The sequence below is a fragment of the Neofelis nebulosa genome, chromosome 16 (genome assembly GCF_028018385.1).
Source record: "Neofelis nebulosa isolate mNeoNeb1 chromosome 16, mNeoNeb1.pri, whole genome shotgun sequence".
Classification (NCBI taxonomy): domain Eukaryota; kingdom Metazoa; phylum Chordata; class Mammalia; order Carnivora; family Felidae; genus Neofelis; species Neofelis nebulosa.
This window is the reverse complement of record NC_080797.1, coordinates 33796290-33866311: the sequence shown is the minus strand read 5'-3', so window position 1 is coordinate 33866311 and position 70022 is coordinate 33796290. Positions and strand designations below refer to the sequence as shown.

The following is a 70022-nucleotide window of genomic DNA, read 5'->3' as shown; positions in this document are numbered from 1 at the left end:
GAAATGAGTAAGGACTGTGTGTGGGTCATCCTTACAGACTCACGGAGCTAGAGGGAGGGGACCTGGTTTTATAGAGAAGAGAGAACCAGAAAGGTGAAGTTACTGGGTCCAAGATGACAGAGCTCAAGTTGGCTAGTCAACTTTAAAGATCTCGTGACTCCCAGGTTGGAGACCAATTGGCAACCCTTCACAGTTCCACTGGGCTCTGACTCTATTCCTGGAATATGGTGGCAGTAAAGATTAGCCCCCAAATGGCAATGGAACTGTCCACTGATGACCATACATCTACCCTAAGAAACCACCCACCAGCCTCGGCTAAGAGAAGGCGAGTAGAGGGAAGGACTTGGCATTTCTCTGAGCATTTTTGTGCCTCCAGACTGCTTTCTTAAATTTTTTTTTTCAACGTTTTTTATTTTTATTTTTGGGACAGAGAGAGACAGAGCTGAACGGGGGAGGGGCAGAGAGAGAGGGAGACACAGAATCGGAAACAGGCTCCAGGCTCCGAGCCATCAGCCCAGAGCCTGACGCGGGGCTCGAACTCACGGACCGCGAGATCGTGACCTGGCTGAAGTCGGACGCTTAACCGACTGCGCCACCCAGGCGCCCCCAGACTGCTTTCTATTAACAGCGGCCTCCTTTCTTTCAGACCCCACATCTTTGGGTCCTGCCCCGGAAAATCAGTGGGGTGATAGAGCACGAGTGGGGTGCTTTCAAAATCCTGGGCTCTTAAACGTACCCAGGCCCTTTGTCTCATGAAGGGGAAGAGCTTCTAGGGCCCAGTCATTCTAGGGCGAGGGTCACTGTGTGGCGGGGTGGCCTAGTCCCAAGCCGCAGCCTAACAGACCTGGCTTTAATGCCAGCTCTGCCCCATGGGCTGCGTTCCCACGCCTGGTCACGCTGTGCCTTGGTGCACTGATCTGCAAAATGGGACAATAGGTACGTGTCTTTTGTGGTGCTCTTGTGAGGATTACATGAAATGACCTGGCCCAGAGGGAGCCTTTGAATGTTGACATTCTTTTTTTTCTTTCAGTTTTATTGAGATATAATGGACACCAGCACTGCGTAAGTTGAAGGTGTACAGCATAATGACTTGACTTAACATAAACTGTGAGACGATCACCATGACAAGTTTAGTTAATGGCCATCATCTCATATCAATAAAAAAGAAAAAAGAAAAAATATGGTTTTCCTTGTGATGAGAACTTTTAGGATCTACTCTCTTAGCAACTTTTTTTAAAAAATTTTTTTAACGTTTTATTTATTTTTGAGACAGAGAGAGACAGAGCACGAACGGGGGAGGGGCAGAGAGAGAGGGAGACACAGAATCGGAAGCAGGCTCCAGGCTCTGAGCCGTCAGCCCAGAGCCCGACGCGGGGCTCGAACTCACGGACCGTGAGATCGTGACCAGAGCTGAAGTCGGACGCTTAACCGACTGAGCCACCCAGGCGCCCCTCTCTTAGCAACTTTCAAATATACCATACAGCAATGTTAACTACAGTTAACCACGTTGTGTGTTTTAACATTCTTCCTATTAGCTTTATTACTGTTTTTATTTTTTACTTTAAAAATTTTATTTATTTATTTTGAGAGAGAGAGAGAGAGAGAGAAAAAGGTGAGTGGGGGAGGGGCAGAGAGAGAATCCCAGCAGGCTCCACACGGTCAGCTCAGGAGTCCAATGTGAGCCTCAAACCCACAAACTGTGAGATCATGACCTGAGCCGAAGTCGGACGTTTAACTGCCCAAGCCACCCAGGTGCCCCAGGTTTATTACTATTTTTAGACACAGCTCTGAAGCGGGGTTCACGGGGGATGCCTCTGAGGGTGGTCTACACTAGCTCTGACCAGCAGAAGTAGAGCCACATGTAATTCTAAATTGTTTAGTTGTCACATTTTTTTTTTTTTTTTTTTTTTTTATTTTTGGGACAGAGAGAGACAGAGCATGAACGGGGGAGGGGCAGAGAGAGAGGGAGACACAGAATCGGAAACAGGCTCCAGGCTCCGAGCCATCAGCCCAGAGCCTGACGCGGGGCTCGAACTCACGGACCGCGAGATCGTGACCTGGCTGAAGTCGGACGCTTAACCGACTGCGCCACCCAGGCGCCCCTAGTTGTCACATTTAAAAAAGGTAAACCTAGGGGCCCCTGGGTGGCTCAGTCAGTTAGGCATCCAACTCTTGATCTCAGCTTGGGTCTTTATCTCAGGGTCTTGAGCTCAAGCTCCATGTTGGGGTCCACGCTGGGCATGAAGTCTACTTAAAAAAAAAAGGAAGGGGCACCTGGGTGGCTCAGTCAGTTGGGCATCTGACTTTGGCTCGAGTCATGATCTCGCGGTTCGTGGGTTCCAGCCCTGTGTCGGGCTGTGTGCTGACAGCTCAGAGCCTGCAGCCTGCTTCTGATTCTGTGTCTCCCTCTCTCTCTGCTCCTCCCCTGCTCACGCTCTGTCTCTCTGTCCCTCAAGAATAAATAAAAACATTAAAAAAAAAAAAAAGGAAAACTAAACTCATGAAATTAACAGTATATTTTATTGAACCCAATGTATCTAAAATATTATCGTTTCAATGTGTAAACAATAACACAGATTATTAATGAGATGTTAGGCAATTATTTTCATACTCAGTCTTTGAATTGGTGGGTATTTCACACATCTTTAAGAAAATTTCTTTTTTAATGTTTATTTATTTTTGAGAGAGACAGAGCATGAGCAGGGGAGGGTCAGAGCAAGAGAAGGAGACCCAGAATCCGAAGCAGGCTCCAGGCTCCGAGCTGTCAGCACAGAGCTGACGCGGGCCTCGAACCCACGAACCGCGAGATCATGACCTGAGCCGAAATAAGGAGTCGGACACTTAACCAAGTGACCACCCAGTTGCCCCTCACCCAGTGCATCTTGATACAGACTTAGTCACAGCTCAAGTGCCCAGTTTTCACCAAGTGGCCAACGGGACTGCCCGGCACAACGCGGTCCATACACATCTCCCAGTTCTCTGTCCCCTGATTGCCCAGAGCAGGCCACCTGCCACGACACACCCTTCATTGACCTCTTTCCCTTCCCTGCCCCAGTCCCCACTTCCTTGCTGGCATTTCCTGGCCTCACCTCCCAAATAAACCATTTGCCCTCAAAGCCTTGTTCCAGGGTCTGCTTCTAGAAGAATGTGGCCCCAAAGAGGGGCTCCTTTCATCCTCCCACCATTTCAGTGAAGCTGGGAAGAAAAAGGGGCTTTTCTTCCCATTCTGTAGAAGAAATGCTGGGGTCCAGAGAGGGCCCGAGGGTTGCCACCAGTCCCCCAGCAGACCTGTGGCAGAACCAGGTGCAGAAGGTAAGTGTTCTTCGTCCCTGCTTCTACCCACCCTGGACACCCTCTCTATATTTTTAAGTTTGTTTATTTATTTGGGGGGTGGGGTGGGCAGAGAGAGGGAAAGAGAGAATCCGAAGCAGGCTCCCAGGCTGTCAGCGCAGAGCCTGACATAGGGCTTGATCTCACGAATCTGTGAGATCATGACCTGAGCCACAATCAAGAGTTGGACGCTCAACCAACTGAGACACCCAGGTGCCCCTGGACAAAATATTTTTTAAACCAGGAGAACAGCGTTCCACGGTTGGGGGGTGGGAAATGGGTTTGTTTCCTGCCCTGTGTGCGCCCCACCTTGATACCTTGCAGTGTAGACAGTTCTGCCTGGCTGAGATCTTGTGGAGGCTGTGGACACAGCCTGAGACACTGTGAGGGCCAGTGGCGGCTGGAGTGGACATGGGCTCCCTCGAAGGGCCTGATGGGAAGAATGCCCATGGGTCTCCCAGCCTCATATATCCAGCAAGGGCAGCAGACAAGATCTCCTGGAAGGGGCTGGGGGGTGGGGGGGTGGGGGGGAGGAAGGAAAAAAAAATCTCCCATCTGTTGAGTATTAACCTCTGAACCATTTAACCAAACATTGGCTTCTTTTGTCATTTGATAAGGTGTATCCAGCAAAGGGAGATGAGAAAATTGGGAGGTTATTCTTTTAAATGACATCAGCAGGGAGTTTGTTCCTGCTGCAGAGCCCGGAGGGTCCCGTCTGAGCCATCACATCACCACCAGCACACTCAAGGACAGATTTGAGTGCTTTCCTCTGCCTGGGCGTTCAGGCATTCACAGGGATATAAAAAAAAAAAAGCAAGAGGGATTTGAAAATAAAGCCCATGCACGACAGGCTGTCTGCCCTGGGCCAGCACTGCAGGGAGGGTGATTATGGAGGAAGGAATGGTTTGTGTCACCGTCACATGGAAATGTCCGACGGCTTTTCTGCAGAGACAACACCTCTCAGTCTTCCAGAGACTCTGTGTGCAGACTTCCGGAGCTGTCGGGGACCTCCAAGGCCATCTTGCCCGTCCGGGCCCCCTTGAGTCGAGTTTCTTGGTGGGATGGGCCGACAAGCAGTCTAGACAGATAGGGACTTCTAGGGCTGGCCAGCTGGCTTCTGTTGGCAGATCTGACCTGTCGAGAGGACATCAGGCCCTGGACAGGAGTGGGGAGCCCAGGCTTTGGCTGCTGTCACTGGTCCGGCTCTCCCTCTTGGCCCTCTCCTGACCCCCAACTGATGGGAGTAAGTTACCTCCCCAGGCCCCACCCTGGCATCCTGGGAGGTGAACTGAGTCCTGGAGGGAGTTAGGAACTTGTCATAAGTGCTGAATGAGCCCCTTCTCGGTGGGCCTCAGTTTCCTCGCGGGTCAAAGGAGCTAGATGAGATGGTCTCCAAGATCCTGTCATCTCTGCCACGTGGTGGTGTTTGTTCATAACATTCCTTCAATAGGGAGGAAATGTGTATTCTGTACTTCTGCCAGTGACCCACAGTGCGTGAGTGGGAAGTCTTTTCTGCCATCTTTTCTAGACCTGTCTCCCTGAAGCTTCGCTCTTTTTCTCCTTCGTTGCTGAGCTAATGGGGTCTCACCTGCCTCCTTCCCTGGACTCACCAGGCTTGTATCGCCTAAGTTGCTTCTCTGGGGAAAGAGGAGAAAGGCAATCCACTCTCCCTAAGCACTGACTGAGCCCAAGCTCATTTCACCTTCACGGTGGCTCAGAGCCACGGATGAGTTTCGTTTCGCATGGGGAAACCGAGGCTCAGAAACCATGGCTTGGCCAAGCTCCCATGCTAGGAAGAGGTGAGCCAGGATTCAGACCAGATCAGTTTGATTCTAAAGGCCACATTCTTTTAACTGCATCCTATAACACCTTTCACCTTAGCCATCTGGATAACACCTTAGCCATCTGGATTCTTCCTGGGTGAGATTCCTCCCTGGGTGAGGCTCCAGGCTCCTTGAGGACAGGGGAGACACAATGGTACAGCAGGCAAAGCATGGGATCTTGCTTCAAAGACCTACCTCCTCACAGACAGGGGAAGAAGTAATAGGGAAGAGAAGGAATAAATCTTTGAAACTGGTCGGGACATGAAAATCACTAACTTGAGCCCAAGGGGCCACTGCACGTGACCTCACACCAATTCCATTTTCCATCCCAGGCCATGCCCAGCTCCATTGACCAAACTGGTTTGCTAGAGATGGCTCCATAATGAGTCCCACACAGAAGCCCAAATGGCATGACGCAAAGTGCCATCACTCCCAACACAGGGTAGGTGTGTGATCTTGGGTAAGACCCTCCAACTCTTAGAACTTGGTTTCCTGCTCTGCATAATGAACTTAACCTTCCACCCGCCTCAACAGGCAGCAGCCATGAAGAGACTTCATTGGCTCTGACCTAAAAAACGCTTTTTTAAAAAAATTCTATTTATTTATTTGGAGAGAGAGAGAGAGCGCGCATGAGTGTGTCAATGGGGGAGGGGCAGAGAGGGAGGGAGAGAGACTCCCAAGAATTCGAAGCGTGAGATCATGACCTGTGCCAAGGTCAGACGCTTAATCAACTGAGCCGCCCAGGTGCCCCCGAAATGCTCTTTTTTCTGCTTCCATCACAGTGCCTATCCCAAGGGTCACCGGTAGCACAGGCCCGGCAGACATTTGTATATGAGTCATCAACCTTTGGGCAGCCCTTTAAACTTTACTGAATAATTTCCATATTCTCATTTAATTCTCCTGACAGACCTTTCGGAAGGCAGGGCTGCCCTTGCTCTTGGCCTTAGTTTGCAGTCAAGGAAACTGAGGTCCATCTTTTATGCTTCCCAGTGGGCTGAGGAATTGGGGCTCTTTTTGCTGACAGCCCTCTGTCTTCTTGTCATTTGGAGAGAGCAGGCCTGAAAGGGCAGCTCAGCAGCCAGCTGCGGCCCAGATGTGGAAGCCTGGCCCGCCACAAAGGAGGTGGGTGGGTGGGAACATCCTGCCATTTCCTCCCTCGAAGACAAATGGCTCAGGGGCCACTGGAGGCTCTGGAGGCTGTGGCTGGATTAGGAGGCTCCCCAGAGCCTCTGTGAGGCAGGAGCTGTGCTGGTCTTGAAAACGGTTCCTACATGTGAGACGGTCTCGAGGTGGATGCAGTCAGAGGGCCTGGGCTCAGGGAGCTGCCTTCCTTCTCCTCACAGCACGACTCTAAATAATTCTGTTTAGGGCCTACAGCCCTCGTGCTGGTGTGGGCGAAGGCGGCCATGCTGAAAGAGGGAGCCATCTTGGCCAGCGTTTTGTTTTAGTTGTTTTTTGGGGGGATGGCAGCATTTTGAACTCTTTCTTCTGGCCACGGAGTGAACATACGGGCACACACTCACGCCCAGAGAAAATAGGCACACGACGCACACGCTCACACACCCAGGCACACGCGTGCACATGCAAACACACATGCACACGTGCGCACACACACACATGTCCATCCACACCTCCCAGGAGCAACTGTGAGCTCCCTTGAGCCCTCAGAGCTCCCTTAAGCCCCTCAGGGGAGGAGGGGAGGAAGCTGGGGGTCATATATCATTTCTCTCCAAACAAGCAGTGTCCTCTCTGCCCAAAGTGGGGGCGGGGATGGTCGGCAGCCATGAGCGGGTCTTGGGAAGGAGCCCCTCTGGCCCATATTTCACAGACACCCCAGACAGAGCTTGCTGTCAGGAGCCGCTGTCTAATTTCCTCCCCTGACTGCCGGCCCAGATCCCCCCAACAAAGAGGGGCATTGTGTCCTCTTTCCTGCCCCTGGCATCTGCTCCACAGAGATCTGTCCAGGGATGCACGGAGGGGATTTGGGGGATGAAGGCGCCACATCCCCCAGAAGGGCCACAAATTCTTGAGCAGAAAGAGCCTGGTCCGGGCTGAGGGGTCCCCCAGCCTCCCAGCGGTCCTCCACGCCGCCCCCCCCCCGCCCCAACCCCCCTAGGCTCTGGAATAGCTTCTCCTCCGATCTTTCGGGGAAGAGGTGGGTGAGGAAAACATGTCAGGGGTAGTGGCTGAGGATGGAAAAACATTTTAAGGTGACCAGGCCTCCCTACCTTGGCCCAGAAGAAATGCAGCCTTTAGCCCTCGTTCTGCCCTTCCTGGGGGGGGACTCGTAGGCTTGCGGGCAGCCTGCAGGGCGGGCTGCTGGGAAGAGGCAGTTGGGCTTGGTCTTTTTCCTGCTCGAGCTCTTTCGCAGGTTGCACATTCAGGGAAGGGAACCGGGGTCCTGGGGGGCAGTGCAAGTCCTGAGGCAAGACAGAATGAGGGGAGAGTGGCTGGCAAGAGGGGTCTATGGGGTCGAGAGACACCACAGGACTTCCCAGAATGCCACCAAACGGTGCTCTGGGTGTACGCTTTCTGATTCCCTCCTGGGGACACCTCCGGAGAGGCTGCTCCTCTCCAGATGCCAGACCAGCGGGTCAAGTTCTGAGCAGGGCCTCTTGTGGGGAGAATGTGTATGTTGGCCGAGGGGAGGCTTTAATAGCTGAATCGGTATTACAGGGGGCACTCGGGGGTGCTGTTTGTGATCCCAGTGTGAAAGTGGACAGGGCTTTGCTCTGGGCCAGCACATCAGACGCAAACACGGACCCAGCATCTTCCAAGCCCTTGACCTCCATCGCTTTTCCCGACCAGCAGTGCTTCTGATGTGGACAGCGTGGTGCTTGGCCAAAGTGTCAGTACATCTTTTGTGCTCAAGGCAGAGCAAGGCATTAGAATGCTCTGGGTTTTTTTTATGAGTCAGGAAATTGGCCCAGAGAGGGTGAATGGCTTGCTTCAAGCCACACAGCAAACAAGTAAGAGAGCAGGACTCCTCCTCCCTACTTGGTACTTTCGTTGTCGCTAGGTAACAGCTTCCCCGTAGAAGGAGAAGAAAACTGTCTAGAATGTGGTTGTGTGTGTGTGTGAGAGAGGAGGAGAGAGAAAGAGAGAGAGAGAGAGAGAACTTTACTGAGGGCCCACTCTGAACCAGGCCCTGTGCTAAACACGTTGTGGTCCTGACACCATTGTCCTGGGGACAGGCTGCTTGTCTCCACTCACCACGCCCAGGACGGAACACGCAAGAAATGTTTTCATGCAGTGGATGAATGAAGCTAATCCCCCCACCAACCTGTGAGTAAAATACGATCTCTGTTTTATAGAAGCATTTTTCAGCAAGTGTTTTCCGGCCCCACAACTTCTGCAGGCCACTAGGATGAGAAAACTAGGCTCAGAGAAGTTAAGTGACTTGATGAAAGCCACACAGCAGAGCCTGTGTGGGAACTGCAGTCTGTCAGTCTCAGAGGCCCGTGGGGTGGGGTGGAGGGGGGGATTGGGGGGAGGGGGAGGGGGAGGAGGGAAGGTGATAAGGAGGGAGGGACTCCTCCTCCAGCAAGGCAGAGAATATTAAAGGAAAACAATGTGAAGAGAACGTGGTCCCACCGGGCCGGCGGCCAGCTCAGACGCAGGCCTGCTGCTTTCTAGCCAGGTGCGCGGGTGCTTGAGACAGGATTTGTGTTCCTGGAAAACTGGTTTTAAATCACTTTTCAAAACACAAATAAAACCATCCTTTATAGGCACTGGGGAAAGCCTGCGGCCTGATGGAAGGCCGCAGCACGTTTTCTTCTAGGCCATGAGGGATTCTTTATAGACTTTGAATTTGCCCTAGTGGCTTCTCTCAAAGTGTGGTAAATCTGCTGGATGGTAGAGAAATCCGACCAGAGGGCTCTGGCCAAGATGAGCACGGCTCTTGACCGGGGCTCCCAGACCCAGCTGAGCCTGCTCCCTTCCCAATGACACTGGAGTTAAGCCCAGTCATGGGCCCCAGCTCTGGGGACAGGCTGGAGTCCTGAGCCAGCAGCTCCGGTTAGGAAATTAATAAAGAAAGAGAAGCTCTTGCAGCCAGGCCCACGGTGAGAGACGAGTTAGGTCATGTCTCTTTCTGTTCAATCGGATATTAGTCCCGACCCTGATGTCACCTTCAAGCTATTAGGCATCACCCTCAGAAATGAGCGTGAACTGCTCACCGGGCTCTTATCGGGCATGGCTCTGAACTTGCTGTTGTCAGAGGCCAGGCCGGGATGCCAATTGCAGGTTAAAGAGGAGAAGTTCATTTAGACTTCAGACAGGGCTCAGGGCTAGGAGTGGGGGAGTGAGTGACAGAGAATCTTGGTCCTCTGGCTAGAATCAGAGATAGTTCTGTGGGGCCACAGAAGCAGGGTGGGTGTCCAGTGTCCCTCTTTTGGCATGACATGCTGGACTTGGTGGTCTCAGAAAGCCTGGATTGCATCCGTCCAGCCAGTCTAACCCACTTCTGGGCCACAGCTTCCTCTACGTGGGCTGTGTGGCCAGCAATGGGCACTTGTGAGCTAAGGAGCCAGGTGATGTCACTAATTTAACAATCCCTCATCTATCCATCTACCCATCCATCCATCCATCCACCCATCTGTCCATCCATCCATCCATCCATCCATCCATCCACCCATCTGTCCATCCATCCATCCATCCATCCATCCACTCACCCATCCATGCACTCACCTGTCCATCCGTACAATAACTATCTATTGAGCATTTATTATGTGCTAGGCATCATGCTAGTAGCTAGAAGAGAAACACACCCCCTTTTCCTCCCTCCAGCTTGGAAACCAGACTACAAATGAATAAGCAACACCAAACACAAGAATTATAAATCATGGCAATAGCCATAAAGGAACAAACACAGGTGGGAAGACAGAGATAAAAGGGTGGTGGTGACCAGGGATGATGTGACAGTAGAGAAGGGTGTGGAGAGGGTATGGAGAAGGGTGTCAAGGTATCTTTGAAGGGGTCTATTCAGGGTTTACAGCAAAGGGAATGGGAGGGTACAAGCAGTGAGAGAAGGAACATAGTGACAGCCCCGTGCTGCGGTGGCCAAGAGAGGTCACGATTGGCAATTGCTGCGTTGGTAATTGTAAGGGATTAGCTGGCCCAGGTGCCACTGCCTGGCTGAGAATATACAGGTTTCGATGGAAAATATGTCTACTCAATGGAAGGAAAGGAAGCCACCCACTGTGAGCTCTTCTGGTTGCTGGAAGTGTAGGGCTTTAGGGGTACAGATAGGAAAGAGTGGATCCCTGCCTGACCCCCATTCTTTTTGTTGAACGGAAGAGCCATGCATGCATCCATCCCAGGGCAGATATCTGAGGCCCTGAGCCCAGCCGAGGCTCCTTTCACTTGGAAATGGATCCCCTACTTGCTCCCCCTCCCGCTTTCTCTCTGCCTCTCTCTGAAGGGCAGCCACACACCAGCTCACCCGTCCTCGATGCTCGCTCAAGGTTGAAGAAACCCATTACTGAAAAGTTACTGTACGGGAATTCTTGGCCGTTAGGATTCCTACCAAGCCGCCATCTCTGTCACAGTCACTGGTTCACGTCAGGGAGTCGCCGGTGGGTGGCCTTGCTTCTCTTGCACAGCTTTGCACCCAAAACAAAGCAGAGGATTTTTACTCACTTGAGGAGCAGCCGGTCCCAGCTACTGTTCGCTGGTCATTCAAATGCCAATGCTGAGCCGTGGGAGGAGAGCAGGGAGCGTTCCAAAGAAATCAGCAAACCCTTGATTGATGTGTGCATCCACCTTTGGTTCCTCCGTAAGACTCTCCTCAACAGACTTCTTAACCGTGTTGATGGCGGAAATTTAAATTCTCGCATTGAAAGAGACCTTTTTTCCTACTGATTTTAGAAATTGGTTGATGTTGCTGCCTGATGTTGAAAATTAGTTGGGCCATGTTTACACATTAACACTTGCTCTGTGTTCCTTTCCAATTGCCTCTTTAAGGGCTCCTGGATGCCTAAGTCCTTGGGAAGGGAATGGGCAAAGGAAGGTAGGAGGGAAATCACACGCAGAGCTAGTGTGTGCATACAGAAGGGTGAGAGGTTTGGTGTTGTGGCAGGGGTGGTGGGATGAGGTGGTAAAGGGAGGCAGGGGCCAGAGCATGGGAACCTTGGAGGCCTGTGAAGGGTTTTGAACTTTACTTCGTAGGTGATGGTGTGTCATTGGTGGGTTTAAAATCCGGGTGACAAAGTCAGATTGTGTGTGTGTGTGTGTGTGTGTGTGTGTGAGATTGTTTTAGGGGATGGACTTTGAGGAGTCTCAGACCAGAAGGAGGGAGAGCTACCGGAGGCTTTCATTCACATTGTTGACAGCCTGGACAAAGGCAAGGGTGGTGGGAAGAAGGCACCGTGGGAATGAGGAGTACCTACCTACACAGGAAGTGAAATGAGCAAGAACTGGTCATTGACGGGCTCCTCAAAGCAAGGCGGTATTAACAAGGTGTCCCAGGTCTTTAGCATGAGTGAATGGGTAGGTTGTGGTGTCACTAACTAAAATAGAGGATTTAGAATACAGAATACTGAGTACAGAAATCAGGGAAATGGAGATTTTCCCTTAAATATTTTGAGTTGGAGAAACCTGTAGTCACCCAGGTGGTATTAGCAATAGGGAGTAGAATATGAAAATGCAAGCTCCCAGATCCCAGTAGAGGCGTGTTGGCCCGGTGCCAGAATGCCTGGATTGAGATCCCAGCTTCATCACTGGTGGTCAGTTTTCACAAGGTGGTGCAGCAGTGACAAATGATCCCCGCGTCTTAATGGCTTACAATAAACTTGTAAATCCTCGCTGACGCATGTGAAAGTTGTGGGTCGACTTTGGCTTTGTTCCACATCTTTCTCATTCCAGAACCCAGGCTCATGGTGGAACCCTCAACCCAGCCTTGTGCGGAGGGAAAAAAGCAATGGCAGAGACACACAGCGACTCTAAAACTTCTGCTTAGCCCGGGCACCCAGCCCCTCTGCTCACATTCTGTTGGCCAAAGTCAGCCACACGGAAAGCCTGAGGTCAATGAAGTGGGGAAATACACTCTTCCCATGGGAGGTACAGCATGTGGCCATGATCAGAGAGCCATATTCCCCTAGTGGAGAAGGGAGAAAATAATTGGGCCCATCATACGCTCTCCCACAACCACCAACAGCTATAAAACCTTGGCGGTTTACTCAACTTCTCCCTGCTTTCATTACCTCATCAGTAAAACAAGAGGACTGGTACTATCTCTTAGGATTGTTACATAAAGCACTTAGAACAGTGCCCAACAGAGCACAGAGTAAACACTGTATAAATGTAGGTGGGTGGAAAGGAGGAGGGAAGGGGAGCTCTTTTCTAGTAGCCACAGAGTTTCAGTTTGGGCAGATGAAAAAGTTCTGGAGAGGGATAGGGACAATGATTGTACAACGGGACGGTACTTAATGACACAGAACCGTATGCTTAAAAATGGTTAAAATTTTATGTTGCGTATATTTTACCTTGTTAAAAAAAAATGTAGGCCGATGGGACCATCTGGGCAGAGCGTGAAGAGTGAGGAAGGCAGTGGGCAGAAGGAGCAAAGCTCGGGAACCGGCAGTGGGGGCAAAAGAACTGAGAAAGGGGTCTGCATGGGAGACAGAGAAGGCACATTCCGGAGAGACCAGGAAAAACAGGAGAGGCTGATATCCTCTGAAGACCCTGGAGTAGAGTTGGGGGGTGGGGAGGCGCTGGAGTGCCCAAGGATGTCTGTTTTGCTTGTCTTTGAGCCTGAACCTTTTCTTTGGCATCTTAATTTTGGTCTGCTTTCCTCTGCCAGCTCCTGATGATGTCATTTCCGGTCAATGCCCACGTTGGGCCCAGACTGACTCAAGACTGAATCCTGGCCTGGTCTCCTCTCTTGGCGCCCTCCCTCCCCTCTCTGCAGCCAGTCTTACTTTGTGCATTGTTGACATCTCGGTGAAACTAATCTTTTTTTAATTAAAAAGACAGAGGATGGGGGCCATTGCTTCTTGTGGCATTTGTATTACTATTGGTGTGCATCGTTTTACCCCGGAAAACAAACACTTCAGACTCTGAATTTAAAAGTCAGGGGTGCTTGGGGCACCTGGGCGGCTCAGTTGGTTAAGTGTCCTACACTTGATCTCGGCTCAGGTCGTGATCTCTCGGTGCGTGAGCTGACAGTGCAGAGCCTGCTTGGGATTCTCTCCCTCCTCTCTCTCTGTCTCTCGCCCACTCACGCTCTCCCTCTCTCTCTCAAAATAAATAAGTAAATGTTAAAAAAAGTGAGGGGGGCTTAGTGTATGGTCAAGATTCCTTTATTAACAAAAGAACCCATCTTTTGTTTACAGAACTTCAATGATTTTATAAGCCATAGGTTAGGGACACGGACAGCTAAAATTTTACAAGGGGACACGGAGACGATGTGGTTGCATATGGAAGAACATTCTTTGCTACAACGATTACATTTGCACCCCCACATTTTGAAGACCCTAAAGGGGGGCACCTTGATTCTCAGTGCTTTCTTTCTTCCCCTTTTTCTTTGTTTCTAGACATTGTCTGGGTGATCCTCACATGGGCATCACAGGGTTGCACCTAGAGAGAGTGTGGCTCTGCAAGGAAAAAGGCCCGGGAACGTTGTTTTTTTATTGATTTTATTTCTCCAAGAGTTTTCTTACTAAGTGAATTAACCTTGCACAGTTAACTTGATGTCATCTTAAGAAAATATATGAAATATGCTTTAGAAAAAAATTACACATGCTCTAACCAGCCATCTCATTTGGCAATCATTTTCCCCAGCGTCTGTCCTTGCGGGATGGGGAGGTGGGGTTCTTTTTACATGTGAGTGATTAAATCTACACACAAGAGCTCCAAACTCTTGCTGACCTCCCTCTGCGACACCAGCTGGTGTTGGGAGGCAGCGTACGAGGCAGGCCGAGGTCTCTCTCGAAGGCTCCAGTCGCCCCAGGCTGTTTGGCCATCAGTCCCCGGAGGGTCACCCCAGAAGATCTGGGCGGTCCACGTACATAAACTTAGCAGCTCCTCCCATAATGACAGCAATTGTGGAACACATCAGAAGGGCTCCGATGTATCCCATGGAGAAAGAGGGATTGTTTTTCTGTCCCTGTTTGCAGACAGCATCCTTTGAAAGCACAGGATACTTCCGCTCCAAGGATCCACATTTCTAGGTCCTCACTCACTGGCCCTAGAGTGATCTCTTCATCCTCAGAACACAGGGGACACTTTCCAGCCCTCGGCTCAATAATGTGAGCGTCTGCGTAGGTTTTCAATCCAAAAACTGTGGATTGAAAAGGAGTAGCTAGATGCTCAACAGTCCCAGCCGCATCCCTGAATGGACTCTGAAGAAGTGTTGTCCTGGGTCCGTTCTCAGCCACCCAGTCAGGTCAGCGCGAACGGGCTGGTGCGGGGACCGCTTACACCAGCCTGTTTTTCTGACAGTTTTCTGACGGTCATAAACTTGGCCACTCAGACAACAGATTTGGGAGACAAGGACTGAGTTTCTGTCCTCAACCCTCCTCACACTGACTCTCCCTGGGGTTTGGGGGTAACTGAAGGCCCCCAAAGCCTCAGATATGGAACCCAGAAAGGAAGGGTGGTCCAGGGGGTGCGTGTGTCCTAGTCGTTTCCTTTCTTTTGGAACATTTGCTTTCACAGGTCACTAGTTGGTCCCAGGGCTCCTTTCCCAGCAGATCAGGTGGTGTCCAGACCTGGAGAGGAGGTCTGGCTGGGGTAGGAGGAAGGTGGGAGCAGGAGGTGTGGGCAGCAGCCGAGACACCCTGAGCGACGGTGAGCCCAGAGCTGTTCCCCAGATTCGCTCGGGTTCAGTCCAATCAGGCTGCTGTAGGATTCCGCAAGAAATGTGGGAAGCCAAGGGCTTGGGGCAGAGCAAAACTGGATAGAACTTTCTGGGAAACTTCAAGGCTTCCAGGAATGCTGGACAGCTTCACGTTTAAGAGTCACTGCAAGACGTGGAGAGGTGGCCCTGGGGTGGGTGGGAGAAGGTGAAGGTGGGGTTGGGGTGAGGGTAGTTGGGGAGGGGGCTCGGTCCTCAGTCTTTTGTTCCTCCACAGAGACTCTCACTCTGAGCTTGGAGAGGCGGCAGAGTCCCCATCCTCTGGGTCCTGCCCACTGGGGGAGATAGGCTGACCCCCTTTCACACGTTTCCACTTCATCCTTCGGTTCTGGAACCACACTTTGACCTGGCGGAGGAAGCAAAGGAACCTGGTCACTTCAAGGCAGGTGCCACTACCTCCTCGTATGGATGCTCGAGCCAGCAGGTCGTAGTTCCAGGGACCCCCAACTTGAACCTCTGCTTGCCCTGCCCCAGTCCTCCAGAGGCACCAGGAACTGACACGACAGGGAGGACACATCAATCTGTCCAGAGGCCTGTCTTGTGTCTCTTTACAAAGAAAGCCTGACAGTCTGGGGACAGGGTCTAAAAGGCACTCGGCATTGGCCCCACCCCCTTTCACATGCCCCGCCCCTCCTTCCTCCTTCCGGCTTCTGTTACCCAAGGGTCTGGGAGCAGAGGATTACCACCCTCGTCCCCAGGCACATTTACGAAGCACTAGTCAGTTTAGATAGCTCCGGGCTGCTTACTCCCTCATCTGAGTTTCAGCACTGCCTGCAGGGTGTGGTCACGACCCTGTTTTACAGATGGAGACCTGGAGAGGTTAGGAGACACATCCCAGAGGTCACAGGGCTAGAAAGTGGTAGAGACAGGACCTGATCTTAGTTTTCTAAACCTAGCACTCCAGCAGAGCCCTTCATCAACTGAAAGTTGCTATCAAATATTATTATTATAAGACTTTACGCCATGTTAGAGTACGGGTGTGGATGGAATGCTCTGAGGGAAAGCCTGGAATGAAAGGCCTAGGAAGTTTTTTTTAGGGTGTGCCCAGGAACCAGCTAAAGAACTTACTAGAAATGCAGATTCCTGGTCCCACTTTATTATTACTGCAAAATGGCTCTCCAGCGTTACAAAATCTGCCTTTTATTTTTTTTTTTACTTTTAAAATTTTGTTTAATGTTTATTTATTTTGAGAGAGAGAGAGAGCGGTTCGGGGAGAGGCAGAGAGAGAGGGAGAGAGAGAGAATCCCAAGCAGGCTCCACGCTTTTAGTGCAGAGCCCAATGCATGGCTCAATGCAGGGCTTGGTGTGGGGCTTAATCTCACAAACCATGAGATCGTGACCTGAGCCAAAACCAAGAGTCAGACGCTTAACCGCTTAACCGACAGAGCCACCCAGGTGACCCTTGAGTTGTTAATTTGATTTTTAAAGTAATCTCTGCACCCAACATGGGGCTTGAACTCACGACCCCAAGATCAAGAGTCACATGCTCTTTGGGCTGAGCCAGCCAGGCACCCCTTAGAGTCTGCATTTTAAGCAAGGGCTTAGACGATTTCAATGCACACTTTGGGAATAACCAGATAAGAGGTTCCAGCCCTGACTGCCTGTGAGAACCACCTAGAAGACCTTTGAAAAACTCCGATGTCCCAGACCAATGAAAACAATCTCTAGGGGTGAAGCCCAGACATCAATGTTATTCAGATCTCTGCGGGTAATTCTCAGGTAAGAGCCACAGTTGAGAACCACCGCACTGGGCAGAGAGGAGAAAAAGGAGAGGTGTGGGGGGACGTGGGGGGATGGGGGGGGTGAGAGAGCAGAGGAAAGAAGGGACGGCCGGAGGAGGAGGAGGGGCCCCTGGGCTGCACCTGCCGCTCCGAGAGGTCCAGGTTCACAGCGATCTCGTATCTCCGGAGCCGGGTCAGGTAGTTATGGTGAGCAAACTCGGCCTCAAGCTCCCGAAGCTGCTCCTTGGTGAAGGCTGTCCTCTCCTTTCGAGCCTTGCTGCTGCCATCAGGCTTCCCTCGGCTCTCTGGGTTGTCTGGGGAGAAAGCATCCCAAAGAGGAAGATGTGAGCCGCTGAGGTCTCCTCTGTTCCCTTCTATCCTTAAGAGTCAGGACATCCTTACCTTGTCTTTCTTATTTATTTAAAAAAAATTTTTTTTAACATTTATCTTTTGAGAGATGGAGAAAGAGCGCAAGCAGGAGAGGGGCAGAGAGACAGGGAGACACAGAATCCGAAGCGGGCTCCAAGCTCTCAAACCCACCAAGCATGAGATCATGACCTGAGCCAAAGTCAGACAGACGCTTAACCAACTGAGCCACCCAGGCACCCTGTTTAATGATTTCTACTATCCAGCCCATCCTCCCCACCCCCAACCGCTTGACTTTAGCAGTGGCCAGAAGCTTGTGGGGCAAGAGGTTCTAAAATAAAGGCTTTCTGCCCTCAGCGGCCTTACCATCACCTGAGAACGATCGGAAATGCATTATCTTCAGGTCTCATCCCAGACCTACTGAATCGGAAAGTCGGGGGGGTAGGGCCCAGCGGCCCCTACCAAGACTTCAAGGTGAATCTGACTTAAGGTCAAGTTTACAAACCACTGCTCTAAGACCACACTTCTCGAAGGATGCCACCGCGGCTGCAGCAGGGCCAGGAAGTTGGTCAGACTTGCAGGATCTCAGGCCCTACCCACCACCTGCTGAATCAGAATCACATTTTAGCAAGATCCCCAGGGGAGTTGTGCGCCCACGTAAATTGAGAAGTGTGCTGCCTTAAGCTCCTTTCCCCCTTTGATACCGGGAGGGGCCGGGTCTGGAAAGTTCTGGGCTCTGAGTTAGACACAGCAGGGCCTCAATCGTAACTGCCAACAGTGGTGGCAGGAGCAAGCCCCTTACACGTGTCAGCCACTTAATCCTCACAATAATTCAGCCAGGTGCGTTCTTGTATTAGCCCCAACGTATGGACCAGAAAACTAAGCACAGAGAAGGTGAGCAAGCTGTGCAAGTTCATCCAGCCGGGCAGTGGCAGAGGCCGAACTCAAACCCAGGCGGTTTGACTCACATACTGTTGAAGTAAAATCCTTGTAGGGAGGATTTACAAACTGTAGAGTGCGGTACGAACGACAGGGACTGTATGTTCTCTCCTGAGCAAGGTGAGAGGCGCGTCTACCTTCACTTTGGTGGTGGGGCCGGAAGGAGACCCAGACACCGGCACAGGTACCCACGCGTGCCACTGTACCGCGAATGGCTACAGGACCCACTTTGCCTGCAGGGCTCTAAAATTTAGAAGTCTTTTCGTTTCATTGTCCTTTCACAGACCAGGAGGCCTAGGCTCAGAGTCAGGTGCGTTACTGAAAACTGCGCCCCCACCTCCTGCCCGTTCCACCACCGCATCCCTGTGTGTGTGTGTGTGTCTGTGTGTGTGTGTGTGTGTGTGTGTGTGTGTGTGTGTCGGGCGGGTGTTGGGGGGAGGACTTTTAGGCAGGGTGGGGGAGGGCAGGGAAGCCGTGCACATTCCCCACCAAGCAGCTACATTGCAAACAGGTGGGGAGGTGGAGACCCCTCGTCAACCCCATTCCATTCTGGAACTTCGGCCTTGGGTGTCGTTCCCCGCAGTTCCTTCTCTTGCTTTCCATCAGTCCGTGTTTCGGGTTCCAGTCCCTCCACCCCCGCGTCCCAGTCCCGCCGCCCAGGAGCCAGGGAGAGGGGCCGGGGTGGCGGCTCCCGACGCGGTGGGGGGGGCGCACCGTGAAAGCGATCCGGGCGCCCCTGCGGGAACAGAGAAGACAGAGGAGCAAACCGCTCCCCAACCCCCCCCCACCCCCGCCCCCACCAGGATCTCCCTGGTGCTTGGTCGCCCGCGGGACGCGCCCAGGGGGCAGGAAGCCGTTGTACTGACTGTCCCGTGGGCTCTGGAGAAGGCTGGCCCAGACCCCTCCCGAAGCCGGAACGTGGGCCGGGGGGGGGGGGGGGGGGGGGGGGGATAAGGACGCCCAGCCCCGGGGACCGGGGATCCCAGGCAGTCCGAAGGAAGGCCTTGGCAGCCTCCGGCCGCGGGTGGGGGGTGGGGGGAGACAGCCTTTCCGGAGCACATCCTGGCCGGCCTTTTCCCATCCCCGCCTGACCCACAGCTCACAGTGGTTCCCAGCTCTTCCCTGTCACAATGAGTGAGTGTAAAACCACGCGGCCGACTCACGCGCCAAGGTTGAGTCCTTGGTCTCCTTGCTGGGGCCTTTGAGGAAGTCACTTAACCTCTCTGGGCTTCAGTTGCCTCCTCCAGAAATAAAGCACCTACCTCCCAGGGTTATTGGAAAGCCTGGACCAGCTCCTGTGTGTGGAAACTGCTTTGGAGACTTTAAAGTGCATGACAAAGAAAAAAGTATTCTTCCAATTCTTCGGCTCCCTGAGATGCCATCTGAGGGGCTGTGGTTTCTTGAAGGCTTCTGTGTCGTCAGATGCATTTAATCCGTTCCACAAAACACCCCCAGGAGCATTATTATCCCCTTTAGCACTGTCGTGTGAAATTTGTGAAAATTTGATTAACAGGGTTCTCTTTTTCCCCCGCCAGAGACTGCTTTTTCCCACATGCTCCTGTACCTGGCACAGTATTTGCTAAACATTTGCTAAATCCTACTCAGTGTACTGAGGAGGAAGTGGCCTCCGAGAGGCCCAGGCACTTGCCCAGTGTGCCCAGCAGTGTTTTGGGGGAGGGGAGGGGGGGAGTGCAGAACCGAGACTGGGACCCAGATCTCTTTGACTAGAGGTGTGGTGGTCAATGCTGGCCTCAGTCTTCCATCATCCATCTGGCACGGCTTGATCTGGACTCGCAGCTCCGCCTGTCTCCACATCCAGGGCTCCTGGAGGCCGTGTCCTGGATGGATGCCCACACCTACACTCCCTTTCTTCTGGGCCCGCACAGGTGCGCCCGGGTTCCTATGGAATCCCCAGAAAACAGCCCCTGCCCCCGCCCCTGCCCAGTCCTGCACATAATCCTCCCAGGAGACCCAAGAGAGAGGAGGGGAGGTAGGGAGAGGACCCCTCTGTGTTGGTTTTGGACTGGTTCTTGGACCTCTCTCTGCCCACCTCCCCTCTCCTCTTATTGTCCTGATTTAGGCACTGGGCCTCAGCCTGGGAAACAGTAATGGGGCAGAGAAGCCAGAGCCGGGGAGTGAGCGAGCCATTCCGTGAATGGGGAAGAAGACCTTTCATCACTGTTAGAAATGACAGAAGGGCCCGAAGTACGGGGGACAGAAGTGGAAGTTCTGCTTTGTTCATCATTTTCATCAAGATCGAAAAAGAAGGATGAGGACAAACCCTGAGCCATTTCTGGCTCGGGGTGTTCGGTCTGCCAGCTCCCTCCTGTGCACAGTTCACATGCACACTGCCCTCAGGATAGTTTGACCCCAGGCGAGTACACCTTTGTTGGGGGGCCTCCTTCCCACCCTGGGCCTCAGTTTCCCCATGTGTAGGAGCATGGGGCTGGGCTGGGTCTTCGTGCCCCTGAAGAGCTGGTGTCAGGGTCCTTCCCCAGTATGCAGCCTGGCATCCCCTTCTTGTCTCCCTACTCTCTCTTCTATTGAGAACCCCTGGCCTTGAACTTGAGGCCCCTCCAGTTTCAAATATTCCTGTCTGGGCCCCTAGTTCCTCCCTTCAGTCAGATCCGAGGTCATGCTCTCTGCTCTGTTCCAAGGCCGTCCTTGGTCTTCCCAAGGTCCTCAGCCCAAAGGTCAGGGCCGTGCCAGGGAACCTCTACCTCCCTCTGGTGTGCAAAGCTCCCCTCCCGGAGCTGAATGGGAGATTCAGATTCTCTCCTTGGAGAATCTGGGCCTTAGCAGGCTCTAAAGAAGAGCTCTCTGACCTGGGGCAACTCTCTGAAGTTCTCTGAACTGCCTTCCTTTGTGAAACAAGCATATCTACATCCACGGGCGATCAGCAGGGGTAAAATGCCACGGGTAACGCGTGTTAACCCCTAGCACGGCGCTGGGTGTGCCGTGAGGCTCTGTCTGAAAGAACCACGAGAAGAGAAGAGGTTCTCCCGGAGACGAAATTGCAGACGTGAGTCACGGTGGAGGTTAGAGATGAGACTTGTCAAGGTACCCCGTCTCCAGAGCTGTGTGGAAGCGATGCCTTTTTAACGTCTGGCCTTTTAGCTGTTTTCCCTTCTCCACTATGTCTCTGCATCTCTGCTTGGATCTGTGTCTCTGACCACCATTATGTCAGCCTTGCGGTGGAGGTGGGGTTGGGGGGTGGCAGGAGGGGAAGTGAATGATTCCAGGCACAGTAACTAAAGCATCGATCAGAATCACACCCCAGCCGTCCTGGTCCTGCTTCTCTTTCCAGGGCAGGGGTGCGTTTTCCAGGACTGCAGAGGGATGGGCTGGTGCTCCGCCGGCCTGCCTCTGTGGCTCAGGAGGAGCGGCCCACCCTGCCCGGCCCCTGCACCACCCTCCCAGCCAGCCAGTGGGGCCACGATGGAACGGTCGTGCCCGGAGAAATGCAAACAGGATGTATGTGTGATTGTGGTTTCCACCGTGAGCTTTTCCACCATCCAAGGCAAATTATTTCATAAATAGCTGTCAGTTTTGGCAGGCCTTCCTAAAGTTAGCAGACAGCTTTATCGGAGCTACAAGGAAGTTCAGACAGACGCTGGGGAACATGCCTTTTTGGAGGCCTGTATCCCTACTCCCCAGTTGTCATGGCCATTTTCCATAAATTTCTGTCCAAGACGATAGAAAGCCACAGGCTGTGCATTCAAATAACAACTTTGCCGTTGACAATGGGTCTCTTTTCCCCAGAGATAAACATCTTTGGGGCTTTCACATTTACTGCAGCATCATAGAACAGTAGCACTTGAAGAGGCTTAGAGCTATCTTCAGTCACCTTTCCATTTACAGGGGAGCCTAGAGTAGGTGAGAGAGGGCCTAAGACACAGCTATTTAGCAGCAGGGCTAGACCTCAAACACAGATTCCCTCGACAGGAAGCTCTTCCACATCTTGGGCTGCTTCCTGTCGTGTCCTCTTAGTTATTCTGTAGGGCAGGTAAGGTACACACCAGCCCATTGAACCGATGAAGAAATGAAGACCCAGAGACTGAAAGGCTTGGTGGAATTGCCCTGGTACCAGTCTGGGGCTACGGCCAATATGTCGCATTGTGCAGGGGGGACGGTGAGCAAAGAGACTGTGCTCACTCCAGGGACATGTCCGTTATGCGTCCATGTCTGATTCCCTGGGACTCCCCAGGGAGGAGAAAGGGAGGAGACACCTGGGGCATGCTGTCAGCAGGTGAAACCTTGGCAAGCCCTCTGAAAATGGCAAATGTGGCTTCCTGGGCTGTCACAGTGCGGGCCTTTGACGTCCTTGTTAGTTCTGATACTTTCAACTTTGGGAGGAGTCAAAGTGCATCAAAGTAGACAGGACCCAGATGGAGCCAGCCCAAGACGAGGTGCACTTTTGTGTCCCAGGATGTCCTTGGCTTCCTGGGATTGGCCTGCATGTCTCACTGGGCCCCCGTGAGCTCCACCCACCTCCAGGTCCGGGCCCTTTCCCTCTCCTATGGGTGCTCCAAAAGACATGGGGAGGGTTCACAGCCTCTTTGAGGAGCCCAGGAGTAGGTGAGGGGAATTCAAAGTATGTTTCCTGGGAGAGAAGCAGATTGTTCTGGAATGGAAATGCCTGGTGCTATAGTCCTTGCTGAAGGACCCAGGTGGGGTGGGGCAGTGGGGGTATGCGGTGGTGAGGGAGAGGGGAATCGACGGGCGATGAGATGGGAGTGTAGATGGCCGTGGAATAAGGGAGCACGGAGGTGAAGGGGAAGGGGGGCCGTGGAAATGAGGGCCGGGAGCAGCAGCAAGCCTCTGAGATGGGCGGGGGGAGGCACGGGCAGCTCTGGGCTTTGTTTGTGTTTATAAGTTCCAGATGTCGCCCTCAGCTGTCACCAAAGGAAGTGTGGGCTTCAGGACCAGACCCCACTGCTCACACTGTTCCTCCACCACTGTGCTCAAGGAACACAGGGACACCATGAAATAGAAAAGGCTGGGGAGGGGGCGGGGGAGGAATCCTGGCCAGAGGCCAGGGAAGCCCAGCTCAGGGGGCAGAAAGGGCACTGGGGGACAGGCGCTGCTTCAGGGGGGTCGGCAGGGGAAGGAAGAACTGTTTTGCTTCTGGAATCGTCCCCGCCCCCCTGGGCCCAGATGTCCTGACTTATTCAAGCCAGAGAAATAGGTGAGTAGGGCGGGACTCGTGAGCCCCTGCCCTGGCAGGACAGTGGGCAGGCCTGAATTTGCTCCTCGCTGACCTTCTTACAGCCCATGAGCTCTTCGGACCCTTTTGTGTTAGATGCTAGTCAGAATTGTGCTGCTTTGGTGGATACTGACTTTCTGCAGAACTTCCAGACCATATCTGGCTGGGGCCCGAGGGGACTCAGGCACAGGGTTTGTGCTGATGCCTCTGAGTTCAGACAATGGCCAAGGCCTCGAGTCCTGATCTGGGCCCTGATCTCTGCCTGACTGTGGGGGGCAGGAGCTTTCACCAGGCGGGATGTGGAGTACCTGTCTCTCCTTCCACACTGGCCGCTCTGGCTCCTAAGGCTTCTTCCTCGCTGGGGGGGGAGGGGGGGGGTCTGGAGTTGGAGTTGGAATGAGGGGGGCTGCAGCCGTTGCGTGCCCCTCAAGCCACACCCTGCCCAGCACTGCAGTGACCCTGGACCAACGAGCCCTCAGAGACAAGGCAGAGCCAGCTGGTGACGGGCTTCAAAGGCTTCCTCTGACTTCGGGTCCCTGCCTTGCCAGGTTTTGAGCACAGGTGACCTGGGATGCAACCAGGGTCGGGGAAGACTTTGAAAAGAGAAGGTTGCTCATTTGTGGGCTTGGAAACAATGGATTGAAGGGTTACCAAGTGCTGGCTGTGTCTTTACATCTACGATCTCATCTTGTCCCACAGCAACCTTGCGAGGTAGACCCGTGATCCTCATTTTTCAGAGGAGGCTGGGACTCGGTGGGGTCTAGCACTCACCAGAGCTCAGACGGGAAGCTGTGGATCTGGGACTGCGTCCAGCTCTGCCCTGTCAGTGCACTTAACATTAGCCACCCTCCCCCCTCCCCCCACCCTCTTTACTAGGCTGCAGCCCAGCACGGAGGGTGGGCACGGATGTGACATCACCCGGCATGGTACTCTGCGACCCAAGTGACACTGAGGTTGTCCGTTCATTTCATTATCACCTCATTTCCTTCTTCCTGTGTCAAACAGCCCACTTCTTCAAAGATTCATTCGTGGGGCACCTGGGTGGCTCAGTCGGTCGAGTCCAACTCTTGGTTTCGGCTCAGGTCATGATCTCACAGTTTTGCGAGTTCAAGCCCTGTGTCAGGCTCACGGCGCAGAGCCTGCTTGGGATTCTCTCTCTCTCTCCCTCTCTCTCTCTCTCTCACTCTGCCCCTCCTCAACTTGTGCTCTTTCAAGATAAATAAATAAACCTTAAAATAAATATAAAGATTCATTCTTAAAAGTGTCTTTCCTTGTAGGTATACGATAAGAATGTAAGGATCTTTGTGTAGCCAGAAACAATGCTCTGAGTGGAAAAGCTCCAGTGGCCAACAGGACCCGGGGCTAAGAAAGTTCTGAGGTCATGCACCCCTGAGATGCTGCTTTCACTTAACTGGTGCCTTGGTGCCACAGCTAGAACCTTGCCCTTGTTTTTATACCTCCTGTTTATGGGCTGAATTGCCCCCTCCTCCCCCATATGTTGAAGTCCTAACTCCCAGGACCTCAAAATGGGACTGTATTTGGAGATAGTGTCTTCAAAGAGATGATTAAGTTAGAATGAAGCCATTAGGGTGGACCCTGATCCAATCCTACCGGTGTCTTTGTAAGTAGAGGAGATTAGGACACAGAGAGAGACACCAAGGATGCCCACACACAGAGAAAAGACCACGTGAAACCATGGCAAAAAGACGGCCATTTGTAAGCCAAGCAAAGAAGCCTCCAGAGAAAACAAACCTGCTGCCATCTTGATCTTTGGCTTCTAGTCTCCAGAGCTATGAGAAAATAAGCGTCTGCTGTGTAAGCCGACCAGCGTATGGTGTTTTGTTACAGCAACCCGGGCGGACTGAGATGTCCCTAAATCCCCGGAGCCAGCGTTCGCCTCTGAGGAGAGGGACCAAGGCCAGGAGGGGTGCTTGGCAAGGCTGCTGCCAGTCCACAGGAGACTTCTCTGCAAATTAGAAAAGGTGCCCTTTCCTCTAGACCTGAAACACAGCCACACATCCGTATGACAGCTGGGCCCTCCAGCTGCCCAGCCATCGCAGTCCCCCCAACTGTCCTAGTGGTGAGTCCACCATGTTTTTCTGCCACAGAAGCTCTACTTGCTTCCCAGCCTTGGTGGCCCTGGTACTTGGGAGCCGACCCGAGTACCTTGTGGGGCACTCCTGCAGAGAGGTGGCCAGCCCAGTGGCCGTTCGTTGTGTCTTTCTGACCCCAGCACTAGCCCTGACCCTGGGCTGGTTTTATGATTGAAGTCCGGCTGTCTGCACACTGTTTCCTGAGCAAGACTGTAAAAGTCCTGATGAATCTTACAGGAGTTCATCACACATGGTGGAAACCCCCGGGGCCAGGTGGCACAGCCACTCTCAGAGAGAAGGTGAGAAAAATGAATGGATGGACGGATGGATGGATGCCAGGCTGTAACAGAGGCTATTGACCAGACATTGAATGACCTCCTCCCGTGGTAAATGTTCTAGTCGGTGCTAGGGAGACTGCATAGGGAAACCAGTTATTGTTCTGGCCCTCCAGACACCTCAGTTTTAGGGAGAAGGGAGCCATATGCTGTAGCTCTGGATGAAAGGCAAACTGGGTTTGATGCAGAAATGGAGGTACAAAGAAGGCATGTTCTGTGTCTTGGGAGAGGGAGGTCAGTAAAGGATCCTTGGACACTCACCAAACTAGAAACAGCAGGGGATTGTCTCAATATAATAAAGGCCGTATATGAAAATCCCACAGCCAACATCATACTCAATTGTGAAGCAAAAACAAAACAACAACAGCAACAACAAAAACCAACGTACAATGAAAGAAATAAAATGCATGTATTTTGGAAAGGAAGAAGTAAAAATGATCTCTGTTGACGCATGACACGATCTTGTATGTGGAAACCCTGAAAGATTCCTATAAAGAAAACCTCTCGGAACTAACGAACGAATTCAGCAGAGTTGCAGGATACAACATCAACACACAAAGATCAGCTGTGTTTCTATCCACTACCAGTGAACAATCTTGAAAGGGATATTAAGGAAACAATTTACATTGACAATGGCCTCACTTACTCAATCCCTAGCAAAATCCCAATGGCATTTTTTGCAAAGATGGAAAAAAAAAATCATCCTAAAATTCATATGGAATCTCGAAGGACCCTGAGCAGCCACAACAATCTTGAGAAAGTGAAACAGAGGGAGGCCTCACAACTTTCTGATTTTTAAAACATATTACAAATCTGCAGTAATCACAACAGTATGGCACTGGCATAAAGTCAGACGTGTAGAACGATGGAACAGAATACTTATGAAGTCAGCCCTCACATATATGGTCAGATGAGCTTCAACAAGGGTGCTAAGGCTACACGGTAGGGAAAGGATGACCTTCCATAAATGATGTGGGGAAAACTGGATATCTACATGCAAAAGAATGAAGTTGGACCCTTACTTAACTCACAGCATATTAAAAAATTAACTCAAAATAGTTTAAAGACCTAAACATGAGATTTAAAACTGTGAAGCCTCTAGAAGAAAACATGGGGAAAAATCTTCATGACATTAGGTTTGGCCATGATTTCTTGAATATAGCACTAGAAGCACAGGCAACAAAAGCAAATGTAGAGAAATGAGACTACGTCAAACTTAAAAATGTCTATGCAGCGGAGGGAGCAATCAACAGAATGTAAAGGCAAGCTACAGAGCAGGAGAAAATATCTGCAAACCATAGACTGATAAGGGATTAATATCCAGAATATATAAAGAACTCCTACAGGTCAACAGCAAAAGGCAGGCAATCCAACTAATAAATGGGCAAAGGACTTGAATAGACATTTCTCCAAAGAAGATCTATAACGGGCCGACAAGCATATGCAAAGATGTTCAACATCACCAAGCATTAGGGAAATGCACATCAAAACCATGATGAGTTATCATCTCATGTCTGTTAGGAAGGCTACGGTCAAACAAACAAACCAAAACCAACCAACCAAGAAACAAACAAAACAGAAAAGAACAAGTGTTGGTGAGGTTGTGGAGAAATCAGAACTCTTGTGCACCGTTGGTGGGATTGGAAAATGGTGCAGTGGCTATGGAAAAGGGTATGGAGGTTCCTCAAAAAATTAAAAATGGAATTACCGTGGGATCCAGCAATTCCACTTTGAGGTATGTATCCAAAAGAATTCAAAGGCAGAATCTTAAAGAGATATTTGCACACCAATGTTCATTGTGGAATTATTCATAATGGCCAACTTGGGAGCAACCCAAGTGTCTGTCCATCAACAGGTGAATGGATATAGCCAAGGTGGTATATACATACAATGGGATACTATTCAGCCTTAACAAAGAAGGAAAGCCTGTTATCTGCTGCAACACGGATGAATCTGGAGGACATCGTGCTAAGTAAAATAAGTCAGTCACAGAAAGACAAATACTGCGTGACTTCACTTACACGAAATATCAAAAGTAGTCTAACTCTTTTTTTAAGATCAGCCTTTAATAACGCTTCGTATTAAAAGGCAAAGTGAAATGGGTTTAACTTTGGCCTAAACTAACTCCGTGTTCTGTTCGGATTTACTCTTCTTCCAATATAATGGTACAGCCCCACCTCAGCCCACCCCCTGGCCACCCCCTCCTCCTGCCCCCACACCTTGAGGCACAGAAACAGAAAGTTGAATGCTATTTGTCAGGCCTGGGGAGAAGGAAAAGGAGAGAGTTGTTTCTCAATGGATTTAGGATGTCGGTGTTGTGAGATGAAAAAGTTCTAGAGATTTGTTGCAGGACAATGTGTATAGATTTAATACTACTGGGCGGTACACTTAAAAATGATCACGATTTGGGGCGCCTGGCTGGCTCAGTCAGAGGAGCATGCAACTCTTGATCCCGGGGTTGTGAGTTCGAGCCCCACATGGGGTGTAGGGATTGCTTAAATAAATAAAACTTAAAAAAATATTTTAAAAAATGATCACGATGGTAGGGGTGCCTGGGTGGCTCAGTTGGTTAAGCGTCCGACTTCGGCTCAGGTCATGATCTCACCATTCGTGGGTTTGAGCCCCATGTCAGACTCTGCTGATAGCTCAGAGCCTGGAGACTGCTCCCGATTCTGTGTCTCCCTCTCTCTCTGCCTCTCCCCACCACCTCTTGAAAATAAATAAACATTTAAAAAAAACTTGTCTTGGGGCGCCTGGGTGGCTCAGTTGGTTAAGCGTCCGACTTCAGCTCAGGTCATGATCTCGCGGTTCATAGGTTTGAGCCTTGTGTTGGGCTCTGTGCTGGGCTCTGTGCTGACTGCTCAGAGCCTGGAGCCTGCTTCTAATCGTGTGTGTGTGTGTGTGTGTGTGTGTGTGTGTGTGTGTGTGTGTCTGCCCCTCCCCTGCTCTCACTCTGTCTCTCTCTCTCTCTCAAAAATAAATATTTAAGAAAAATGATCACGATGGTAAGTTTTATTTATGTGTTTTTTTATCATAGTATGTATGTATTTTTTTTTCAAAGATTTTATTTTTAGGTAATCTCCATACTCAATGTGGGGCTCAAAGTCACACCTCTGCGATCAAGAGTCACATGCTCTACCAACTGAGCCAGCCAGGTGCCCCTGATCATAATTTTTAAAGTGGAGATTTCAAATACAAGACATCCCATGGTAAGAAATCTCAGGAGAGCTCCTCTGTGCCATTATAAGCTATATATTTAGAAAACCAGCACAGGTTCTAATGGACACTAAAAGCTGCAACTTCTCAGCGACAGCTTCCACTGAAATGATGCTAGGTACAAGGGGAGCCGTAGCTTTTAAAAAAGAGAGGAAAGATTCTTCGAGGCGGTGATTTTCGAGCTGGATGTTAACATCAGGAAGGGTTTCAACAGGCAGAGGAGTGGGAGACGGGGAGAATGCTTGAAGCAAGGGAAAGTTCTTCGGCAAATGAGGTTGGGAGGAGAAAAAGGGGGGTGCGTTTGCAGGGCAAGTGAACTCATGTGGCTGGAGGCAGTAAGGAGACAGGACAAAGCGAGTCTGAGGAAGGCAGGGGGAGTACGTGAGAGCACCAGCCAGCAGAGCTGAGTCCCAGCATGGTGGGGGTGGGGGTGGGGGTGGGGGTAGAACCTCTCCCAGGCGGGAGATCGGATTCACCTACAGCCAGGCGGATCACGCGCGACCTTCCCTTGAACCCCGCCAGGAAATCACCGCGAAATCCCTCATTCCCATAAATTAAAGACGACCACGGTAGCAAGACAGATCGACAGATCGAGGGCAAACAACAGTGGCCTCACAGCTGTCCCTGCCAGCAGGGAACTTTAACACCCATGGGCCCTGGGGCTGGGAGTGTTTGCGGTAAGACAACATCACACTGGTCTCCTAAATCAGTTTTGTGCTGTGAACCAACAGAAGGTCTCTGAGTGGGAGCCAGAGACCCCTGCTTTCCTGATCATTTATTTGAGCTAATCAATGATCAGGAAATCAATGACCCCACTTCTAGTGGGGGTGAGAGGGGAGCAGCTGGGATTGGCAGAAGGAGAGGGAAGAGCAGAGAACGTTCCTCTTGAAACAAACCTCCAGTAACTTTCTGTTACTGGAGCCGCCTCCGCCGGCCAGTACGGGGCCCTTTCGCCAGGCACGACTCACCCCCCAACCTCTCCAGCAGAACTCTGGGGTCCAAGCTCCTAACTGAGGACAACTGGATTTTGGGACGAGGGATAACTGCAAGACGTTCCCATGTCTTATACCCAAGTTCAGCAATTTCTGAGTCAGTGTATTTGAAATATTCACTTCCATCGACCCCCTTATGTTCTGAAGGTTGGTTCTGGAAACATGGGCCTAATAACATTCAGAGCGGCTATTTATTGAACTCATGTGCCAGGCACAGTGCTAATCTCAGGGATCAGTGCATTTAACCTTCACAGTGACTCTGTATGGAAGGTGCTTTTGTTATGATACCATTCTGCAGCTGGGGAAACAGAGGCCCAAAGCAATTAAGAAGTTTTCCAAAGTCACGCAACCTGTCTGCCTGCCTCGTGAAGAATTCTGGAAAACACATTTCTTTTTTTTTTTTATGTTTATTTATTTTTGAGAGAGACAGAGTGTGAGCAGGCAAGGGGCAGAGAGAGACAGAGACACGGAATCTGAAGCAGGCTCCAGGCTCTGAGCTGTCGGCACAGAGCCCCACGTGGGGCGTGAACCCACAAACAGTGAGGTCATGACCTGAGCTGAAGTCAGACGCTCAACCAATTGAGCCACCCAGGCGCCCCATGGAAAACACATTTCTAATCCATGGTTGATTAATCTTCAGAGATAGTTTAGCAAGGGCACGTGAGACACTCACACAGCGCAAAATGCGGGTGGTGTCAAACCCTCAGTAATCAAGAGAAATAATATCTTAATGCAACGTTTTTAAAAAATCAAAGTTAAGGGGCCCCTGGGTGGCTCACTTGGCTAAGCGTCCGACTTTGGCTCGAGTCAGTCATGATCTCGAGGTTCGTGGGTTCGAGCCCCGCGTCGGGCTCTGTGCTGACAACTCGTAGCCCGGAGCCTGCAGCCTGCTTTGGATTCTGTGTCTCCCTCTCTCCCCACCCCTCCCCCCTGCCCCCGCTTGTGTTCTCTCTCTCAAAAATAAATAAGAATAAATAAATAATTTAAAAACTTAATGTGGAAAAAAAAAATCCCTGCAGAACAAAATATCAGAATTTTAAATAGAGAATGCAAGCCGTGACTCAGGATCAGTGGAGTGGGATGGGGGTTCTTTCTGGGTTTGTTTCCCGTGAGCTGGATTCCAGATTCCTAGAGCTGGCTGTGAACCTTGCTCACCTGCTTTCCCCTTTCTTCGGGCTCTTAAGAAGCTGATTTTTCCTGCCTCGGCCCCCTCCAGTTCAATTCCAAAGGGAAAGACTCAAGCAACTAGCTGGGCTGTAAAGATTCCCAAGCTGAACAGAGAGAGTGGGTCGGGAAGCCTAAGAATGAATGAAACTCAGCTTGCCGTGCCCTGCCCGACTGCTGTTGCCATCGCTGCTGCTCCTGAAGGGACCCGGACGGACGGGGATCCCGGGGGCCCATGAGAATCTGCACCGCCCTCCCCCCCCCACCACCAGAGGCTGATCCTGTGAAGAGCTGCAGGGCATTCAGTGGAGGGTGTCCTTGTGCTCTTGGGATGGTCACCTGCTTGGCACGGGAGCTCACTCCCTAATGCAGTGCCACAGGCCACTCGCCTGAAGGAATGATGACACATTTGGGTCTGGCTGAAACACAGAATGATTTTGCCTCAGCCCAGCCCCTTGCCCATGCCTTCTGGTGCCTCGGCTCCCAGTTCCCTGGAAAGCGGCTGCCTGCCCCTCCCCCTCCCCCGAGTGGCTCAATCGGTTAACCACCGGCTCTTGATTTTGGCTCAGGTCATGATCTTGCAGGTTCGTGAGACCCAGCTCCGCGCCAGGCTCCATGTGCTCTTAGTGCGGAGCCTGTTTGGGATTCTCTCTCTCCCCCTCTCTCTGTCCCTCCCCCCCCCCCCCCCCCCCACCGCTCATGTGCGCTCTCTCTCAAGATAAATAAATAAACTTAAAAAAAAAAAGTGGCTGGATGCATCGGGGGAAGATGTGGGCAGGGGAGGTACTGGGCAGGCGCCACGGAGGGGAGAGCTCTTCAACTGGGCACAGAGCCAAGTCGCTGAGAGTCCCTTGGCGAGGAGAAGCAGAAAGTGCCCCATCTCGGCACATCTCCAGCCAGGGCTAGGAATAGTTCAGGATTTAACCAGCTGGAGATTTAAAGGGCCCTCCTATCAGGCAGCCAGGAGGCCTGTGGTCACTATCATCCATCGTGAGCGTGTTGAGGGGCTTCTTTAAGCACGGAGAGTGAATATTTCCGAATGAGGATTCTGTTTGAAATCTGCTGAAGGGTGCGGGCTTTGGGGTCTGAGGTCTAGGGTTTGAGCTCGGTTCTAGGGTTACCAGATTTGCCCGGGATTGAAGGGTTTCCTGGGATGCTGGATTTGCAACGCTAGCCCCGGAAAAGTCCTGGGCAAATCCAGATTAAGTGGGTCACTCTCTAGACTCCATTCTAGCAGGGTTCCCCTCAAACTCTGTCTCTCCTTTTCCACGCGTATAGGACGGAGATGCTGATCAGACCTGCTGTACCAACTTCACACACTGGCGAGACCCAAAAGAGCTAAGGTGTTTCGTGCAGCACCTCGGAACCCCACCCCCCCGCCCCCCGCCATCAGAGCACATCCAATGCTAGACAGGCAGCTTCTTCTCCCTCTCAGTTTGAGCCCTTTGGGGTGTGAGACCTTTGCATTCATCTCTGCGTCCCCGGCGCCTTGGGCAGTGCATGGTGAAGAGAAGATTCTCTGGGAAGTCTGTGCTACATTGAAAGTGCTTCGCAAAGCAAAGCACAGAGTGCTCTTGTTGACTGGGTGGCACTCTCCTCTTCTACCTGCCCCTGTTTAGCCCCGCGAGAAGGTCCTCTAGAGGTTCAGACAGACAGACCCTGCTCCAAGGATGGCTGTGAGGAGGACACAGCGGGCAGTGGGGACAGGAGGCACGGGCACAGCCTTGTTCTTAACACGCTGACCTGCTCTCTTGGCCCAGGCACGGGCAGAGTGATACCTTGTGGGCAGTATGTCCCCAATCTTGGTACCCCATCTCCTCCTTACCCCTTGTCTCTCCCATCCTGGGCCAGGCCTGCTTCTCTGCCTCTAGCCTCCTGGAGACATAGAGTCCTGGCTCTGCTTGACATCCCAGGGTCCCAGCCTCGTCCTAGCCCTCTGAGCCCCCATCTCAGCTGACTCCTCTGCCGAGCAAACCCTTTGGCTCTGGGACCATTTGGAGCCTCCCGGGGCATGGTGGGGAGAAGCATGAGCCAGAGGCAGCCCGGATTCAGGAAAGCCCCTCTCCAGCCCTTGCCAGCCTGCACTATCCCACGTATCCTCCCAATCTTTGTGGATCTTATTTCACTCACTTGCTGAAATAATCTTCCCGGGGTCCAGGGGTGCTGGGGGCGCAGGGACCAACCCCATCACCAGAGAATCCTGGACCTCTGAGTAGAAGGCACCCCAAAGGTAACTCCTGCCTTTGCGTAGATGAGAGATTATCGTTTGCAATTCCTGGTCAGGACAGCTCGGCTCAGAGAGGGAAAGCAACCAAGCAAAGGAATGTTCAGCTGCTCCTCAGCCACATACCTGAACTCTCCTTTTTCCGTCTGGTTGACTTCTTCTCCGTCTCGTGGGCAGTGCTCCCCAGGACCTCGTAGTCCTCACCTGGGCCTCCCGTGGTGTCCACCAGGCCCGGGCTGCTGGCCCCCACGTCCCTGGAGCCCCCAGCTGGGCCCGGGTTGAGCCTGCGCCGGGCCTCTGAGACAGGGAAGTGCCAGTCGGGGGGCTGCGGGAAAGCGGGGTGCTGTTCAGTGAAGACGCGCTCCTCCCGGGGAAGGCTGTGTGGGGCGGCTGCCAGGCAGGAGGCTGAGAAGTCGGGGTACGCTGCCGTCGCTGTCGCCGGGAAGTCTGGTTTCTGGTGGAAGGAGAACGGTGTTGGCGGGTAGTGGGGCAGCCCCGAGGCCCCACTGCCTTCAGAGTGGGGATTTCGAAGGCAGCCCCAGACCGGGGCCGGGGGGTGGGGGCTCCTCATGCAGCTGCTGGCCACGGGATCCATCTGGGGGGTCTGTCGCTGTGCGCCTCAGTCTTTTCAAAGTTTTGATTCTTACGCTTTTTATATTCAAGTTTTGAACAATGCCAAAAAAAAAAAAAAAAAAAAAGATAATAAATAAGAGGGGAGAACGATCAGCAGAAAATTCACCCCAGGAACCAAAACCAAAACGAAAACTGAAGTCTCTCCTTCAAGTAGGCACGCATGTGGCTGGCCACGCGTCTGGGTGCGGGCACACCTATGTCAGGCTTCACTCCTGGCCTCCTGCCCCTCCCCGACACGCCAGCCTGCCTAGTGGGGTCCCCTGTACGTGTATGTGTCGCCGATGACACTAAAACATTTTCACTGTGTCGGCCCAGACGCACCAGCTGATGAGCGCTCGTCCTGGAGCCCGCAGCAAATGCCTGCCGAGGGCTGGACCAGGGCTGTGAGGCACACTTTTAAATCCTGCGGTGGGGAGAGAGTGACACATTTCTGAAGTGAAACATGAGAGAGGAGAGGGAGGGGTTAACCAGCACACACACGATCCCCTCCAACCAAAACCCCGAGCAGGCAACTATTAATCATCAGAAACCTTATATGCACATCTAATGGGATTTGCAGATGGAGACTTTTAAAGAAACATTGTCTGTATTGCGTTTTTTTAATTTTAAGGGGAGAGAGCAGTGCGCGCACACACACAACTTCTTTAATGTGCCTCCTGTACGCTATGAAGTTATTTTATTGCGCTGTTAACAAAATTCCCCAAGTCTTGGATTTGGAAAAAGCCTGAAGTCAGATCCAGAATCCATCAAGTGCCAAATTCCAGGGAGTGAAGCAGGGAATAAATGCAAGAGACAAGTTTGCTGATTGCATTTGATTTAAAGGCCCTTCTGCTGCTGCTTGCAAAAAGGAAGGTGGATTAAAAGAAATCTTTTTTTTTTTGCAAGTCTCAGCGGCCCACTAGGGACTGTAGCATAGAGAAAGACACTCCAGAAAAAAAAATTCTTTCTCTCTGCCCAAAGTGACATTCCCACTTTCTCAGTAACTTAAAAAAACAATCAGATTCTTCCTTCCGTTCTTTAACCCCAACTTACATGCCAATTAGCTACGATCTTCTCTAGGTTGCATGTGGGGGGCGGGGGGGGGGAGGGTTTCAAGTCATTTTTCTCCACAGCAAAGGGAAGGTTTTAGGATAAGGTTCTTGACGTTTCTCTAGGCCCCCTAACCTTCACCCACCTGCTTCCCCTACCCCACTCCCAGAGGCCAAGGCTTCTGTGGAATCTAGGGCATGGAAATAGGAATCAGGGAGATTCTCCCTCCCAAAGGGGTTCTCCTTGGCAAACGATCATATGGTCTTTCTGGCTGGTGCCTGTCACAGGACAGCCAACTGCCATTTCAACTGGTCAATCGGTCTACTTAATCCCCATGCCCTGCTGGTCTCTTAGGAGGGTTAATATAATTTCTGGGAGGATGACATTCCAAGCACACGGGCCGAGCTCCCCTCCCACCGAATATTTCCACGGCCCAGAGCAGCAGGATCAGGACGTAACTGTGTGCTGGCCGGTTCCAAAGACGCCAGGAGGGCCCATGGGTCTCAGCCCCGCAGCCCAGAGGCCGCACACACATTCTTCATTAAATCGGCATGTGGTTTCTGGAATGGGCAGGGTGTCGTAGGCCAGGAGAGGAGGTGGGATCATTGCCACAAACCAGACTCATCTCCCTGCTTTGCCGGGGACTTAGCTGTCAAACACACATTTCTCCTCGGAACCTTGTGACTCTCCGATTATGGGTAAATTAGGAATCACGATCTATATTTTACGAATGAAAGCGAGGCTCCAATAGATGAAGCAGGCTGTTCCGAATGACAGAGCGAAGAAAGGGCAGAACCAGGAGGTGCCCTCGGGCGTCCGGCTGTCCAGTCTGGAGCAGCCTGACACACAGGAAGGAGCACGGACTTTGGGGTCAGACCAATGCGAGTTCAAACCCTGGGCCCACCACTTCCCAGCTGCGCGCCCTGAGAGAAATCACCTCACCTCTCTGAGCTTCTGTTTCCTCAGCTGGGATGACAGTCTTAGCTGACATTCACCCAGTGATCTCAGCGCCTCACTCATATTCCCCCCAAGGGATCCCCACAAAAGCCCTCTCCTCAGAATGCCCGCCCCACCCACAGCTGAGAATTTAAATGAATAGGTTCTGCGAAGCAGAGCCCCAAGTAGGTGATAGATCAACACAGCTCCCTTCCTAACGTAGCCCCTCCTCCTTAACTCGAGGATTCCCAAAGGAGACTGTGGACAGGGAGGAGCACTGAGGAAATTCTACTGAAACAGCCTTGCGAGTTCCCTCGAGGGAGGCTGGAGGCTCGGGGCTGTGGGGGTTCTAGAAGGAATTCACAGGAGGCTGGGAGGAAGCCCTGGCCTGTCAGCTTCCCTAGGAGAACCTTCCCTGGGGGTCTGGCCCAGCGGCTGTAACCCGACTCCGGCTCCTCTGGCCTCCCTCGGCAGCTGGCCCAGGGAACCGGCCCAGGGAGGCCCAGCCTCGGCCCTCACCCCTGGAAGAGGTGGGCCGAGGGGTCAGGGGGGCAGCGGGAGGGGGGCGGCAGGGGTGAGGAGCACTGCACTGGGCCTGGCAGCCCCCTGCACCCCGGCGCCCTCACAGCTGCCCACGTCTGTCAGCCACCCTGCGGGGTGCGGCCTGGGGGCCCCCCCTGCTGGCCTCTACATCTTCCTGACAGGCCCCTCTTCTGAGGCCAGGAAAAAACAACAGTCCCTCCCCCGACGGCAGCCCATTTGTTAGATGAAGGCCGGGCACCAGCACCTTTAACCTCCTCAAAGTCAGCATTTCCCCCTCAAGGCCCCCGCAGGCCCCCGGGACAGAGATGGATGGAAACGACCGTTTGTGGAAAAAAGCCCCGTGGTTCCGCGGCCAAGCGGCCAAGGGGAGCAGGCTTTTCAGGAAGGGAGGGGACCCCGCTTCTGGCTGTTGTTGGGGTGGCAGGAGGAGGAAGAGGAAAAGCGTGCGTCAGGACGATGGTCGGCCGGGCCACACCTGAACCATCCCAAGGAACTTTTGGAATTTCCCCCATTGTGCGAGAAGACAGGCAGGCGTGTCCTTGGCGCCACAGACCTGCTTCCGCAAGCACGAGCTTGGCCACCCCACCCACCTGGGCCTGGAGCTTCGGGGGTGTCCGCGGGAGAGCCTGGGGCTCAAGGTGCGGCCTGGCCTTTCATCAGCTGTGTGGCCTCAGGCAAGTCACATGGCTCTCCCGAGCCTCAGTGGTCTCACTGGCAAAGGGAAGATGACAGTTCCAGCCTCCTGTGGCTGCTGTGAGGAGAAACGACCTGATGTCCGTGACAAGAGTTGGCGCACATTAACCGGTGATACACGTGAGGATCCTTATGCCTTCCCTTTCCTTATTCCGCTGGAACACTGGGCAGGTCACATCTCCATGGAGGATGATGACGGCCCAGCCCAGCCCCTCAATCCCTTCTTCTACAACAAAGGGTCACAATCATGGCCTCGGGAACCGGGAGAGCATGGGTTCAAATCCCGGGCCCGTCATGAATGAACGGAATGGCTTTGAGGAACTCACTTTGTTACTTGAGCCTCAGTTTCCTCGTCTGTCAAGTGGGGACAAACTTTTTCCCTTCTTCATCAGGTTGCTGAGAGACATGTTGGAGGTGACCTAGGAAAGCTCTCACCGTTGCCTGCGATACAGTTTTTAGTGGTAGAATCTGGATGATCGTGATGCAAATACGTGTAACTGTTGTCTCCAGGACAACTCCAGAAGGCCCTGTGAAATATCTGTATGCCACCCAGAGGGAAAAGATGACGCCCTTAGCATTCACTCACACAGTAGAGCATGCGAATCGGACAAGACACCCGTTCCTGAGCAAGACCTTGAGGGATGGGACAGGAGACACACATGTTTTGAATAGGGTGGAGATCGTTCTGAATAAGGATGTTTACGTCTGGGCCTGTCCTTACGTTCCAGAAAACACCGAGTTTAATAGAGATAGTCACCTCAGCGGAAAATGTTCTCTCGTGTGCATCTCTTTTCAACCTTTGGTGCTGGCCGTCACGTGCCTGCTACCTAGATTGTGGGTGGCTGACTAGAAACCACAATAATACACACAGTGGCCTGCGTCCGAGCCCCGGCTCTGGGAGGTCATGTGACTTCAGTTCCCTCACCTGAAAAGCGGAAGCTCACTCAACAGATGAGGTACAGACATTCAGGAGGGGCTCTATAAACAGACCCCTTTATGGGTTTCTGTGTCCCAAGGAGTTAGGGGCATGCTGATTTGCAAAGGTGCAGGATGGTGTCCCCCACCCCCGCCCCCCGCTCCGCCCCGCAGGGATGGGACAGAAGACCTCTTGTCACCGAGGAGTGGAGGCAGCTTTATGAAAATAACAAAAGGGAAAACACAGAGTCTATTATTTTCCCCAATAAAAGGAGTTTGAAGTGGAGCCTGGGATGACCATTCCTCAAAGTCATCAGGCACCCCAGCATGGTCACTCTTTTTTTTTTTTTTAATTTATTTTTTTTTGGAGGGGAGGGGCAGAGAGAGAGGGAAACACAGAATCTGAAGTAGGCTCCAGGCTCTGAGCTGTCAGCACAGCGCCTGACATGGGGCTCGATCGAACTCATGAACCTGGTCATGAGTTGAGATCATGACCTGAGCCGAGGTCGGGCACTCAACCAGCCAAGCCACCCAGGCACTCCTCACGGTCACTTTTTCTGACCCAGACGGTCTCCTCATCCAGCTGGCAGTTCATGCTCAACTGTCACGTTGGCCTTCCAAGTGGCAGGAAGGAGGAAAGACAGAGGAGAGTTTCTTCATCTCTCTGCCCCATTCAAGGAGGCTTTCTGGAAGTCCTGGTTAACCACTGCTCTTCAGCCTCATTGGCCAGCACTAGTCACCTGGCCACCTGGAGCTGCGGGGGACACAAGCTCCCATAACCCTGCCTCTTCTTCCCTATCAGAAGCTGTCCTTCCTCAGAAAAAGGGTGTTGGGGCGCCCGAGTGGCTCAGTCGGTTAGGTGTCCGACTTCAGCTCAGGTCATGATCTCACGGGTCCGTGAGTTCAAGCCCCGCATCGGGCTCTGTGCTAATATCTCAGAGCCTGGAGCCTGCTTTGGATTGTGTCTCCCTCTCTCTCAGCCCTTCCTCCACTCACTCTGTCTCTGTCTCTCTCTCTCTCTCAAAAATAAACAAACATTAAAAACAAAGTTTTAAAAGGAAAAGGTGTTAAGGTAGAACAGTTACATAAAATACAGGGCGCCCAGTTAAGTATGTTCCCTGCAACCCTGGGGACATCCTTAGGCTAAAAATTAATTGTTGCTTATCTGAAATTCAAATTTAACTGGGCGTCCTTCCCGTGCCCCTTCTCCACCTCACCCAAATCTGGCAATCCTCCTCTAAGGCCAGACCCATCTTTGGGCTGGAGAAGGCTCTGGCCGCAACTTCTGAGCCAAGATATTTGCTCTTTGACAGAGGGCCCTGGAAGGAGCTCTACAGGGAGCATTGCATTGCAGGGGGAGGCGAGGCAGTCGGGTAGGTCTGCCTTTGACTGTGGCCATCTAGTTGCTGGAGGAGCCCAGGCCCCCCCCCCCCCCCAAGGGTCTCCCTTGGAGGCCTTTTGAGTGAGACAAAGCAGAAGGGAGGAGGAAGGGCATCCAGGTGGAGGGAGTGAGGACGAAGGTGAGCGCCCCTGGGCAGGAAGTGCTGAAAGAGAGAAGGAGGGAGGCCTCCGCGCCCGGGAGACTCCAGAGCGGCCGAGCTTCCCGGGACGCACTTTTCCAGCCCTTGCTTGAGAAGGCAGCAGTGCTGTTATTCGGGGGGAAACCAGCTAACCAGATAGGACAGCAAACTGGGGATTTATGTGGTGTGGGAACAGCTCGGGTTTCCCTCACTGTTTATCCAGCAGTATTTTTTAAAACAGAAATCAGCGCGCGGGTAACCACAGCTGTGAGTTACTGGCTCTGGCTGCGAGGGCTGTGTGCGTGGGGAGGGGGGGGGGGTCCTCTCTGCAGCGCTTTGCTCTGCATGGGCTGGAAGTTGCTGAAGGAATGTGTCTCTCCCCGGCCAGGGTCCAGGTGGGAAGGTGGTTCTGGGTAGGTCCCTGATGGATTTCCCTTCCCTGGGATGAAGGCCAGCATCCCTGGGGCAGGTGGGACGGGTCAAGGCCCAAAGCCTTGCAGTTCACGCAGTCTCGGGGTCACGAACCCACTTGGGGCCAGGCAAGAAAACACAAGCCGGGGAAGCCAGCCGAGGGGGGAGGGGAGAGAAAGGGGTGCAGTAAGAAATAGAAGGGCCTCAACAGCTACTTGGCACTGACCATTTTGCCTTGCAAGAACGTTGCCCCGTGTTTACCATTTAAACAAAGAGCCATGACGCTAGGTTTGCACAGGCAATCTCTCCATTTTTAAATGTTGCGAATGAATTTAAAACACTACTGGTCAATTAAGACAGGCCTCTGGGCATGATGTGTTTCTCGAACTACTGATTCCCAATCTCCGGTCTTCCCCAAGTCTGCCGGCTCCCCATTCTACAGATGATAAAGCTGGGGTCCAGGAGGCCTAGTGGGTCCCCCAAAGGCTGCACAGGTTGCTGTTGGGAAAACCATGGAAACCTATCCAGTGATCTTTGCTCAAGCTCAAAGTTTCGCTGCCAAGCCCTCAGTCTTACGGAGCAGTTTTCAAGTGCTTTCTGAACATCTCTCATGTGTCCAGACATGCCATTGACAAACGCACCCATGACCTACCTGATCCTGGCAATGACCCTGGGGGAGCGGGACTGGCATTAATTCCATTTTTCACAGGTATGGAAACCGAGTTACAGTCTTCGGAAGGGTCGGATCCAGGGCCTCCAATTACAGACCTACGATTTTCCACCCCCAAACTTTGTCGTCCTTGGGGGATACAGCCCGAGACAGATAACAAACTCCTCCTACAAGGGACAGAAAATGGATGGGGTACTTGGGTAAACTGAATATTCTTCGTAACTTAAAGTTAATTGAAAATCCATAGGTTATCAATTTTCCAAGCAAGAGAATAGCAGGTATTTCAAAGAGCAATTATAGTAGGCATGGTTTAATCTTTCTTTGATGATTCTGACGGAATGTAATACCTCCGGGCATCATTATGAACACCAATAATTACTGCGTAGGCCTGGGAGACAAGCTCTCATCAATCCCCCCTGGCTGTTTGGGGCTGTTCGAGAAGACTGCAGTACAAGGGCCGAGAGCACATGTCTGTGTTCCACGCGGCTCCACTCGCCCCATCTTTGTTCCAGGGCCGTGTGGCGGCAACGACCTTCCCCTTCCTCTCCTGTGAAATGGGGCTAAGGCCCCATTCTGTACTCACTGGACAAGCTTCTACTTAACAAACGGCCTCAGATCTCACAGCATCAGGGCAGGAAGGAGCTTCAGATCAAAGTAGGTACTAGCTGTATCTTACCACGGAGGAGTCTGAGACCCAGAGAGGTTAGGGCCCTCGTCCAAGCTCACGCAGCCAGGGAGGGCTGCTAGAATCTGGGTTTTCTGCTTCTTAGACTTTCCTGAACACCACACTGAGCCCGAAGAGACTTAGGAGAACTGAAAGATTAACGTGGCGACAGCCGCACACAGAGACGCCAGGGAGTTCTCTGGCCACAGAGAAGCAAAGGTCAGAGCTCCCCAGTGTCGGGAGAGGAGCTGCTCGAGTCCGGAGAGGAGGCGAACCCACCATGAGGTTTATGGTTTCATGAATGTCAGAGCATTTTAAAATGTGGTAATTTCGAGTGCGCAGCCTCCCAGGGCCTTTCTTCTTTTAATTGAAGAAATAAACAATCTCCCCTAAGGCATGCTTGGCCCAGGAGAAAGGCAGGTGCAATGTTCACCAAGGAGAGCAGCAGCCTGCCAGGACTCTGTGTCACGGAGAAGTAAAATGTCCGAGGAAACAGAGAGCAAGCTAGCTCTGCCTGAGCCCCGGGAGAAGCGGGTCGCAAGGGGTACACCACACACATAAGCGTGTGAACATACGTGCACCCCTCCTGCCTGAGCCCTGTGAGGCCCTACACAGAGCCCAGATATTTGGGCCACGGGTCACACAAAGTCAAACACAGAGAGGCTCAGGGCACCAGCACCCACAGGTACGTCCGTGACAGATGCTCTCAGAGATGCTGCTACAGGTAACTTACCTTAATGGCAGTACCCATGTCATCTGGGCGGGAATACCAAAGCTGGGGCAGGCACAGCCACACGTGCCCGATCAAGGGACTCCCAACCACATGCACGCACAGCTAGACGTGCTAGGAGGCGCCCCAGGACAGAAGTGTCCCCACATCCTTCTCTCTCTACGCAAGCGAACGTTTGCCTTCACCAGGCGCAGCGAGGTATCGAGGTATCGTTTTATCAGTCGCAACGCTCAGATGGTGGGGCACAGAGATGAGCTCTGAAACTCTGCTGTGCAGGGGCTCTCTGGTTTCTCACACCCGCAGCCACACCCACGCATGCACACACCCACGCATGTCCTCAGCCTCGGCTTAGCTGGGGCGCCCAACGTGCGGTTACATTTTCCAGGAGCAACACACAGTATGCCCCTCCCCTGGCCGCTTAACCCGCGCCGCAGCTCCCACCCTTGGTGTCCGCCGTCAATGTCCCAGTTCTTGGACCTTCAAAGCTTCTCATACCCTGGTCAAAGGGTCTTGCCTTACAGCCTCTGGGGGTGCTTTCACCTACACTGAAAGGATGACAGAAGAAAAACTCGTCCCAGGGTTTCAGGCTGGGACATTTTTGCACTAGAACAGAACAATGGGCCCCGGGGTGCCATCTGGTGGTCAGAAGCAGGATGGCAGCGCATTCTACAAAGACCTGGGGTCCACTCTTCCAGAGTGTCAGGACCTGCTTGACCCTAGAATGGTGAGGGAGGGATGGGAGGTGTCAAGCTTCTGTGACTCCTGTGGCCTCACAGCTGCATGAAGTCATGGAAGGCGGGGAGAGAGCTGCAGGTTACTGAACCACTCTCCTCCAAGACAGCCCCAGACTTCTGTCTGCCCCAACTTGTATTTTCTGAATTTTAAATGGAAGACAAGTGAAAGCCAGTGGACTGGACTGGCTGTCCTCATGCCAGTCCTGTGCTGTCCCCTGCCAGTGAGTCCCCGTGGCACAGCTGGAAGGCAGATGTTATCAGTGCCTGCATTTGCCTTGTTCGTGCCCACGTAGGCCCAAGAAATCATCTGCAACAGCACCTACCGTAAGGGGGCGTCTCTAATACGGAAAAAGGAATTCCTGCCCCACTAAATTCAAGGACCGGGTTTGAGAATTAAACACAACGATGCATTTTTCTGTTGCAAAATGCTGCAATGTGACCAAAGGAGCTTGAGGGGTAATGTCTGCTTTCTTAGGTAGACCGTGAAGGGTGGTCAGATCTCGCGGTGACAGTGGCAAGGGCAGACCCTTGGACTGGAAGAAGTCCTGGTCTTCGCTGGGCACAGGGTTGGCTTGGCCAAGGAGCCCCCAGGCACTGAAGACAGTCTGATGCCTCAATCCTTGATTCCACAGCCGCTGACTGGGAGCCTTCCTCATGGCAGGCATGCAACGAATGAGGCATGGTGTGGCCTCATGGGGTGTGGAGGTGGGGATGGGGAAAAGGGCAGACAGGGCCTGGGCCGTAAGGAGCTCCTGGAGGGCCGTCAGGGTGGGAGTGGCGTGATCAGATCTCCACGCTGGAAAAATCTAGTAGTATTGCCAAGAACGTTTCCAGGCTGGCAAGTTGATAATGACCATCATGCTGCTGAGGGCCAGCAGGGCCCAACTCAACTCAGAGTCTGAAAGGCTCAAACATCTGCTTTCCCTGGACAGGGCTGGCCTGCGAAGGTCCAGGGAGGGTGGGGCTGGAGCAGGGAGGGGAAGGAGGGGTAGGACTCCGGAGGCCCAGAGGAGGGAGGAAAATAGGTGAGCTCTACCTAGGTGGTAGTGACGAGGGAGCATAACGCAAGCTGAGAGCAAGGTACACAATCCCCCTCCCCAGGTGGGATGCGTGTGATATCCCTCGGACAATCCTGGCTCCCCAAGAACAAAGGAAAGAGGTTTAAGTGCTTGCTATGGTGACGCAGGAGACTAAGGCAAATGAAAAATTAAATTTTCTTACTGCTTATAGCCCACCGGCAAGTCCTTGAAACAGGCAGCGTGACCTCCCTCTAGGAGCTCAGCTGCCTCAATGATGACACTTTGCTGCGGGCAAAAGGGAATCTTGGCTTAACATCATCCTGACACCCTAGGATCCTGTAATCTACTTTCACATATAAAAACTCCTTTGGAGGGGCACCGGGTGGCTCTGTCGGTTGGGCGTCTGACTTCGGGTCGGGTCATGATCTCGCCGTTCCTGAGTCACAGCCCCGAGTTGGGCTCCGTGCTGACGGCTCTGAGCCTGGAGCCTGTTTTGGATTCTGTGTTTCCCTCTCTCTGTCTGCCCCTCCCTCACTCATGCTCAGTCTCTCTCTCTCTCTCTCTCAAAAATAAACATTAAAAAAAATCCTTTGGAAACTTCCTTCATCTCAGCTCTCCCAAGATATATGCTGGCAATCCTACTCCAAGCTTAGGACACTCTGATATACATCTGAAGGGTCTCATGACTGAGGTTTTACTAAACGGTAATAAATGGCATTTTCCTAACACAGCTAGCCCCTCAAGGTCCTGGAGACTTTGCTTCTAAAATTCCTTAGAGACTTATGCTCTTCCTAACCCCACCCAACCTGAGGGTATATAAACAGCCACGCCTCACAACCCCAGTGCAGCCCTTTCCGCCCTCGATTCCTTTCCCCGTGCTTTAATAAAATCACCTTTTTTGCACCAAAGACATCTTCAAGGATTCTTTCTTGGCTGTCAGCTCCAAATCCCACCATCACCCCAAGACACCCATCAGTAGGGGTGTGCATCAGGAGGGATGGGAAAGAACAAAGCAAGAATGCGCAGGGGGGAGCCTAATCGGCAGTGGAAAACAGGAAAAAACCGGAAGGGAAGGTTCAGGGTCCCTGAGAACGAGAGTGCAGAATGGAGAATGTGGATAAGGAGTCCAGAGGGCAACGGAAGGGGCTGAGGTTGTAGGGGGCTGGGGGGGGGGGGCGGGGGGGGAGTGTTTGTACAAGGCTCGCTGGGCGGTGGGCTAGGGGAGGCAGGGCTTGCAGGGGGCAGGGGAATCGAGGCAGGAGGTCCGGTGGGGAATCAGGGAGAGAAATGGACTGAGGTGAGCTGTTGCAGGTGGGGGCATAGAAGACAGTGGGGCTGCAAGGGGCTCAGACAGAAGGCTCTGAAGGGGGCTGGGAACACTCGCCCTCTCTTCCTGCTCCCTGGGGAAGCAACTATGGGGTTCGACAGGTCTCTAGGATTTGGCACTGGAATGCCCCTGGGTTGGCAGAAAGCTCCTTGAATTACTACTGCCAGGTTCTCTGGGTCTGGGGGTCTCGTATACAGTCAAGGGTGGGGGGAGCACCTGTATTTGGACCAGCCCAGCCCAGCCTGCCCTGAACAGAATCACTAAACAGGACCCTGAACTTGCAGAGCAATCAAATCCCGGGCAGAAGGAGGGGCTGGAGGGCAGAGTCAACTCTCCTCACCCCCCACGTGAAATGGAAGATTCTCAGCAGAGCAGCTCAGGCTGCTCTGGCCTCTGACATCTTGTTTTTCTTTTTCCACTGTCTCCCTCCCTTCTTTCTTTCTTTCTTTCTTTCTTTCTTTCTTTCTTTCTTTCTTTCCAGTTTATTTCTTTATTTTGAGATAGAGAAAGAGAGAGAGAGAATCCCAAGCAGGGACTCCGGGCTTGACCCAGTGACCTGAGAGATCCCAGCAACACCCTGGGAGCCCCTAATTCCCGTGAGCCTTGCTGACTGGGGCTGGAAGAGGAAGCCGAATGAGCTGCACAAATCCCAGAGGGCTGTTTAAAAGCCTTTTCTCCTCTGACAGAGACCTTCATCCTCGAGCTTCTGTGCTCTCACCTCACCTAGGAGGGGTCAGGCCACACGAAAGGTCAAGGTGAAAGGTCGTAACAGCCAAGCTGCCGCTGTTTCCCTGGGGTGAGCAAGATTCCCCAGGCAGCTCCCATGAAGCTGTGAGGCCCCTGGGCGGCCCCTGCAGAGGCTGTCCCAGGGTCTGCGGCGGGTGGGGGGGGGGGGGGCGGCGGGCGCTTGGGGTAACCAGGGATCTGCATCTTTCTTCTGCCAAAGGAGGGCATTGTGGCGACTGCTTCGGGGTCCCAGGCCGCATCAAGTCCCTCTAGTTCCCCACTTCTGCCCACGCGGCTGGAAGAGGCCTGGGTCATCTGTCCCTGCACTGGAGAAGAGTTTGCACTGTCAGTCCCTCAGCTGCCCCCGGGGAGGCTGGTGGAAGTCAGTGCCTGGGGGCCCCTCGCTGGCGTGTCCCAAGCATCCTGATTTTCCTCCAGTGGAGGCCAGATCTGAGCGACCTCACCCTCTGGCCCCATTTTGTTCTTCTTAGAACAAAGCCCTGTTTCCAGTAATAAGCTGTGATGGCTTAAGCAGTGGGGAGGACACAGAACACCCAGGCTGAGGAGACTCATGACAATTCCTCCTCAGGGAAGAGAGAAGACAGCTGGGACGAAAGACTGGCAGGGCTGGGGGAGCTGGAAGGGCTTATCACCTCTACTGACCACCAACCTCAACTCCCACGGACCCCGTGACTTGATATTCTTATTTTCCAAAGAAGCTGCATATACTTGCATTTAATTTCTTCACCCATATTGGTCACCTGAGACATTTCTTAGTTTTGGATCAGACACCGCCGGGGGGGTCTGCAGGCTGGTCAGCCTTTTGGCACCCGGTTCCTCCCGGCAGACTTCTAGAGGGTAGAGGTGCCCCTTCCCTTGGGTTTTCTGAAACGGCAAAGGACGACCCCTCCTTTTCTCCACCCACACTGCCTTCAGGGACTCAGAGGTCTGGGGCACGCTAATCCTGCGATTTCGACAGAGGCACGGAGAAATCCTTGGCCTTTCCATCGCCAACCGGGACCAGAACCTGGGAGGCACCTCCGGTTTGCTGCAGCTGGCCTGAGAATGCCCAGGGGGTGCCTGCGGCGCTGCCCAGGGCACTTTCAGTTTCTGGATGCCAGAGAAATGCCCTGGCAGTGTTTGGCCCCCACCTGCCCGCCGACTCCGAGAGAGAAGCCGCCGGCCCCAGCGATCGGGGATCTGGGCGCTGAAAATCAAGGCAAAGGGGCGGACTGCCCACAGCCCCTCCCCCTCATCGCCCTCTGTCGGCCGAGCCCGGAACTACAGCCCTGCCGTGCCTCGGTCTGTGGGCAAACGCCAGAAGCCCCCGTATCACGGAAGTGAGGATCCACGCGGATTCTTTCTCCATTTTAGCTGCATGACCTTGGGCAAGCGAATTGACCTCTCAGAGTCCTACCTGTGAAGTGGGAATAACAGTTTCACCTTTCAAGGGCAACGTGAGGATTACATAGAACACATGGAAAGCACAGTAGGTGATTTTTAACGGTAGCGATTACTGGTAATGTCCATCTTACGTGTTGGCTGTGAAAGAGAGGAGGTTCCAGAAGCCTCCTTATAGAGGTAAAATAAGTAAATGTTGATATAAGGCAGCTGGTGTGTTACTGATACTTCCTGAGGCGGTGGGCCCTCTGGGGGCTGTAGGGAGCCATCCTCTGTTTTATTAGGGACATTGGCCTGTTCTTGTTTTCTTCCTTTTATTTACTGCTTATTCTGGGGGTGGAGGGGGTGGGGAGGGTATGACTCCAACAGGGTCAGATACAAATGCAGCTCACCTCCCAGGGAGGGTTTGAAGACCAGCCCTCCCAGCTTTCAGGGAAGGGCAACTGTCTTTCGCTAATGATTTGGATTTGGCTTTTGCTGGGCCATCGACATACCAAGAAAGAAAAGTGAAGGAGCTTGTTCTGTAGAGGGCCGAGAGGGTGTGGGGTGGGAACCCTGGGGGAGAATAAAGGGAGGATGAGTAAGCGAGGGGTTGCTGGTGAGATGCTGGGCTTAGAGACAGTTGTGGGGAGGTGGTTCGTGAGGCCCCTTCCTGTGTCAGGAAGGGCTAGTGAGCTGATGGTGAGGAGAGCCAATGAGGACACTTTTGCCAGAGTCATCACCAGCCAACGCCCACAGCTGAGACCGTCCCATGGTCTGTGCCCAGGACCCTGCATTGGACTGTCCAGTCTGCACCCAGGATGGGAAGTTTGCTCTAGCTCTGCCCAGTACCCGGACCCCTGGAGCCCTAAAGCAGGCTGCAGGTCTGGAGAGGAGTTCCCACACTTGTACTTGGGATGAGGGCTCTGGGGAACACAGGGAACCCTCTTATACATGGCTCTTCCGGAGGGTCTTACTCAAGCACTGACCCCCCTGGGAGGAAGTTCACCTTCATCTGAACTGCTCCAAAAGCAGTCCCACCGCAGGGGAGGGCTAGAGGGTGATGGGAGGAGGGGGCAGCTGGGTGAGGCTGAGAGAGTGAGGAGGGAGGAGAGGGGAGAAGAGAGGAGGGAGGTGGTGAGAGAGAGAGGGAGGATGTTTATGTTAATCCTCAGAGAGCGTGGGGAGAGGCCAGGCCAATTTGCTCGCCTTCACCATTTGCCCAGCTCTGTTGGGGTGGGCAGATGGTCCCAAGTTGGGCCGCATGAGTGGCCTTCCTGCCCCTCCTGTGCGTTCCCGGGAGAACTGGCCCGGAGAGCCTTTCTTTCAGAGAAGAAAATGGCTGGCTTACGGGGAAAGACACTGCAGAGGGAAGGAAGCTCAAGCCCGCTGCCCTGATGATTAACGTGATTTAGGAGATACACAGGTCACCCTCTCATGACTGAGAGCCATCCTGAAATGAAGGTTTGCAGCTATTTCTAGGCAGAATGTATGATGAGATAAAATAGCTCAACTCCTGACCATTAAGTCACGAAGGCCATGGCCATCGTAAATCTCAGTCGCTGCAGCCCTCTCTGTCCCGTGTGGAAGTGCAGCCCGGCCAGTGCCAGGTCCTTCCCGGGGGGACCCTTATCCATCCTGGCGGCGCCTCTGAAGACCCGGCAGGCTTTCCGTGCCAAGGATTCGAAGGGCACTTGTGAGCCATCCTGCACATTGATTATTTTTTTCCCTGGTGATCTAGAAGTCTTCCTCATCTGTACCAGCTCCAATCCTCCACAACTCACATGAGACAAGCTGGCCTTGCCACTTCAGTTATCTGATCACTTTGGGTAGGTAAGCCTATCTTCCCAAATCTTAATTTCTTCGTATTGGAGCATGAGCAGAAAAAGCTCCCTGGCAAGGTTGTTTATGAGGATGGAACGAAATAACAATCCTAGAGAGCATCCCGGTACAAAATGTGCCGTGTGTCCCCCCCCCTTTTTTTTTTTGCAAAGCCTGGCTCAAATTCTGTCCCCTCTTCCTGTGTGTCCTCCCTCTATTGTCTCCCTGGCCAATTCCTGCCGGTCCGCAAGGACCTCCTCCCCGGAGGGGGGTGGGGGAGGAGAGGGGGGAAGAGGTCTTCCTAATTCACCCAAGTACAGCTAATCTCCCGCTTCTTTCCGTGATGGCATTTAGGATCCTTTGATATGGTGGCTTCAAGATTTAGAGGCAAGGTGACGCTGAAGAATGGAAATGGCTGAGTTTGCTTTGTGTTTGAGGAGCTAAGAAAGGGAGATGGAGTTAGAGAAGTTAGGGGCAATTTCAGACTGAGAGATTTGGGATCAGGGGAAAATGGATTATTGGGATGGGGATATAGCTCCTCTTCCTGGTCCTGCCCAGGTGGGGGGAAGCTCCTGCCTGGGACCTCCTGGACACTAGGTCTGCAATTTCACCGATGGCCACGAGGTGTCAGTGGTGTCCCCAAGGCAGCTGCCCTGAGAGAGGAAGACGCCCAGGAAATAGAAATCATTGTTTAAAAAAAAAAAATCAGTGGTGATCCAATCCCATATTAATGAGGTTAGACCTGCAGTCCTTGCCTCTACTGTGCTGCCACACCTTGTGACGACATTCACTGGCACCCCACCGGGAGTAGTAATAGTCCTATGTCATAGGGTCATTGGGAGGATTAAATGACTTAGTACAACGTTGTCTGGCACGTGGGGAGGCCTACAGGAGCATTAATTACTCTTATTGTTACCAGAAAAGGCCCCGATCTACCCACTTGTTCACTTGCATCAGATGCTAGGCTCAGAGTATTGTTAAGATCAGACATAAAGAGATGGGTGGGAAGGAGCTAGTCAAAATAGACCTCTCATCCAAGCAAACAGGGCCGGCTTCATGGGTGGGGACGTGTGCAGGCATACGAGGCCCGGTCTTAGAAGGGCCTCACGCTCAGTTTAGTGCTCTGCTGTTGCCATCTTCATGTTGTTTTGTTTTGTTTTTAAGTTTATTTATCTATTTTTGAGAGGGACAGAGCAGGGGAGGGGCCGGAGAGAGGGAGAGAGAGAGAATCCCAAGCAGGCTCTGCACGCTCATCGAGGAGCCGGATGCGGGGCTCGAACTCACGAACCGTGAGACCACCACCAGAGCTGAAATCAAGAGTCAGAGGCTTAACCGACCGAGCCACCCAGGTGCCCCACCATCTTGATATTCTCAATAACGAAGAAGGAGCCCTGCATTTTCATTGTGCGCTTGGGCCCGCAAACAATGCAGCCAGCCGTTCCTGCAAGCAGGTTCCCCTAGGTGCGGAAGGCCCCTTGCCTTCCTTCCCCTCTGCTCATGCCAGTTCCTTGCTGCCATCACCGGCAGGCCCCCACGTGCGAGATTTGCCCCGGCCTTTCCCCCCCCCCCACGCCAGTATTTTAACTAAAAAGTTCAAACATGTGGCAACGTTGAAAGAATTTTCGACTGCGCACCGCGTAACTCTGCCACCTGCCGTGAACCCACCGAGAACATCTCCTGGACTTGTTTCCCTGCACAGCTAGGGTAAGGCTCTTGCCTTATCTGTGCTCACTCTGGACTGTCCTCAGGTACTGGACTCTCCTCTCTGGCTGGCAGCTGTAAAGCTTCTGGCCCGGCTGTCTGGCCCCAAGAAAGGCCTCCCGGGCTTCTGGGCCAGACGGTGGCCTGCAGGAAGGGGCGCTGTGGAGGCGGCGGGAAGCCTGCCGGAGGGTCTGGAGCACCTGCTGGGGAAAGGCTGGGACCAAAGTTCCCGCCAACCTTGTGGAGTGGAACAGATTAGGATAGTTCGAGAATAGCAAGGAAGGTGTCATTCCGGAGTCTGTGGAGTGGGATTCCTGCTTGTGGCCATACTTCCTGTTAGTTTCCTCTACAGTTTCTTCCAAGCATTTCTCACAAATGGGGTCTGGTGGGCAGACCGGGGCAGCCCTGTGCGGGGGGCAGGGAGGACATTCTTCTCCCCGCCTTGCAGCTAGGGAAGATTAACCTCAGAGGTTCCTTCCTTGACCTGCCCAAGGTCACAGGGCTCAAAGGGACAGACCAAGGAACCACGTGTAGTTCCTTGGACCCCCAAAACAAGCCTCTTTCTTTTGATCTCGTGGGGGGAGGGCAGCAGTGTCACATTCCCCTGGGTAATTTGAGAAAAACCGAACCAAATCACCACCACCAACAAAAACCCTTTCTCTCTAGGAAAAGAGAGGGTATCTGCACTGTGATTTACGCCTGCGAGCGGGGTTGATCACATTTCAAAGGGCTGGAAGTCTACTTTTCCAGCTTGGGCCCAGAACTCAGAACTGAGCTGGCTTCTCCCTGCCCCGCCCACTTCCCCGCCCCCTCCTGAGTGCGGCAGGCAGGTGACACCTGTAATATTGCTCAGGGTTAAAAAGCCCCCGAATCAATAAAACCCATTAATGAGTGTTGGTACCTCGAAGGCTACAGATAAACCCCTTCTCCTCAGTGAGTTCAATCCCATAAAACAGCTCTCCTCTTTCGATCCTGCCATTCATTTGATAGAAAATGTGGAGAAATTTTTAAAAGGTGACTTACTAATTGCCTGTAAAATAAAAGGCAGATGGAGGCTTTATTACAGTTGAAGGAAGTCGGGAATATTAAGGTAAAATGTCAAATAACAATTGATTTTCCTCAGACATAAAGGGGCGATTTATGGCTTCCTAGTTACTACAAATGAGAAATTATTTGAAGTTCTCAAAAGTATGAGGCGAAATAAAGATTAAATAGAAGATGAAATCATAGGGATTTCTCTGGGAGGTGACTTCAGTGCCCCTGGGGGTTTGAATTCATGTGGCTGAGGGCCCAGGCAGCTGGGGCTTGGTGTGGCACTTTCAAGATTTAGAGGCGAGGTGTCTCTAAGGAGTGTTTGCTTTGTTGGAGGAAGTAGGGAGGGGAGACGGGGTGAGAGATGGTAACAGTCGGGGTGATTTCAGGCAGAGGGACTCAGGGTGAGGGCAAGATGGGCTTATTTGAGCTGGGATACAGCTCTGCCCACCTTGCTAGCAGGGACTGGGTATGTGGGAGAGGAAAGGGCCAGTTGGCTTCCCCGGGCCCATGATGGGCATCTTCCGGTCAGGTGGGGGCCCGGCCTTGCTGATCCCTGGCCAGCAGTGAGCGCACACTCCCCTCCAGGCGGCAGCACTAGCCAAGGCCCTGTGGTGACTTCCTGGTCTGGGCCAACCTGGTCTCCAGCCCGAGAACCAAAGAGGACTCACTTTCTGGCTGTCAGACCCTGTGTGAAGGCTTGTCTTAGCCTGGGGGGGTCTCCCAGAAGCCTACCCGAGACCAGGATTTAAGGGCGAGCCGTTTATCTGAGAGGCGCTCACAGTAAACTCCGGGAGGAGGGCGGGAAGTGGGGCAGGGCAGAGAAGGTGTCTTACGAAGAAGGCTTGGTATGAGGCTTCCTGTCCCCGTGGGTAACTCATTAGGGCTTCATCTTGCAAGGGGGCACGGGGAGCCAGTGTGGGAGCCACGGCCCAGACTTATCCCACCTGAGGGCTGAGGGAGCTGGGGTATTTATACACCCGCTCCCCTCTGTCACTAGGTGAGCCTGTGGGGTGGGATGGGGGCCTTCATTCTCTGGCACTTCCAGGCCCTCAGGGGGTCAGACATTCGGTCTTCTGGGCTCCAACACGATGGGCCCCGGGGGACAGAGCCTCTGCCTCTGTGCTTAAGGTATTTGTGTTAATCCTTACAACTCCCGGTGGCCCCGTGCACATCAAAGCCCCTGCTTTATGGGAGAGACTCTGGGGATTGGGGGTGTTGAATAACTTCTCCACACTAGGAGGGCTCGGCCCAGCCAGGAGGGTGCTGATTCCAGGGTATTGTCTGCTCCACGATATCTGTGTAGTAAAAGATGCACTCGGGGAGCGTGTCAAGCTGCACGTTCCCGCCCCCCCCCCCCCCCCCCCCCGCAGTCTCCAGTCTGGCAAGGCATTTCTGGAGTATGAGGGGCGTCCAGGCATATGCACTTAATGAGCTGCCAGCCAGGGTAGGCAGGCCACCTGCCAGACTTCCAGAATGACTATGCCACAGCCACTGCTGGCCTCTTTTTCACAAGTCTCCACCTTCCCTCCTCCCCTCCATTTGGGTCGTTCCCCAGGCGTTCCCCCTGGACACTCACATGTCCGTCCCTGAGGCACCCAGACCCCCAAAGCTCAACTGAGGATGAATGGTCCCACTCTCTGGCTCCCGAGATCCTGAGGGGCTGCGGGGATGGTGGTTGAGAAAAGGATGGGGGTGGGGTGGGGAAGTGCCCTTGGACAAGGTCACTGTTTCTGCAGTTTCTCGGAGGTAAGAGGGGGCCTTGGGAAGAAGTAGGAGAGCTGAGGGTGTCGTGATAACCCTTGGGGGTTGTGGCTTCCTCTCCCGAGACTGCGGTGGGTCAGGCTGCAGAAAAGCTGCAAAGAGGGGCGCCTGGGTGGCGCAGTCGGTTAAGCGTCCGACTTCAGCCAGGTCACGATCTCGCGGTCCGTGAGTTCGAGCCCCGCGTCAGGCTCTGGGCTGATGGCTCGGAGCCTGGAGCCTGTTTCCGATTCTGTGTCTCCCTCTCTCTCTGCCCCTCCCCCGTTCATGCTCTGTCTCTCTCTGTCCCAAAAATAAATAAAAAAATGTTGAAAAAAAAAAATGTAAAAAAAAAATAAAAAAAGAAAAGCTGCAAAGAACTTGGGGCGCCTGGGTGGCTCAGTCGGTTAAAGCGGCCGACTTCGGCTCAGGTCATGATCTCGCGGTCCGTGAGTTCGAGCCCCGCGTCAGGCTCTGTGCTGACCACTCAGAGCCTGGAGCCTGTTTTGGATTCTGTGTCTCCCTCTCTCTGACCCTCCCCTGTTCATGTTCTGTCTCTCTCTGTCTCAAAAATAAACGTTAAAAAAATTAAAAAAAAAAAGAAAGAAAGAAAGAAAGAAAGAAAAGCTGCAAAGAACCAAGGAAATGGGAGAAGAGTCCCATCGCAGCCCAGCATGAAAGGGGGGAGTCACAAACCAGGGGGCAGCAGGCGGCAGCCAATGGTCCCGTGCCCCCAGACCCCTGCACGGGAGGTGCCACTCTCGCCAGGGATGACGTGGGGTGACCTTTGGGGTAGGGCGTCCGCCCTCTAGCACTGTCTGCAGACGTGGCCAGGTGCCCTTTGCCGCGACAAACACAGAGTTAATACCTTGTGGTTCTGGGATAAGCAGTCCTAAAATCCAGGCGTCCGCCGGGCTGCGTTCCTTCTGGAGGCTCTAGGGGAGAATCTATTCCCTTGCCTCTTCCAGCAGCTAGAGGCCCTCGAAGTCCTGGGCTCGTGGCGCCTTATCATTCTGGCCTCTGTCCTAGTGTCACTGCTCTGACTCGGTTGCCTCCCTCTTTCCTCTGCAAGGATGCTTTTGATTATATCGGATGCATCCAGGATAACCTCCCATCTTAATATCCTTAATTTAATCACCCCGGGAAAAGTCTCCTTTGCCACACAAGGGTAACATATTCGTACCAGGGAATTTAGGGGATCCAGATGTGGTCATCTTTGGGGGTGGGAATAAGGACCAAGGGCTCTTGTCTCACACTGGCCTCAATCCGGTGAGCATGAGTGAGGACATCCCTTTCCGGGCCTTGGTTTCCCCACCTGTGCAGTGACGGTGGGCCCCTCTAGATCCTTCCATGGTTTTTCATGGAGGAGCGTTGGGGGGAGGGTGTACGGTCATTCCATTTCGGGGCCCGCCAAAATCTCACAGTGGTGTCTCACAGTGGGGCGTGTGTGTGTGTGTGTGTGTGTGTGTGTGTGTGTGTGTTTAATTCTCTACATTTGGATGTGGTCCTAATCCAATAAATGCTTAGGAGATTTGTCTAGAATAGATTAATTTTTACTAGAAAAAAATATAATTGGCTGATGTTAAGGCCACTGCCCTGACAAATCTGCCTGGGCCATATATCTGAGAAAGTAAAAGGCCCCATACACTCACACATAAATATGCCATCCTCCCCACAGGCCCTGGCGAAGCACTCCGGGGAGGGTTCCCTCTGTGATTTATTCTTCATTAATAAGCTCTATGCTATATTAGGATCAGATTTATGACTCTGCCTTTCCAATATTTCTGACATTTCATCTGCAAAGAATTACAAATGATATCTTGAAACTTTGCTGCCTCTCCCGGCTGGTGCCTGGGCATTGTATGACCAAGGGGGGACTGGCAGGATGGAGGGGCCCTGGGGAGCTGGGCACAGAGGCGCATTTCCAGGGGAAAGGAACATTCAGCTTGATTTTGGGTGGCCTTGGGTTTTTGAACAGCTCGGGAAGTGAATGGTTCAGGCCTGATGGCTGCAGAGTACAATCGCAGTAGCCGTGATATCAGTAACGTTTCATTCTTTCTTTCTTCTCCTTCGCCGTCTTCTTCTTCTTCGATGTTTATTTATTTTTGAGAGAGACGGAGAGAGAGCGCAGGTCGGGGAGAGAGGATCCCTAGTGCGCTCTGCGCTGATAGCAGCAAGCCCGACGCGAGGCTCGAACCCACGAGCCGTGAGATCATGACCTGAGTTGAAGTCAGACACTTAACCGACTTAACGCTCAACTAGTCAGGCGCCCCTCTATACTTTTTAAACGGTTAGCTCCGATAGCAACATTTTTTAGAGGCCTGCTGTGGTGCTAGGCGTGGTGATTCATTCACTCATTCAATTCATTCATTCGTTAGTTCAACAAATATTTATTGAGTACGTACTATGTGCCAATCGCTGTGCGTGTTGCTTGGTGATCCGGATACAGCAAAAAAACCCAAAATGAAGCAAAGACCAAGATCTTGGCCCTCACGTGGATGATGTTCTAGCAAGGGTAGGGGGGCTGCCAAGGAGGAAAGCATGAACATCACAAAAAAGGAAAATAATAGAGTATGTTTGCGGGCGAGAAGGGCCTTGGCAAAAGGGGCAGGGTAAAGGGAGCTGAAGTGCAGCAGTGTTAATTAAGGAGGCACTTGAACTCAGCAACTCGAGGAAATGCAACCCTTCCCAGTTCACAGATGAGGGAAGAGGGTCAGGGCAGGTGAGAAGTTACACGGGGACACTGTGACAGGAAGGATGGTTTGCAAAACGCTGTCTCAGTTTTGCAACTCAGTTTTGCAACTTTGCTGTCTGAGCCAGAAGAACTCAGTGTGCGTTCTTCCCTGTGCTGCAAACCAGAATCTCCTGGGGACCTCGGATATTCTGTCGCCTGGGTCCCCGTCCCCCCACAGAGGGTCCGGGTGCCGCCTGGGACTTGGGGTGTTTAAAGCTCTCCACCACCCTCCCCCCACCGTAAGTCTATTGGGTTGCCGTGTTGCCGGGGCTGAGAACCCCTGGCCTCAGGGCCAAGTTCAGGCATTAAGAGCAGGGAGAGCTGCCTGTAAATTTCAGCACTGCCTCCAGGTTCTCACCTGTAAGGTGTGGGTAAAAACTTTTGTCCCTGTTCTTTGAGAGGATGGCACGGGAGTGGCACGTGGTGACGCTCCGGGTTCCTCAGCCCCTCCCCCCCAGCCCCTCGCTCCCAGCTGGCCCCCCCTGACCCCAGAGCGGCTCTGACTATTTCACTCCCATGTCACCGCTTGGAGGCTGCTTGCTCGGAGACACAGAGCTCCCGCATGGCAGGTGGGGACGCAGGTCGGAGGCCTCCAGTGCGACCAGAACTAGCTGTCTCTGGAGAACAGAGCTTTCAATTCAAGCTCGTGAATCACATCTAGTCCATGACCCCCGACATTGGACACAGTGGAGCCAGCCACCATCCCTGGGTGTCTACCTGTGTGTGTGTGACACTGAGCGCCTACGGGGCTGAGGGAGGATTCAAAGGGGGCATGATAGGGACCTGCTTGGAGATTCACAGTTTACCCAGGGAAACTGCTGGCCACAAGGAAGAGCCGGAAAATGCTCTTGGGTCACTCTAGTGCTGACAAGTGCCCCTTGAGGTCCCAATAGCCAGCGGTGATTTCTGCCAATGCCCTGGCAGGTAGGGTGGCAGGAGGGTGGGACTCTGTCATTCACCCCCATCCTGTTTGTGGACTCGCCAGGGGGGAGGGACGTGGGACTCTGTCTCCACCCACTCCCTTATTTCACAGATGGGAAAATTGAAATAACTCAAAAAAAATTAAGGTGCTGGGCAGAAAGGGCAAATGGCAGGTGTATGTGGGAGGTGTGTGGGGGGGGTGGGGGGCAGATAGGAGGCCCAGAGAGGCTGTGGTTGCCCTGCTGAGCAGTGGATATTCAACCAAGGCAGGGAGGCTTCCCGGAGGAGGAGGGGTTAGTAGAGGCCGAAGAAGTGAGGCCTGACATGGAGGTTTGGAGGGTGTTACGAAGGGGACCCACAGCCGGTCCTCACCGCCTGCAGAGGGCTGCCTCCATTCCTCCCCCGCATTATATCTTCTGTCCGGGGGATACTCTTCAGAGGAATACGAGCAGGGAAGATGAGATAGACGGAGAGGGGTGAGGGGAAAGGCCAGGACATACAGGTGGAGGGGGAAGGTGGTTCCAGACACCAGGCCTATGCACTTGGACTTGATCCCTGGGGAGCCAGAATAGCTTCCTGAGCAAGGGAAGGGTGGGGTGAGGATCCAACTAGGGGTTGAGGGAGGAGCCAAGAGGCTGCAGGTCACGTGGGAAATCTGCCACAGGTGCTCCTGTTAACGTGCTCTGTGGTTTGGGACACTCACCACTGCCCCCAGCTCAGGCTCGGGCTTATTGGTTTAAGGGGGATCATGGTGCTGATGCTTCAGGACAATTGGGAAGAATCAGGTAAAGTCGGTGGAAAGTGGTTTGAAAGCTATAAACCACAGTGCGGGTTCTGTTGTTGCTGCCGTCCGAAGGACTCACCGAGGCACGGGGAGGAGAGTTGGGGAGGCCCGTGAGGAGGCCGGGGGGGGGTGATAAATACACCCACCTGGGACCGGTGGGAGCTGAGAGAAAGGACGAATCCCAGGAAATGCTGGGACCAGGAGACAGGCCTTGTACGGAAGATAAAGGTGGAAATTGGCAAGAGTCAGAGCTAGAGAAGGGAGGGGCAGCGGCCAACTACTGAATCCTACTGGTGGCTACAAATAGTGCTGGGCCCTCACGGGGGGGAAACTGAGGCGCAGAGAGGTGAAGTAACTTGCCCAAGGTCACCCAGCCAGTGAGGAGCAGAGCCTGGATCGGAACCCAGGTAGCCTCATTCCAAAGTCTTTCGAAAGCCAGATTGACCAAACGCACCCAACCGTAAGAATCTCCTGGGAGTTTATTACAAATGTATATTCCCAGGCCCCTCCTGCAGAGGGTCTGAATCAGTGACCCGCATTTGTTAGCAATGCTGCGCTATTACTCATGTGGGTGATAGCTTGTCTCTGGCAGCGGCCACACACAACCAAGTCCAGACATGAGTAATAGTAACACCAATAATAGCTTAACTTTTAATGAGCCCTTACGGGGTCAGGCTCTGGGCTAAGGATTTTATGAAATGATGCTGCTTAACCCTCACCACAACCTGTGAGGGGGGTGTGTTGGCCTTATTTTACAGAAGGCTAAGGCCCCGAGAAGTTGTGCGACTTGCCCAAGGTCATACAGCTTAGAGAACCTGAGATTAAACCCATTTTATCCCAGGTCAGAACTTTCCTGATCACTCCACTCTACCCCATTTCCCAGGTGATATTTGTGTGCCGCCCCTTGGAGAATGAGATTTTTTCAGCTTTAGGAAGCCTGTGTCATGTAGAAATGCACCCAGAATGGTCTGCATGTTAAGGGGGTTTGCAAATGTGTCCACATCAAATACTTTTGCTCACTGTGTACTGAGAACCTGCCCCTTGCCAGGTCCTGGTGGGGAGGAGGAAGGAGTCAGAATCCCTACCCTCAGAGAAGCCCTTTGTGCTCACTAAAGAAAGATGCTGAGCCTCAGTAGAACCGACATTGTTTGTTTTGTTTTGTTTTGTTTTGTCTTTTTAAGTAGGTCTCTTGCCCTCACAGAGCCCAGTGCAGGGCTGGAACTCACAACCCTGAGACCAAGACCTGAGCTGAGATCAAGAGTCAGATGCTTAACTGACTGAGCCACCCCGGTGCCCCAATACTGACATTTTGGACCAGATAATTCTTTCTCGTGGGGGCTACCCTGTGCATTGTGAGATGTTCAACAGCGTCCCTCACCTCTGCTCACTAGGTGTCAGTGGGATGCCCACGTTTTGACAAGCAAAAAATGCCTTCAGATATAGGCAAGTGTCCCCTGGGGGCAAAATCACACCCAGTCGAGACTTCTGTATCTTCCACTCACGGACTAAACTTCATTGACATTGATCTCAAATGACCAAGGCCATTTCCATATTGACATATTTTTTACAAGCTGCCACTTTATTTCCTAATAAAGCATCGATCAAACCGAAGGTGCAGCTAAATTTCCTTTTGTAAATAATGCCCAAAGGATTTACTTTTGTTGGTTGCCTAGGAAGTTCTGGTAGCTCGGACAGACGTGAAGCACCAGTCAGTGGCATCGCAGCTGATGCCAGCACTCTGGCACCCCCGTTAAAAGCCATCTGTATTTGGGATTCTCAGGCTGCCTATACCTGAAAAACAGATTCCTCCCTTCCTGTCTTTGAGGTTCTGTTTCTCTAGGTCAGGGATGAGGCCCTGTAACCTGTGTATTTTTGAAACTCTACAAATACTTTAGATGACCATCTGAGTCCATAGTATTTATAATAGAATATTCCCCCCCATTTCTCATTGTCCTGAGTCAAGCTAGAAAGTAAGCCAGGCGTTCTGCTAGGTACAGTTCCGCTAACGGCCACGAGATGTCGCTTTCCAGCCATAATTCTTGCCAGATGGCCTATGGACTGGCAGGGAGACAGGTGCTTGGCCTTCCATGATAGACCTTGGCTGATGGGTCAACTCCGTGGCATCCTGGCTCCTTCTAGATGTAAGGCCTCTCCTTACATCCACATCTCCTTACATCACAACGGTTGTGAACTGTCCCCACTCCCTGCCTGCTTCTGCCTCAAACCAAGCCTCTCTGCAAACATGAGCTGACAGCTACCAACTGGGCTAATACTTGTTCCTTTTGTGTTTGGAACCACCAAAGGCAGAATTATTAGAGTCGAAAGGGACCTCAGAACATCTGGTGCAGTGAGCTGCAAACTTTTAAAAGCATAGTGCGATCTTGGACAAGTTATCTGTCCTCTGCCTCAATGTCTTTCATCTGTCCAATGGGATACGAATTTATCTTGTGCGGACGGTTGCTAGGAGGGCAGAGAACGAGTACATGCAAAGCACATGGTTATGTCCTCCCTCCATAAATGGCAGCTTTTGTTGTTATCATGGTTTCACATATGGGTAAACTGAGGCCCTGTGAAGGGAAGTGAGTTGCCCGAGTTCACCTCGTGAGATCCTGTTGGATCTGGGGATCCGTCTCAGAATTCCTCATTCCCAGTCTACTTCCATTTTCAATGTTCTGATTCTTCCTTTAGGCAAAAGCCAAAACCTCAGAAGACAGTGCAAAGAACAATAAAAGGTTGTTTTTGAGGCAGTGAGTTCCCCTGGAAAGTCAGGAAAAGCTCCGATCGTGGCTTGGGGACAGAGTGGTGAGTTCCACTTTCTCTGGTGTGTGGGTGAGGATAAGTCTATCCCTGGGGCCATGAGGAGAACAATGGCTGAGCCTCTAGGGGCGCAGTGAGGCTCTGACAGACGACCTGACAGGTATCAGCGCTCAGTGTGATTGGAAACCCCGGGGACCCTTCCCCAGTCCCCAAGAGAGGTGGCCCTTACAAGGGGCTGTGGGTCCAGGACTTGGCACCAAATTCAGAGCCCAGGGACCTAGGCCTAAATCTGGCTCTACTGCAATTTGCTGTTGGGCCTTTGTCAAATCACTTTCTCATTTGCAAACTCGGGGAGTTGGATGAAATTATTTGGCAGCTTTCTTCTGGCTCTCGTCATCCTTCCATGGTCACTACAACCTCTTTGATTTGGCCAGCGTGGTCCCAGAAAGGGTTAAGCAACGCGCAGCCCCTTCCCAGAGCAGGCAGCCCCTCTCCTTCTTCAGACAGGAAGGTCAGGGGTGAGGCCAATATGGGACGTGGCTGCTGTCGGTGGAAACCATAATATTTACTTCCTCGACTACTTTCGTTCCCTCTCCCCGAAGCCTTGCCTGCAGTGCCTTCGTAAGGATGTTGGCATGGAGCAGGAGAGCGGCTCAGCCCCCCTCTGAAATGGATACGGTCACACCCCCTCAAGGCTGGTCTCATTTGCCTTCTTCATTTTTAGACACATTCCAAACTTTTCAGCAAATTACAGTGTTTGCCAACTGGCCGTCTGGGGCCCAGGAGAGACGCTATTTATAGCGGGGCTGGGACGCTGCCATCCCGGAGCAGCCTGTAAGAAACGGGTCCAGGGTGGCCAGGAGTGGCGTCCTGTGTGCCCTGGGGAGAGGCTGGTGCTCCTGGAGCAGGGTGGCGAAGCTGTGCAGCCTGCCAGCACACCCCCACACCTGGGCCCTGGGGTCTGCCCTCCATGCCCTGCACCCCGGGGGGCTCCTTGGAGATTCCCAAGAGCCCCGGGAGACACAGCTGTGCTCTGTGGCCACTGGGCAGAATCGAGGTGAAGACTCACCAGAGATTAGCTGTTGATCATGCTGACTGCCGCCCCATTTCACTTCATTTATTCCCTCATTCCTTGGGGTCTGAGTGGTAGCCCCATCACCAGCTGGGAGGGTCAAGTCACCTGAGCCTTGATTTTTTCCCATCCTGTAGAGGGCGAGTCTGAGCTCCAAGCTTCCTTTTAGCCTTAAGAGTGAGACCACCCCCCCCCCCCCCAACAGGGTGTCTAACATACAGTAGGTGCATAATAAATGTGTTTGTATTGCCACCCTGCTCAGTGCTGGGCACCAGAGTGCACAGAGGAGAAATATGAATAAATGTGGTCCTTGTCCTCGAAGAGGCTCAGTACCCCGGCCAGATGTGGGACACAGAGCGGGGCCTTGTACAGGAGAGCAGCACACTCTCCCATTTGTGCTGGGCTTTACAGTTTCCAAAGGGTTCTTGCGGTGGCTGCTGTTCCCTATGAAGTGCAGTGACGCCCATTCTCGTGGGGAAACATGGCAACTCGGTGAGGCCAAGAGACTTGCTCAGGCTCACGCAGTCCATAAGTGAAGAAAGAGCTGGGGCCTCCTGGGGCCTTTTCAGGGCTCTGCTCTTCATTTGAACCTGCTCTCTTGGACTTCCCGGATTCTGGGTCTCCTCTCCGTGGGACCCCCCCCCCCCACCACTTTCCATTAAGAACTCAATTCTCTTGTTTGTTCTTCCCTCCTCCCATCCCTAGAAAACTCTTCCCACTCCAGAAAAAGCTTTGATTCGGTCGTAGCCCACACCCAAACTACTGTGGGGTCCCTAATGCCAGCCTCAACTCCCACTGGAGAAATCAAGGCCGCTGTGCCCTCCTCTGCTAGGAAGGGGTATGGAGGACCAGCGGCTGAAAACGCCTTTTTTAAAGAGAAGCCATAAATGTTCTTAGTCAGATTATGCATGGTTTTTCTCTTTCTTTTCTGTATTTTCCATATTTCCACAATAAGCATGCATTACTTCTACAGTTAAAAAAAAAAAGATAAACCATCCTCTTAAAGAACAATCAGACACAAGGCAAGATACGCACAAGTGTCAAATGGCAGGAAAAGCATTGGTCCCCAAGGCCCTGAGTGGCCCAGCCTTGAGGGAGGGGCAGGAAGGGGAAGAGCAGGGAGGGTAGTGGAGGCACCCTAGGGGGCTCTAGAGTCTGTAGATTCCGTGAGGACAGAGGTCTGCTGGGTGTCCCTCTGCTCCTCAGCACCCTGGACAGTGCCTTGCACACAGTAGGCCCTCGGTAGATACCTATTTTTTTTTCAATTTTTTTTTTTTTTTTTTGGGACAGAGAGAGACAGAGCATGAACGGGGGAGGGGCAGAGAGAGAGGGAGACACAGAATCGGAAACAGGCTCCAGGCTCCAGGCTCCGAGCCGTCAACCCAGAGCCTGACGCGGGGCTCGAACTCACGGACCGTGAGATCGTGACCTGGCCGAAGTCGGACGCTTAACCGACTGCGCCACCCAGGCGCCCCATGATACCTATTAATTTCAAGGCAAGGCAAAGACCTAGATGCAAAGTACCTTGCTGCCAGGGCAGGGCGGTGGGGGACCCAACTAGGCTGGAGGAAAGGTTTTCTCAGAGAGCAAAGGCGAGCTGAAACCCAACTGGAGAAGCCCAGGAGGGCTCCTTCATCCCATGGAGAAAAGCAGCCGCCCAAGGTAGGAGGTGAGGAGTGACATTTTGAAATCAGCATTTTAAGAAAATGGAGCTGGTGGCCCAGCCAGTGCTGACCTGTGAACTGAATGGACTCTGGGAAGAGTCTACAAAGCTGCCAGGTTTCACACAGTCCTTGGAGAGCCCCTCACCTGCTGATGGGTTCAATTTAAACCAAGTCCAGTGTGAGAGGACCACAGGCCACGCCAGGGATATGTCCGAGCAGGGAGCTGTTGACAGAATGCCCAGAGTTCCAGAGACAGGGTGGGGCTTGAGAGCTGGGAGCTGTCCCCACCTCGAGAGCCCAGCCAGGGCTGGCTTGGAACAGTGGGAAGCTAAGGGCTGGGTGTCGGGGAAGGTCCAGTTAGGGGTAATGGGGAGCAGAAAAAGTGGCAGGGACTATTGGAGTAGACGAGAGGGGAATAAGGGTGGAGAAGGGCATTGAGACAAGGCGAGGAGAACCTCAAGGAAAAGCAGGGGAATGAGGACTGGGAAAGGCCCTGGACACTGGCTGGAATGTGGCTTACACTGGTCCTGTCCTTACAGATCCCAAACCAGGGGGGGTTCAGCAGTGACCCCACCCCACTCTGCCTTTTCACATATTCTCAGGCTCTTTCATCAGACAGCTAGAAACAAATTATACTAGATGATGTTAATAAAATTCCATGTCCTTCCCACAGGATCTGGCCCTGGCCCCTGAGCCATGCCCCAACACCCACACCCTGCCCCTGCTGGCTCCTTCTGCTCCAGCCACACAGGCTTGCTCCTATACAAAGCTCATTCCTGCCTCAGGACCTTTGCACTTGCTATCACCTCTGCCTGAAATTCTCTGCTCTAGGTAACCACATGACTCATTCCCCAACATCCTCCAGCTCTCTGCTCCCTTATCCAACAGCCTTTCCTGGCTGCCCAGCTACAGTAGCACTCGCCATTCCCTTCCCCTTCTCCACCTTTCTATGCATGCCTGTCCCCGTCACTACCTGACATCATACATTTCATTTACTAGCCGGCTTGTTCTTGTTTCCTGCCCATCTTAGTCAGCTGTTGCTGAAATAATGCTGTGTAACAAACCACCCCAATACTCGGGGGCTGAAAACAACAAGCATTTATTTGTCTTATTTATGAGTCCGTTAGTCAGCTGGGGTTCTTCTCACGGAGAATGGCAGGGACTTAAAAGCCACAGCACCTTTCGGGTGCTTATGACATGCTGCTAACATTCTACTGGCCAAAGAAGCATCATGGCCAAGTCTAATACCAGGGGAATGGGAAGTATACTCCCCCCACAACAGGTGTGTGAATGGGTGGATGGGGGCAGGTGGGGCGAGTTGGGGAGTGACTGTTTTCATAACAACAGTCCAAACTGTCACATCCTCAGTGGAGCATCAACTGCACGGGGCTGGGGCTGCGGCTGTATCCAGCTCTACCCCGGCACCTAGAATAGTTCTCCTTCCGTAGCCAGGATGCAATAAACACTTGCTAATATACAGATCAACCACTTAGCATTCCAATGACAGGGCTGTCCCTCTCTTCCCAGCTTCTGGGATGAAAGGTGGATTGTCTCCCCATCTCCCTAACCCAGCTCTCCTGCCCCTACCTGTGCTGCCTAGGGATTAGCTGCTGTAAGGAGGCACAGAAGCCTCCTGTCTGCATCGAGTTCCTAGTGCCTTGGATAAACTTTGTGCCCCTCTCCCTGCTCACCTGGACTTCCATCCCTCGTGACCTTTTGGAAGAAGCTTCCAGGTTCTTCCCAAGCCCAGCCAGCTCTTACATCCAGCCCCTCTTGTTATCCCAAGCTTGGACTTGTTTTCTGACCAAAACACAGCTTCATTCCTCCTGCCTGACTTCGGAGTCCTGGCCAGCAGTTTTGGGGGGGAGGCAAGGGAGCCAGGTTCCTGGGGACCCTGACTATTGAAGAGTTTGTCAGGTAGGATTGAAAAAAAAAAAAAAAAAAAAGCTACTTAGACCATCATTGGGATTCAAAAATGGACTGTGTAGGGGCGCCTGGGTGGCTTAGTTGGTTAAGCGTCCGACTTCAGCTCAGGTTATGATTTCACAGTTTGTGAGTTCGAGCCCCATGTCGGGATCTATGCTGACAGCTCAGAGCCTGGAGCCTGCTTTGGATTTTGTGTCCCTGTCTCTCTGCCTCTTCCCTGCTTGGGCGCTGTCTCTCAAAAATAAATAAATAAATACATAAATATTTTAAACAATAGACTATGTTAGATCATAGTATTGTGCTGATAGTCCATTTCCTGATGTTGATCATTCTCCTGTAGGTATATAAAATAATGTCTTGGAAATATTTAGGGAGGAAGGTTGTGATCTCTGCAACTTACGCTAATGGTTCAGTAAAACAAAAGGCTAAGAAAAATACTGTGTCTATTATTATATTGGATTACATATGTGTAGAGAGAAAGAACTTAAAGCAAATGTGGCGAAATGTTAAGAATGAGTGGATCTAGGTGATAGGTATGTATCTAGGTAGGTCTGGGGAGTTTATAATATTCTTGCAACTTTTCTGTAGGACTGAAATTTTTCCAGATAAGTTTAAAAATAAAAACAAAAGCTGGCAGGGAGGGTCTTTTAAGCACCGTCCGAGGGAGCTGGGCCCCCCTTTTTCTGTCCCCTTGTTTTCTGTCAAGCATCCCTGCCCCCACTCAAGGGTCCAGGTTTTGTTTACTAAACAATGAGCTCTCACCGCCTGATTTCGTCAATTATAAATGCGGTCGCTACTCGCCACAGGCCAATTTGTGACGGACTGTGGCTTGTGGTGAGAGTAGCACCATCCAAGTTCACCGCAGCCGTGAGCAGAGACGAGGATTAGGGCCAGACACAGGGCTGTGGGGGCGGCAGGGGCACCCAGGCAGTCCTACCACCTTCCTGTTTGTCAGCCAAGTTGGGCTGTGGAGGGCAGCGGGCAAGGGGGTCACTGCTCAGGCAGGCGACTGCTGCCAGGCCAGCCTGGTCAGATCTTGTGCAGCCAGAGTTGGAGGCACCCCCGGATCTGAGGTGTCCCAACTCCTGGGAACTGAAGCAAACATTCTGGCTAGCCTTGCTTTAAGTACCTTACCTATATAAATTCATTTGATGATGAAACGAAAAACAAAAACAAAAAACAAAAAACAGGGGTGCCTGGGTGTCGGCTGAGCGGCCGACTCTTGATTTCGGCTCAGGTCACGATCTCACCGTTTGTGAGCTCGAGCCCCATGTCAGGCTCTGCGCTGACAGCTCAGAGCCTGCTTGGGATTCTCTGTCTCCCTCTCTCTCTGCCCCTCCCCCCCTCTTGCTCTCTCAAAAATAAATAAATAAGCGTTTAAAACAATAGACCCAAGAATAGCTACCGTTATTCTATCTATTTTGCAGATGAGGAAACTGAGGCACAGAGAAGTAACTTCCTCAAAGTCACTGGTGAGTGACAGAAGCAGATTTTACTCTCAATTATGATGCCATATTACTACGTAATTCACGCTAATAGAGCCTATGTTTGTTTAACAGACATCTAAGGATTAAAAATCACCAGCAACAATTTCACTGCTCCCTTATTCACCTCCCCAAACACCGTGTGGATAACCTCTTTTCTCTGTGTAGGAGTGTCCGTTAGCTCTTGCTGCCAATTTATCAAGTACAAATCCTTAATCTGTATACAGTCCCCTTTCCTACCTAATTTCCTTTGTCCTGGCCCCCTTCTTCTGGTAAGAGCCCTTTGCCTACCTGCAACACACCTAGTTCAGGGGGAACTGACTCCACCTTGCCTCACTCCAGACTGATCACATGACCCAGATCTGCCCAATCAGGTCACTGACCCGCCCCACTTCATAGTGATTGGCTTATGGAGAGACACGTGACCCATCAGGGCCAATGAGGCTGTATTCTGGGACTTCTCTCTGAACTCATGGGAAAAGAAAATCTCTCCTAAAGTTGGGGTGGCTGAGAGAGTGTATGTGAGTCAGGGGCTGTTGGCAACCGTCATGCTGTTCCCCCTCAACTTCCAAGTTATCACTCCTAATCATTCCAAATCTTCCCTCCCCGCCCCCCCCCTCCCCCACCCCACGTTCCTCCTCCCACCAATAATACCACAGCACTCCAGGGTTTATGTGGTTTCTCAAATTTTTGGAGTTAAAAGCTGCCTTTCGCCTTGTGGCTTCCCTGGCCACAGTGAGGGTCTGAGTCCTGGCTGCTTTCTGCTGATCATGGGGAAAGCTTAGGCTGCCTGCCCTTCCTTTCTGGTTAGTTCTCAGAGTGCAGATTCCCTGCCTCGCTCTTCTCCCACACAGGAAACAAGAGAGTCCGGTGGTGGCCCTAAATGCAGAAGAGACTGGTGCTGGAGCAGAGAGAGCTCCAGAGTTGGGGCTGGAAGACTTTGGTTAGAGTCTAAACTTTGCCATTTACTAACCCAGCATCATCAGGCATGTTAGTTAATCTCCCTGAGGCTCAGCTTCCCCATCACTGCTGATGGCTAAATGAGATGTAGTCTTTAGAAGCGTTCTCTAGACTGCAGAGCACCATGCTTCCTGACTATTGTCTAAACAGAGACAGAAGTGAGTTTCCCCTCATGGAGCTTCTGGTCACCGTGAGGTGGGTGACTGAGTGTGGGTCTTTGAACATCCAGATGTGACTGGTTCTCTATCTGTGGGGCTCTCCCAGCCAGCATCAGCAACATGGGTACCCGTCATCAGAGTTTGCAGAATCGGTGAGTAAATGAGAATCGTGTCAGAATGCCAATGTAGATACTGTCTCGTTTTCGTTATCGTTACTCAAAGGGACCGTTCTTGCCACGGTAATAGCGCACAGACTCCAGAAATTCCGGTGTCTGAACGGAGATGGTGTTAGGGACGTAAAGTGACTTGGGACTCTCTCCTACCTTAGAGTGGGCAGAAAAGTCATGGGCCTGTGGGAGTTGTCATTCAGAAACAGGAGATCACTCTTACCGAAGGAAATTTAAAGGAAGGTGGGAGACAAAAATAAAGTTGCATTTTGATGGTACGAGCTGTGCTTGTTCAGCGTACCGGTGATAACCTGCCATCACGGAAGTTACGAGTTAGAGAACCCGGCAGTCTAAAATTACATCCAAAAGGCCTCTGAGGGCATGGGAACAGGGGGGCCCCCTGGTTAAAAGTGTGAATTAAACCCCAAGAGTTTTCTCAGCCCGTCAGCCCCCGTTTCTAGGGACTCTGTCCTTGACTCTCGCTGCTTCCCCCATAGGCTGTTAGAAGTCTGAAAGCTTCCCCCCAACCCCCCTCCTCCAGCTCCAGTCGTGGGAAGGGGAGCCCTTCAGCAGCAAGCCAAGCCCTGTTGGATGTGGACCCAGATTCCCATCCAAGGGGTGGTCTGGGCAGTGGCCAGCCAAAGAGCGGTAATTACTTCGAGGTGCGGGGAGCTCAGGTGGGGCCCCCCCATGCCCCCACGTCCATGTAGGCAGTGAATGGCCTTGGAAGAGATGGTGTCAGCAGGCGCCTGCCCACCCCTTGCTGGGTTCCCAGGCCCCTGGAGCCCTCTCATAATAGGAGCCATTTGCCCCATAACCAGTGGGTGACCAGGTTTTTAATCTCAGAGCCCCCTCGGATCTCAGCTGGGAAGTGGGATTTGTCAAGTGGGGAGGGGAGGGCCTGTCTGGGAATGCCAGAGGGCCTCTCAGCAGAAGGAGGTCGTCCTGGGGCAGTACGTCTCTGTTCCAGACCAGCCCCCCATCTTATCCCTCCAACCTCCCCTAACCCCAGAAGATGGTTTTGCCCCTCCAGGATGCCAGCAGCTGAAAGCAAATGTGTGGCTGAATTCGAAATCGGGATGGCTTATTTTGTACTAACTCAGAGGCATCCAATTGGGGTGCCTCTTTGCTTGAACCTCCTCCTTCGTCCTTTGAAACGTCCTCACTGTCTTGGTCCCTATCAGTGACTGCCCTGTAAAGACCCTCTAACTGGTCACGGAAGAAGTTGCCTCCTGGCTGTCAGGAGGGATGAGAAGAACACTGGGCCCAAACCTGCCTACTCTCTGCCACAAGTTGCTGTGTGGCCTGGGGCGAGTCACTTCTCCTCTTTGGTCCTCAGTTTCAGCAGGGGGACAGACTTGGGACTTCTTGAGTGCCCCGTAGGTACCATGTTCCTGATGTGCATGATCCATGACCCTTGCCAGTGACCCTGTGACACAAGGCTCCCTCAGGTTACAGGGAAGAGGACACCGCCTGGGAGAGGGGGACCAGTTGTCTCGGGCCTCACAGTAAGTTGGTCCAAGGCCAGGCTCTGAAGCCAGGATCCTACTCCACTGCCTGAGCAACTTCTCCGCTGAGACCTCCAGGTGAGCCTTCCAGACTAAAGGTAGGGAGCTGAGATTTTAGCGCCCAACCTCTCATGCCTTCCCCGTGGCTTCTGCTGCCTGACCACTTAGCATCTTTCCACCGAAATTATTCCTCTGGTGTCCTCTTTCCCCAACTTCTTTTCCCCCAATTTCACTGAAAAATAATTGGCCAAGTTCATCGCTATAGAAGTTAAGGTGTGATCATTTGATTTACATATATCGTAAAACGATGACCTCAATAGATCCAGCTAACATAGATCTTCTCACAGGGACCCAATAAAAAGAAAAGAAAAAAAGGAAAAATAAATTTTCTCCTTGTG

At 52.5% G+C, this 70022-nt stretch overlaps 1 protein-coding gene across 3 annotated transcripts; it reads right to left on the bottom strand.

Annotated features, from left to right (window-relative positions):
• Positions 1-13437: 13437 nt before the first annotated feature.
• On the bottom strand, positions 13438-42145 carry MEOX1 (mesenchyme homeobox 1). Of its 3 annotated transcripts, XM_058703433.1 has the most exons (5): positions 42013-42145; positions 40598-40782; positions 33392-33913; positions 16872-17044; positions 13438-15355 (listed from the first exon to the last, which is right to left on the bottom strand). In XM_058703433.1, the coding sequence occupies exons 3-5, from the start codon at positions 33858-33860 to the stop codon at positions 15233-15235; spliced, it is 765 nt and encodes a 254-aa protein (XP_058559416.1). In that variant the 5' UTR covers positions 33861-33913; positions 40598-40782; positions 42013-42145; the 3' UTR covers positions 13438-15232. The 3 variants fall into 3 exon arrangements, with proteins under 3 accessions (XP_058559416.1, XP_058559415.1, XP_058559414.1); XM_058703432.1 differs by lacking the exons at positions 40598-40782; positions 42013-42145 and adding an exon at positions 34220-34309; XM_058703431.1 differs by lacking the exons at positions 40598-40782; positions 42013-42145 and having other exon boundaries at positions 33392-34213.
• Positions 42146-70022: the final 27877 nt, after the last annotated feature.

Coding starts and splice junctions, on each gene's coding strand:
- MEOX1 (XM_058703433.1), bottom strand. CDS start 33,860: ATGGATCCCGTGGCCAGCAGCTGCATGAGGAGCCCCCACCCCCCGGCC. Junction 17,045..33,391: donor ACGGAAAAAGGAGAGTTCAG/GTATGTGGCTGA, acceptor CTTTCTCCCCAG/ACAACCCAGAGAGCCGAGGG. Junction 15,356..16,871: donor TGGACCTCTCGGAGCGGCAG/GTGCAGCCCAGG, acceptor TTCCTCCGCCAG/GTCAAAGTGTGGTTCCAGAA.